At 47.1% G+C, this 60,948-nt stretch overlaps 1 protein-coding gene and 1 non-coding gene across 2 annotated transcripts; one reads left to right on the forward strand and one right to left on the reverse strand.

Moving 5' to 3' along the window:
• Positions 1 to 47,762: 47,762 nt before the first annotated feature.
• trnai-uau (transfer RNA isoleucine (anticodon UAU)) lies at positions 47,763 to 47,856 on the reverse strand. Its single transcript has 2 exons — positions 47,819 to 47,856; positions 47,763 to 47,798 (listed from the first exon to the last, which is right to left on the reverse strand). It is a non-coding gene; the product is annotated as a tRNA-Ile (tRNA).
• A 4,264-nt stretch (positions 47,857 to 52,120) lies between these two features.
• Positions 52,121 to 60,094, forward strand: haao (3-hydroxyanthranilate 3,4-dioxygenase). The gene is made up of 10 exons (XM_064318220.1): positions 52,121 to 52,349; positions 52,812 to 52,890; positions 54,212 to 54,295; positions 55,219 to 55,325; positions 57,328 to 57,417; positions 57,758 to 57,801; positions 58,620 to 58,765; positions 59,086 to 59,154; positions 59,287 to 59,369; positions 59,676 to 60,094. The coding sequence occupies exons 1-10, from the start codon at positions 52,264 to 52,266 to the stop codon at positions 59,752 to 59,754; spliced, it is 867 nt and encodes a 288-aa protein (XP_064174290.1). The 5' UTR covers positions 52,121 to 52,263; the 3' UTR covers positions 59,755 to 60,094.
• The last annotated feature ends 854 nt before the right edge of the window (positions 60,095 to 60,948 follow it).

The following is a 60,948-nucleotide window of genomic DNA, read 5'->3' on the forward strand; positions in this document are numbered from 1 at the left end:
GAATGAGGGAGCGAAGGAACCGTGGCAATGCCTCTCAATGTGGTCCCCAACACGCCCTTACCCAAACGCAAGGTACTTGCGACTCCATTTAATGGCGGCAGTGTAGTGTGATGGGTAAGGAGCTGGTTCGATTCCCGGGTAGGACACTGCTGTTGTACCCTTGTAAAAAGTTGTGTACGTTGTGTTAATGCTGTTTTTTCCGGCAGAGGAGTTATATTAGTGATGCATAAAAACATAGAATATCCCAAATTTGCTAAGTTATTTGCCAAAATGCTATATACGGGATGTAGGCCATCCTGTGCTGGACAGAACATGTTTGGCTGGTGGATGCAATGTCCTGGGTAATGATGACTACGAGCCACGCTAGCCGTCACAAGCAGCCACCAGATATTTAGGGAGCGGAGTCCCAGACTCATGGAGAGGGCAGCTCTCGTCTGCCTCTGACCAGCCACAGGACATGCGTGAATGCCTGTACCTCTCTGCTGGCATCACGGTGCCTTGTGTCCCAGGAGCCTGTAGATCCATCGGGGGCACGGGGCGCCCCGTGTGCAGCGTGTTTACTGTACCGCCACACCGACCCTCAAACCTGCCGCTGCCAGCACAGGCGCCGGGGGAACTGCTCCTTTCCTTAATGCGAAAATTACAACCATCTGAAATATCACCCAAACATGTACTGCAGGCTAACTCGCTGCATTGTGGCTGTTTTTGCATTTTTTTTATTTATAATAACCTCTGCCCCCCGCCCCCCCATTCCCCCCTCTCATTCCCTTCCCTCATTTCTTTTTCTGCCGCTCAGGCGCTTTAAGACGTGCCAAGCATAACATGATTACCGTCACGGCCTGGGATCGCGGGGCAAACGTTGTCGCTCGAGAGAACCCTGTTTATTAATCGATGGCTCTGTTTATTTCTCCGAGCGGAGAAGGTGAAGGGCCCTCGGCCCGGCCGGTTCTGCATGAACAGCTCGCATCAAAAGGGAGGAAAAAACACCAAGGAAATGTAGATGAACCCCACAGCATGGAAGAGAAGAAAATAAAAAAAGAGAGAAAAAACAGCTGCCATGTGGTCCTCATTTGAGCGAGGTTTGAACAGTAAATGGAGCACGGAGAGAGCTGGCTAGCCACCCCCACATGCTCCTGCACATGCACCCTCCTCCCCCCTCCTTCCCCAGCGGGGGTGGGGGGGTTCGTGGTCCCACGCCGTTAAGCACACGATAGAAGGCCCACAAAGAGCCGGGTGCTCACAATTCCAGCTCTGTTCTGCCCCTCTGCTGTTTCCCATTTTCTCACGGATTCTTCTCATGCCAGCACTCCTCGTTTCCGTCGAGGTTCCACAGCCAGCCAGGAAAACAGAGGCATTTTGGGGAGGGGGGGGGGGTCTTCAACCGTTAGCGTGCGGTTCTTTGGGCCAGGTACTGTACTGTGTGGGCTGTGTGTAAGTTCGGCACGTTTCTTCAACACAGGAGAAACGGCAAGCAGAAGGTGGTACATTACGTTCAAAAATAAATAAATAAATCTGACTCCCAGAAGCAGAAGCGGGGGAAACTGCAATTCATAACAACTGTTAGACGGGTGATTAATTTGAAATACAATATAGGTGTAACCCGTATTGTAAATGCACGAATGAGTTGTTTTTATAGTGGTGCTTTTAAAGTCGACTCCACTATTCTTTTTCAATGTTCTGTTCCATAAACAGGAAGGCATTTGCATGGTGGTGTAACGTGTATGGGAGTGATGGAGGTTTCAGAAAGGGCTGGATTCTCATGATGATTTAAAACCAGAGAGCGAAAGGTAGGGTGCAGTTTGTATTAGACTGCAGGTCGGTGATGGGGATCGGGGGGGGGGGTCATATCCTCCCTTTCTGTTTGCGGGGGGTCAAAATCCAAAAGTCTTCTGCAGGGAACCCTCATCTTTTCAGCCAAGCAGCCTCACACTCAGCAGATGTTCCTGAGCTTTGCCATTTAGGAGATCATGTGTGAATGAAAGCTAAAGTCAGCATTCCAGAATGGTTGCTCCAGCAATCTGCAAGAGCTCAAGACCTTGTAGCATTTACAGAAAATGTTCCATTTCACTGTTAGCGTGAACAAAGCTGTAGCATTACTCGATTGATCGTACAAAGCATGACTCGTTTTTCTTCGCCATCCGGCAACTTACAGTTTCTTAATACTCCAAAGAAAAAAAGAAAGTAAATGGACCTTTAGGTCTACATCACATGTTATGACCTGCTTTGGTATCCCTGTTTCTAAAGTTCCTGTAGGTGCCCGTGCATGTCAAGCTATGGCAGGACATTAGCTGTTACAGTTAACTTTCGTTAGCTACTAACCTCAAATGTTGGCAAATGTTGGCTAGCTTCTCTGGCAGTAGACCAGTTAACAGAATCATACCACACCCAGACTGGACATCTTGTTTATTATCTTGACCTGTTTCCATAGCCCTTTTTGGAAGCATTTGATTGCCACTTGTTCAGGCAGCTGTAGGATGATACTGCATGGTGATTGGCGGAAAAGTTCATATGGAAGTGTTCACGCAGCAGTATTCCGTGTTTCATGTGTGAAAGTGGCTCCTGAACGGTCCTTCTCCACTCTGGTGTTTGGCATGCATGGGGGGCGGGGGGCGGGGGGGTCGGCCGTAATGCGCTTCGTCTGTGACTCCTGCCCCTGAGCAGGATCGCTTTTGGGGTCCCAGTGCCGTGCGGCCAGATGTTGGGCTCTCTGGCCCCTCAGGTGGATCTTGGCCTTTGTCCAGGGCCACGGTCTCACAGGAAGTCGCTTTGCTCCGTGGGATCAGCAGGACCCCAGTAAATCAGCGTGCGTTGTTGCTCCCCTGGCCATGCGCGAATTGGGAGCGCTGAAGTCCCTTTTCATCATTAACCCCCCCACCCACCCCCCGCACCACCCACATATTTCCTTCTGTCCAAACTCGCTATCTCCAGAGGCAGGGGTAATTGACTTCACAAACCAGATGTTGTAACAGTTCCCTCACGTTTTCCCTAATGAAGAAACAAATGACGTGTTAACCATGAACCAGCTAATAAGGCGCCGTTTCCTTTCCACCTCGGGTGTTCATGGACAAGATGGTGGAAAGAACTCTGATGTCAGTGTTCCTGTCCTATGTGATTACCTCAGCACACTCTCTGCTTGTCCTGTTATTCATCACTTTAATAAAGGGAAAGGGTACCATGATTGCAAAGCACTCTATCGGGTATCTGCCACTATAGGCAGAGCTTATGCAAAGAGATACCTACACTCCGTAAGTTACAAGCAGTAGCCTGTGTTTTAACAAAACTGGTCTTCCTCTGGCAGCAAAGCTGCTTAGATTGAATTTAAGAAGCGGAGTGACTGAGGATATGTGTTTGAACCCTGAGCTCCTCAAAGCAACTCTGTGTCCCTCAGAGCAACTCTGTGTCCCTCAAAGCAACTCTGTGTCCCTCAGAGCAACTCTGTGTCCCTCAAAGCAACTCTGTGTCCCTCAGAGCAACTCTGTGTCCCTCAGAGCAACTCTGTGTCCCTCAGAGCAACTCTGTGTCCAGCCTCTGACCTAGAGCAACTCTGTGTCCCTCAGAGCAACTCTGTGTCCTTCAGAGCAACTCTATGTCCCTCAAAGCAACTCTGTGTCCCTCAGAGCAACTCTGTGTCCTTCAGAGCAACTCTGTGTCCCTCAAAGCAACTCTGTGGCCCTCAAAGCAACTCTGTGGCCCTTAGAGCAACCGAATGCCCCTTAGGGCTACTTTAAGTGCTCACTTGTTGCAATCATGAGAATGTTCTCTGCGTCTTGTTTGTGTGAAGAGCTTTCCTGCTCATAGTCATTTCTCGCCTACTCCCTTTACCCTGTGATTTAGGCTAGCTCTTGAAATTTGCTTTGACATCGGTTGTTTGGTCCGTTGTTTGTTAACATAACTACGGTTTCTCTGTGCAAGGAATTGTCATCGTAATTTTAAACAGTCATCGAGCTGGAATGTCCAATGAGCCTCCTCCTGGTGATTGTTTTTTCTGAAAGGCAAATGCATAAACAAGGAGCTTGGCTCGGGCCTTTTAACGTGAAGCATGTCGGCCAAAAGCACTGATAGCCGTCGAAAGGAAACATTTCTCGAAAACCAGCACAGCGGCCTCGCCAGACTGCACCACTTAAAAACGTATTTATCATTTTATTTTCCCAAAAAAGTACACGCACATTTGCAATATGTTGTAGCGTTTTATTTTCATAGGGTCATGTATTGCCTTGATGTACACCCACACCTCCCTCTTGTCTCTGATTTAATCTCTCGTTCTCCCACACGTTTCCTCATTCTCACACCCACTCTCTCTGCTCGCCACAAACGGTCGCACAGCCCTGTAAGCTGTTGAGGTCTGTTACAGATTACAGTTTGCGTTGTCACAATTCGAGTGTGCGGTCTTCGCCGGTCAGTGTAGCAGCTGCAGTGCAAACATGCACACCGACGTAAACCGTATGCTACACTGCAGGGCGCTACAGATGTTTGCTGTTTAGGACACTTTGCTTCACCCCTCCTGTCCTCCCCAAGCTGTTATTTTACGGGCGTATAAAATGAAAGGTTTGTTTTTCCTGTGTAAACAACAAGAAGAGGAATCATCTTGCAGAGGAAATGTACACACAGTGACAGGCATTATGTTTTTTTTTTTTTTTTATGGCTTGCGAACATTATTTAAGAAGATGTTAAACACTCATTAATCCTGCACACGTAGAGCACAGCCCCCCCTTCCCCATACAATCCAATAACTATGTCATAGTGGAAACTCCTCGTCACCAGTGACTGGCTCCCTGGACTGCTTCACTGAGATGACAAAAGCTGGACTTCATCAGCGTAGGCTGTGGATGGTGAGTTAATGGAGGCTGTTTCACATGGAAGAAGACAACAGTCAAGGGCCAAAATAAAATAAAAACCAAGGAAACGCAGTAAAAAAAAAAGAAAAACGACTGGCCAACCGAAGGAGCTCTGAATGCCACTGTAGCTCCAGTTAACGCAGGCTCTCAAACAGACCTCTGCAGACCTGGTCACTAACGGCGTCATACGTCACATGACCATGAAAGGCAGAAGCCTTCTGTGTTGGTATATGCCGTGCTAATGAAGGTTTGAGAGTTTAATCTAGAGCAGGGTTCTTCTGATACTTCTATTTGTAAATCAGTGCATGAATAAGCTGTGTTGTACAGTACATGTGTGTAACGTAGAGGTCTTCTTGAAATAAAAATAGCTATTGATTATTATTCTGTAACTGTTGCAAGGTGTGATGACCCTAGTTGCAGACCTGGACATAGTTTTCATGTTGGGTGTCTCTAAATCATGCATGTCTTTGGCCCCCTGGGCAACAAGGTGATCTAGAGCAGTGTTTCTCAACCCTGGTCCTGGGGACCCGCTGGCCTGCATGTTTTAGATGTTTCCCTGCTCCAACACACCTGATTCAAATGGATGGGTTGTCGTCAAGCTCTGCAGAAGCCTGATAACGACCCATTCATTTGAATCAGGTGTGCTGGAGCAGGGAGACATCTGAAACATGCAGGCCAGTGGGTCCCCAGGACCAGGGTTGAGAAACACTGCTCTGGAGTATTACGCAAAATGCTGCCCCTTTTTTACTCCAGAGTTTTCTCAGGAGGCAGCTCAATTAGACCAGACAATGCTGTGCCTCTGACAAGCAGTGAGACACAGGGTGTGTCTGGGGTCGGAGTTCAGCGTTCAGCGGCGGGCGAGAGAGAGAGAGGGAGGGAGAGAGAGAGCGAGCAAACAGAGCCGCACCCCCAACTACTGCAGCGTCAACTCTTTCTTTTCATTCGGAATCCCTCGCTTTTTTTTCTTTTTCTCTTTGGCTCAGATTGATTAATGAGGCGAGGAGAGGCTGCGAAAGGAGCCCGACGGAGAACACTTACCTGAGGACAAATGTGTCTCCGCGGCTGCCAAGCAGGTGCACGCCCTGCTCGTTATGTCCTCGGTCGTTGTGTAATCCGGTATTAATTAAAGTTCACAAAGTGGCCCTGCCTTGGGACTTGTCTGGCTTGGCTGGAGCAACGAGCTCCACGGAAAAATGGCTTTCTAGGCTTTGTGTTCTCATGAATGATTTTCTGTGCCCGAGAAAACCAAGGCAAATGTATGGCTTCCATTTTTTTCCATGCGCAACCATTGAAACAATATTTATCTTAAACGCACTTTTATTTTTTACTGTGGCACAAGGAGCTCTTTCAGCAGAGAAGAAAACATGGCTGAATGCTGGCTTGATTACAGACCTGGCCCTTTCCCTCTGACCCTAAGGATCATCTTGGGGTCACCCCCTGCCCAAAATCCCTTTCTGTACATTGTTTTATAATAACACGCAAGAATTTATTAATCTGACATGTACGCCAACAGATTAATTTGAGGAACGCTTTGATCAGGCACAGTATCCATGGCTGAAAATTTGAACCAATCAACAATAATGAATTAGCGGACCAATCAGAGGAGGGGGCGGGGGGGCAGGTGGGTTAAAAGGTGAAGGTGGAATGCATTAATCTCTGCTTTCAGCATAAAAGTACAGGCTTGTTACTGCCTGGCCTGCAATCAGGGAAAAGAAACAAATTAAATGACCGTTAACAAGTGATTAATGGAACAATTAAGCTTCAGAGAAGTAAACAAAGAGTCAGATTGCACTGCCTCGGCTGGTTTGGCTTTTCACTCCTCCCTCTGTGTTTCTCTTTCATTCGCATTGTCCATCTATCTTTCCACATCTCCACTGAGAAAAGGATAGCAGCGTTGACGATTGAGAAGGTGTTGACAACCTGAAAAAATGTTGTTGCAGAAGTCAGTGGATGTAATTGTTCTTGTGTAATGGTGTAAGGAAGCCTGTTGTGCGTTTCACACGCTTATCGTAACCTGCTAAAATAAGTTGCAGTCATGAGCAAGATAATTTCATCAGAGCATTTTTTAGTTTAGTCTGGCAATGTTTTGCTTTGGAAAACTGCTAAAAGTAGTATGTCTCTGTGTGCATATGTGTAAATGTGTGTGCTTGCACACCACACTACACCACGCTGCACCACAATACACCAAACCACACAACACTACACTAAACCAAACCATGCTACACTAAATCACACCACCCGAACCACGCCACACTACCAGTAAACCATGCTGCTGCACTGTATCAGTTGAATGTAGCAGATGTGTTATCAGCATGCCAAACCGTTTGTACTTCTTCACATTCCTGCTGCATTGAATGCAGACTGCACATTGCGAATGCCAGTGTGGCTGGCTGTGGGGGCCATCTCAGGCTGCTGGGGGGTGCAGACTGTTTCCTATTGGTCAGCATCTGTGAGGAGTCCTACAGTGCAGGATCTGCTCCACAACGCTGCACTGGCAACAGCTGGGCTTCGTCAGCATTGTTGCTATGACAATTAAAAAACAAATGTCTGAAAGGCAGTCTAAAGTATGGTGTGTGTATGCACATGTGTGTGTTTGTGTGTGTGTGTGTGTGTGTGTGCATGTGTGTGTGTCTGTGTGTGTGTGTGTGTGCGTGTATGTGTGCGTGTGCACGTGCACGCTTTCTGCTTGTTGTTTCTGCTCCACCTTATCTTACTCTTGCTTCATATTCTGAAGGCCAGTAGGCACCAGTGTTGGTTCACTCCTGTGTGAGACCACAGCGAAATGCCTTCGCCAAATGTTCTCGTGCAGCCTGCTGCTGTAGCCGAGGACTTTACAGGAGCGGCAGTTCCCATAAACAGCAGGGCTAATGAAGTCATTAAGAGCAGAAGCTGGCGTGGTGTCCTCAGACGGTTGTGCTCCTCCGTTTTAAAGCCTTCTCTCTGCGGTGCTGGTGCCGGAGCGTGTGCCGTCTTCAGTGAGGTGACAGCTGTTGTAGACCTTCTCTCTCAGTCCTTCTCATGCTCAGCAGTGCACCGGTGCTGACCTGGGAGCCAGGGATGGTATCTGAGTGGGGACATATGCTGCTGTACGCAATATGCTCCTCTACTGTCTGGTTCAGCTGCTCAGCAACTGTGATAGTCACAGGTAAAAACCTGCGTTCGGTTTCTGAAGCACAGAATGTGCTGTGCTTATAATACCATGTGTGACTCAGGTGTATTGACACGCTCCTTGTCATGAGGACAGTGAGTGTTTACACACGCCTCTCCGTGAAGACTTCACTTTGTGAAGAAACAAAACCGCAGCGTTTCGAAAGGAGGAGTGCTGTCAGCGCATTCGCACGTGTAGCTGCGGGTCGCGGCCGAGCCTGACGGCCGGGGTGTTGAAGAGCCGGCGGCAAGAGGTTTTAAGGTCGCGGCGGGGTCAGCTATAGGCGTACCGAGCCAGCTGGTCGCGAGCAGGCGCACACCAGAGCCGTCTCCCCGTGCTCAGCACGCCGAGGTTCGGTTGGCTGTTGGCGACCAGCCTTTGACCACTGGACCAGTCACAGAGCTGGATGGGAAGCGCGCTGAATGCCTTCAGTTTCCGAGTGACTTTAACTCCATGAGAAAGCGTAAAACCCAACAGCGCTGCGAGCATTCGCTTTTCAAATGACGCTGGGGAGAAAAAGCTAATTGTGAAGATCAGTCAAAGAAAATTGGCAGCGATCATAGGCACTGCAAGTGAACGCTTGCAGATGGCTGTGGCTTGTATTTTTAACTTGCACTGTCATTGTATAAATGAAGCCACATTTCAGCCGTACCGGTCCAGCTTAACTCTGCAGCGCCGTGTTCTCTGCACTGATACCTCCGTCCCATCTGTGGGCTTACATTACGGCGGAGGTCTGAAACTTGTTTTTTTTTAAACGCTGGATCGTAAAGATGAGCGCAGATGTGCTCCTCCGCGCTCCGGAGGGTTTGTTTTGCTGCCCTGGTGCAGATCGGATTCAGGGACGCGTCCCCCATCCCTGCGGTGTTCAGGCACACAGTATGCTTTTTTTCTGAATGGTGAGGAGTCAGTGAGAGGATACCGGGCCAGGCCCGCGGAGCAGCCTGCGGGTGGGTGTGCAGTGAGCGCGCTCTGTTCCTGTGTCACACACACTCCCCAGGCCTCACCCTGCACAAAATGGCGTCGGGTCCTCCAGAATGACCGGTCCAGGCTAACCTGCAGTCATTGGGCTGATGTGCGTAGAAGAGTCCAGCAGATTCTCCGGGTCTCAGAACTCTGGTTGAGCTGGTTGAGCTGAGGCAGTGGCCGTTTGCCTGGTAGGCCGAGATCTCCCTGGCCTGTTGAGCAGGAACAGGACAGGACCACCCTGCTGTATTTTTAATCCCTGTGGATATGCCAGCTGACTTCACTGTGTGATCCTGTGGTACAATCATGGTCCTGTCAGCCTGGGTCAGCTGGGTGTGCAGGCGTGTGTGTGTGTGTGTGTTTGTGCGTGTGTGTGTGTGTGTGTATATATGCATTCATGTGCATGTGCATGCATGCATGTGTGTAGCTGTGTGGGGGGTGTGTGTGTGGGTGCCTGTGCATACATGTGCATGTGCATGCATGCATGTGTGTAGCTGTGTGGGGGGTGTGTGTGTGGGTGCCTGTGCATACATGTGCATGTGCATGCATGCATGTGTGTAGCTGTGTGTGGGGTGTGTGTGTGGGTGCCTGTGCATGCATGTGTGTGTGTAGCTATGTGGGGGCGGGTGTGTGTGCACGTGTGTGTGTAGATATGGGGGGGACGTGTGTGCATGCACGTGTGTGTAGATGTGTGGGGGGTGTGTGCATGCATGTGCGTGTGTGGGGTGTGTGTAGATGTGTGGGGGGTGTCAGGACCCCCGTGCAGTCTGCAGGATGTTCCCATGCAGCAGAGAAACAGGCAGCTGGTTGGACGGCCGCCAAGCCAAACCTGGCAGGGCTGGAATGGGAGAAGCGCGGGGATGGAAACACAGATCATGTTTCTGTTTCCTGAGCGCCGCGAGATGCCAGGGGCCGGGGGTGGGGGGGGCAGGGGGCAGGGCGGGCCAGTCGAGAGCAGAGCAGAGATCTGGGGCGCAGCCTGACAAGTCGAGAAAGGAGAAGGATAGTAGAGTGCACCGGAATACAGGAGGGGAGAGGATGTGTTGCTATCTCCCCTTCAACCACTTTCCAACACAATCCCCCCCCATTCAAACACCCCTGCAACACCTCCCCCCCTTCCCCCGTTCCAACACTTTAACCCCCCCCCCCCACCCGGTTTTTTCCACTGAGATTTTGGTACATTTTCCCCCGTATGGAAGTGATTAATCTTGGCATCTGAGACTCATTGCCGTGAAAATGTTTGACGTTCATCAAGATGTGCGCTGTGATGTCATGGGGCCCGGGCTGGTGAAAGTGGGGGGTGGGGCTGGGGCTGGGGGGGGGAGTGCTGTGTCAGGATCGGGGGAGCAGCGCTGAGCCCCTCCCTCCCCACTGCTCTGTAAATTAGCACATCCTTGATGGAAAACATGCCTGAAACTCCAGTCCAGAGGCCTACCAAACCCTGGCAACACCCCCTCTGTGGTCAAATACTGTTTCAATTAAATACCCCACCCCCCTGCCCCCAGAACATAATAACTTCATTGAAGTTCTACCAGACAAATAAGCTGGTTTTATACCAGATACTCTGCATTTCACTGCGTGAGTGTCGAATGCATTGTGTCTGGTTCTAATGAACAGCGGCACGTTTTGTTTAATCGACTGCACTAACGCTGAGAAGAGGTACGAAGAAAAAAACAAAAAAACAAGGAGTATGCTAAGACATTCCTTGTAGGCAATCAAATGCATATAGAAAAAAAGGAAGTTCCGAGAGTCTGCTGTGTGACTGACTGTTACAGCAGTGAGTGCTTAATCTCCTCTCACTGCCAGTTAAAACACATGAACTGTGTGACTGGAATTTGTGTAACACACACACACTCGTATATAAGCACAAATAAAAAAATATCCACACACATAAACATACAGAAACATGCGCACACACACACATGCTCACACACCAGCACACTCACACACACACTCGTATATAAGCATGCACAAACACACTCATGCACATGCACACGCACACACATACAAACATACGCACATAAAAGTGCGCACGCACACATAAGTACACATGCACACGCACTCACACACGTACAAACATACGCACATATGTGCATATAAGTGCACACACACACAGACACACACACTGACACACCTAACAGATTGAGGAGGTGCAGAGGGCGGTGTGTTGCTGTGCGCTGTGAGCGCTGGGCTCCTGGGCTGTGCGCTGTGAGCGCTGGGCTCCTGGGCTGTGCGCTGTGAGCGCTGGGCTCCTGGGCTGTGCGCTGTGAGCGCTGGGCTCCTGGGCTGTGTGCTGGTGAGCAGCTGCCCGTGTGAGTGGGGAAGGCGGGACTGGAACAGGGCAGCATGCAGGGCCGGGGCGGGCGGAGGGCTGGGCTTTAACGAGGCCTAACGGCCTGCACACAGCCACCTTTGTTACGCACGCCTAAATTTAAACCATTCCCAGGGTGTCCTTGGAACAAGGAAAGGCCCGGCCGACCCCCCCCCCCCACCTCCCAGCTCACCGCTGGAACAACAGGAAACACATGCGGGGGAAGGACGGCAGATAGCGGCCGAGCCCTCGAGGGTCAGCACCGCCGCTGGGTCAGAGACCCGGCGACCCAGCGACCCACACAGCGCCACGCCGTGACCCCCCCCTCCCCACGGGGCACATCCCCATCCTGCCAGCGTGACCGCGGCCCGGGTCAGAACCGAGCCGCCCCTGCCCCGCTCCCAAAACCTGCTCCAGGAAATGTAAGGTGTGTGTGCTGGAGCGGAGGCTGTGAGGGGAGTATTTTTAGATTCATCACTGGAAGGACTGCAGGTTGGACAGAGTAGTCGCGTCCTTGGCGATGGTTACATCATAAATAAACAGGGAAGACTGCGGCTCTGGCCCCGCCCTCGTACCCCCTCTCCTACCGCCCTCCGAAAGGTTATCACCCTCATTAAGACACCTCTGACATCGTGCTTGGGTGAGCCTTCCCTGCTCACTATCAATATCCGCTCTAGTGGCATTGTCTCCTGTGATGCTGGGAGGCTAACCTGCGCTAGCTTGGGTGTGAAGCTCAGTGTCGAGTGGCTGAGCCCCAGTCCTGTTCATGAATGTCATGTTATTGCAGTAGTGTGGCAACTGTAATGTCTTTCTCCACCACCCTCTGCTTTCCCACAAAGTCCTAGAATTGGGTTTCGCCTCATCTCTCCGGCCTTTAAAAGCAGCCTGTTGAACGCTCCAAACGACGCTCGTCTTGCTGAAGTGAACGGTGAAAGGGAGCGGAAGGGGAGACTGTGAGGGAGGGGCTGAAAGGAGGTATCTAAAACTCCTGTCCTCTTTTAAAAAAAAAAAAAAAAAGACGTTCATGCGTGGAACTGTCAACAGCCGCGCGGCCCGCAGAAGAACCGCCGTCGGATACGCTCCCGCTGACCTGCGTCGCTTTTTATCCCGCCGGCCTTACCCGTCCTTCCAGCGCAGCCCGCGTGACGCCCCACCCCCCTCAGCACGCTTCATTTCCTGTGGCCCAAGGCCACATCGCAGCCGCGACAAAAAAAAAAAACAACAAAACAAAACAAGCCAGTTTCTCCAACGGCACAAAATGGTGGTGGTGGATGCCTGGGGGTTTGGCAGGGTGGCGGAGCAGGGCCTGGGGCTTCAACAGAAAACTGTCTGTCTGTTTTTTTCAAACTTTAATGACTGCGTTGATATCGTTATGAGTCTAGGAGCATATTTCACTGCGAGTCTCGCCCACGTGCGCGCACACACACACACACACACGCACACGCACAAACACACACAGATGAGACGAGTGAGAGAGAGAGGTCCTGCTTTAAAGGTCATTTCTGTCCTGTTGGAACACGACGGCAATCAGCGTGAACCCAAAACAACGGGGAGGAACCCGGGGAACTGGGCTTGTTATTCTCCAGCCCGCAGCTGCGATGGGAGATTTGGGGCTGGCGCTGGTCGCCAGAGGGGCACGCGGTTTGGGGAGGAGAGATAAATCCAGCCCCCCACCCATTACCCCCACCCCCCTTCCTCCTCCACCTTCACCCAGGTATGCGGTAATAACACCCCCGCGTCCATCCTACCTGGAGCCCAGACGTTTTTGGGTGTGCTGACATGCTAATCCTCCCTGGGGCCCCGCAGGGCCCCCTCTCTGATCGCCCTGCCACTCAGAGGCTCCACTGGCATCATGGGAAAAATCCACATCCATCAGAATCAGATCTGTCCTGTCAAACACTTGGACTGGTTTTTTTTTTTTTTGATTGAGAATTCACAGACTGCATGAAGCACAAATGTATAGAGGTCCAAACAATTCAGTGATCATATTCTGACAGGCTGAGGCCATATTATATTATTTTGTACACAAGCTAACTGTATAACTATATATTTTTGATTGTCAGTTGTGTGGCCATGAAACTACTTGCTATTTGCAACAGTGTTATTCAGGGGTAATTCAGTGTAAAATGAAGCCCTTTTCATTCATTCACATGGGACTCCGATAGTGTTTCTTAGAAAAAATATCTTTTGAGGATATTTAATCCCAATTATTGCAGTTAACGTAACAAGGCGTAAGGAATTGCATGATTAATTCTTTTGATGAGCTTCCCTGTTCAGAGATTTGCCAGCGGAATGACCTGAAACTACCCTGACCTACCACACTCCCCTTAGTCCTGCCAGCATCCACTGTGCCCACCGCGGAAATAGCTGCTATTAATAATAACAGATAATATTCGTTAAAAAAGCAACACTTTAATGCAACGCATTTATTATCGTTTTAAAAGGCTATTAATGAATCCCGCTTTTGAACAAAACCAGAGACTGTCGCCAGAAAACCGAACAAAATGTTCCGAGAATGAAGGTCACTTAATCACTGATAAGAAAAATACATATGAAAAATGACATGTGAAGAGAAAGGGGGAGCTGGAGGGAGATGGAGAACCGGCTTGCACCTGGAATTAAGCCACACTTATCTTTTTATCCCTCTCCTCCTCCCCCTTTTTCAGCCCCTTTCTCCTTTATTCAGTCTCCCAATCCCTCCTTTTTTTTGACCCCAAAGCTATTCCAGGCATAATAAAAAATAAACAGAGAATTTGTGGGAATTTGTGTCCATCCAAGCCTAATTCAGCTATGAAGCAACATTACTGTTATGTAAAAGATCTGTTGAACGGTTCACATCACATTTTATTTTATTCTTTTGAACGGGGTCTAATTTGGTTGCATAAGCTGCATAAGGTTGGGTGGAAGGAAAAGAATTAGGGGTGCAGGGGTGGGTAGAGTGGGGGGTATAGGGCATGAGCAACAGCCAACTCAGTTACCCAGAATTCCTCTTGAGAGCGAGATCATTTTGACCAGGAGGCCAGCAGTGGGAGGGGAATGATGTTTTATGGTCATGCACAGTTCAGCAAAGGGCTTTTCAGACTGGTTTGCATTAACTGCAAGAAACCGCTCTGTTTCTGTGACCTCTATAACAGTGTTTGACAAAGTCCAGTGACATTGCAGTGGATCGCCCTTGGGAACACAGTGTTCCCATTCACTTAGTATGGGAATGCTAGATAGACGTGGTGGGTGAGAAGTTGCCGTTGGCAACCGGTGTCTTTGTGAAATGTGTTAAATACAAGCGGAGATTATCTGACCTTGGAGTGTGTTACTCAGTCAGTGTGAAATGAACTCGAATTGCAGCTCTCGGGAAAATTAGACGGTGACCTTGTGGAGCTTATTTTGATTTGAGAAGTGCGACAGATCCAGGCCTGGAGACAGACTGCTGGGGAGGGAGTATTCAGCTTGTTTTTTTCACCCTGAAACCTCCTCCTCTCGTCACATGACCATGCCCAAGCACAGGGATGTTGAACCTGATTCTAAGTGTCTGTCTGTCTGGGTGATTTGTGTATATGTTTCCATTTGTGTAAAAACATTGCAAAGAATAAACAGTGCTGCTCCTGCATTTTGTTGGTTAACCCTCAGACGTGCACTAAAACGTATCATTCTGCTAAGTGTGAGTGTACTCAGTATGTATGTGTGTCCACTGCCATGACCTTTGACCCAGAAAGAGGTGACCACTGACGTTATCTGGACCTCTGTCGTTCCTGAATGATCCTGTGGAACGCTAACACCACACTTCCCACAAATCCCACCCGGAGGGAACCGGGCACCAGTGTCCCGGATCGCGATGGGAAATTCCAAAATCCCTGCAGCTGTCCATTCCATCGGAATTACCACAGGGGTATCTCGTGCTCAAATCTCATAAAGGCCTCACGGGATAAAGCATGATACATGGAAGAGGTAACGTATCTGGGAAGAGAGAACTTCATTATAGCTGGGTCCACTGTGTGCTACGCATTTTTCCCATTTTGTGAGTGTATCTCTCTCGCGTCTCTCTTTGTCTCACTCACGTTCAGTTGGTGGGAACCTGCTAGGGGCACGCACAAGCTCCTAATCTTCCAGATCAGCGGGCGTGAGTGCTGAGTGAGGCGTATGTGCGCATTAAGTCCCTCTTAAACCGGTTTCATTGGGGGGTGAGAGCGGCGTTGAGATAAGAACTCACGGCGAGGTTTAGGGGCGTGCGTGTGAGTTCCATCCAGCCGTGCCCGCGGCCACATCTGCAGCCGATCAGAGTTTCCACATCGGCGCTGGAGGTGTTGATGTGACACAGCGCATGCCGTGCCAGATCAGGCGGCGTAGCGTACCTGCTGCGTGTGCACGTGCGTGGGTCTGCAAGGGAATCGTCTTGGCTGAAGCATCACCAGCGATCTGAGAGCTCACCTTGCTGGACTCGCTTCACCCTTGATAGTAAGCAGTGAGTCCTGCCATCTGGTCATGAGATGAATTGTACACAAATGCTGACAAATGCAGTAAACTTACTGATTACGTACAGACAGGATACAGCAAACGGATGGCTGGATGGTTTTAGAGTTCAAGGCAAAGTGAGGGCTATGCCTACATCCAGAACCTCTGAAATCGCGTCTTTCCTTCCTGCACCTGGTCTATAGAACAGAGAAAGATCATGTGTGGAAGAAACATCATCTTGTCAGTCAGTGTTCAGAGAAACGACAGAGCGAGGGAGGATGGTGCCTCATTTGGACAGGTCCCGACCAGCAGTCCTTTTCAGGCCCGGTCCAGATGCTGGGACCTCCTCTGTCCCGAGACTCGCGTAGCCCCCCACTTCCCCTGGCCCTTATCCTCCCACGACTGGTACGTTACGTGCGACCGGTCTGGGTTCATTCCTGTCCCGTGACCTGTCGACAGCTGCGTCTCCAGAATGCGCGTTGGCATCTCGCTCCGCTGGACGTGGCGACCCCCCCCCCCCTCCCCCAAACCCACACGCGTACACTGACCCCCCCCACCCCCTCAAACTGCGGGTACTGTTCAGACATGTGGTCATTAATGGGGGATTAACGGGGGGGATCAGAGCGAGGTCCGGTCTCCCAGCCAGGCGGACGTGGTGGGCAGCTGTGTGGGGCTGCGGAGGCTGGGATCGCCACCAGGGCTGGGAAACTGCATCATTAAGCCATTCTCCCAGGACCGCCAGTCCTCGTGTTTTGTCTCAGGCGGACATCAGCCACTTGCCAGCGGTGCCCGAAAGCCGTGCGTACTGTCTCCCTCCAAACTCGGAATTCCCGAGCACGATAAAAAAACGGATTCTTTACAACGTTTACCGACGCAACATTGCAGTTTAGTCACATGGGTTTTTGAGCCAACTTCTAAAGCTGTTGACTCAGTCATTTAGAAAATAAATTAATATCGCTGGTGCAATATGACTCCACTGCAATTGATTCATAGAATTGTTGAAGTTTTGGCGAGTTAATGAGCTGCTTTCAACACGGGTTTGGGGAATTATTCAACATCAAACAGGATGAGAGCATGTGAATTAAAAAAAAACAAGATGGATGTAGAAAGTTTTTGTATGGCAGAGACAGTGCAGCTCTGCTGAACTTTAAGTTTCTTTTCAAAACTCTTGGGAGGCCATTTGTAGCCAGCGGCTCCTCCAGCTTCGTGCTGTGTAATGGCGAGTGTTGATGATTGGCTGGGACTGTGCCAGCGTGTGACAGTAATTCTGTCCGACAGTGCGAAGATGTTGCAAAAGGATGGCCTCCCCAGACAGAGTCTGCCTCAGCCATGGAGCTGCGGTCTCGGCCTGGCTCTCTCAAAGTCAGTTTGGCCTTGGTCTCGGTCTACGCTGTGTAAAAATATTCTTTGACATGTGTTATTGCTTTTTTCGCTCTGCAATCTGTATGATTCTCAGCGTCCTTGTGAGTCTTTATCTTGGATGAAGTGGTGTTTAGTCCATCAAAATGACTACCATTATACACACAGACGTATACGTACAAACAGACTCGCTTGTAAAACTCGCAGGCAGAAGCCTCAGTGACATTACAGAACCTCCTCCTGCATTTCAATGGCCTGATCGTCTTCCCTCATCCCAGTAAATCTCTGCAACCTCCCATGTTTCACATCCAGTGCTTGTAAAATTTGAAGCCTGTGATTTCACTTATTACCAACTCAACGTGACGTTTATAGAGCAAACACAAATATACGTTTATCCAGTGAAATAAAAGTACATCCTCATTCTCAAATGTTTTGAGTTCAGCTCACAGCCCTGTCCTCCATTTCCTCAATAAAATGGCAAATACTCTCACACACAAACACACACGTGCACAAATTTGCACAGAAAAGCACAATGTATGCATATACACACACGCATAAAAACACATGCCTGCTCATGCCAACACAACCCCCCCCACCCCACCCCCACAGAAAAAAGACACATGTACATGCAAACGCACACACGCACATGCACACACACACGCACACACACTCACGCGCAGTGCAGGGAGGTGCAGGGAAATGCACAGGTCTGTGAGTGAACGGAATCTCTTGGTCCTTCCTCTGAGTGGGATTCCTTTCTTCACAGTTACCTGAAGCATAAACCCCTTTATTAGCTCCTAATGGAGAATTTACTGGCATGGAGATTTACTGCAGCCCCTAAGGATTCTGGGTGCCGGAGTTTGCTAATAAAGAGGATGATTGTTGCCCGTGAGCCCCCTCCCAGCCCTTCTTAAGGCTTGGCCTTCTGTCTTTGGCAACCGACTCGCCATCTAATGGTCAAAAACACCTCAATAAACGTCCAAACCCACCACTTTCAGTAATCGCAGCACATTATTGCAAATTCAATAAAAATTACTTTTTTTTTTTGTTCCGTAATTATGGGACTCGCTGACTTGTGGGAAAGAGCCCTAAAAATAGGGGCCGCGGTTGAAGTATCAGAAGAGAAAACAAACAGGGTCTGGACTCTGCATGACCGCCGCTCGCTGCCACCGACCCCTCCGCCTCTCAAGTGTTTTTAAATTCTTCCTGCTTTGTGAGGCCGTTAATCACCCCCCCAGCCAGCTCCTCATCTCTTCCTCTTCCCTGCCAGACTCCCCCTTCTCCCTGCTGCTGCTCCCTGGTCCTCTGCCGGGAGGAGGAAATGGAGTGCCTCCTCTGCGCTTTTCAGTGTCCGGGAAAAGAGGCCAGATATCGAGGGCCCGGCGAGATGGCGGACGGGCTGCCGGTCGCCGTCCTGTCAGACTCCGCCAGGGGGTTGTGTCCTAAGGTCCATAGTTTTATTCCCGAATCTGTGCGATGTACTCCCTGTAATTGTCAGAAAAACGTGTGTGTTTATCTCTGAATTATATCTGAGTTGTCCTCTTTGTCGGCCCCATATTGTTGCGCCAAATTGTAACTGTTGCTGCGGTGGTTTCAGTTTTGTTTGGTATTTAAGAGGTGAGACTGCACAACAGCTTGGCTTTAAAGGAGATACATTAGGTTAGGGCTCCAGTGTGGCTTGGTTGCTAAAGGTACTCTCTCTGAATACAGCCCAAAGCTTCAGGATCAAGTCTGTCTATATCAGTAGCAGGACTGACCAAATGGACAGTGACCAGGAACCAACACCATTGACCTAATCCCAGGTGGGGTGAGCAGTTTTAAGCTAGCTTGGTCCTGCTTTGCTAATATGCCACAGCTTTCCAGCTGTCGTCAGAGAGAAATGCATCTCTTCACCAATGAATGCTAGGTTTCCTGTAGTACTGTGTGGCCTGTACAGTGTCAAATAGTCACTGGCTTTCAGGCAGGTCCACAAAATTCAGCTACGGGGGAAAGCGGGACAAATTTGTTTTGGGTTAGGTGGGTGGGGGTCACAGAGGCACCTATTGCATGGAGAGATTGATGTGAAGACACCCCCCTTGCACTGGCCCCACCCTCATACAGCCCTGTGGTGCTTTATTCATCATAGTGTTTGGCCCTGTGTGTGTGGGAACAACAGTGTGTGGACGTGCATCCATCTGTTATCTATACCGCTTATTCCTGGTCAGTGTCACAGGAGGTGCGGGAGCCTATCTCAGCATCCATTGGACAGGAAACTGGAATTTACTCTGGACACGTGAACACGGGGATAGCATGCAAACTCATGTGTATCTGTTCTAGCTTGTATGTATGTGTGTATGTGGGGGTGTGTGTTTGTGTAAGTGTGTGCGTGTGGGTGCATGTGCGTTTGTGTGTTTGTGTGTGTGGGTGCGCGTGTGTTTATGTGTGTTTGCGCATGTGTGTTTGTGTGTTTGTGTGTATATGTGTGTGTGTGAGTATGTTACTCTCTGAATATGCTGTACAGAGCACCATTCACACACTCATTAATTCATGAATGGAGGTGTCTGCGGGAGTGGCCTTGGGGAGCTGTTTGGCCCACAGGTCTGCAAACTGGGCTCTGTTCACCTCCTCCTCTCAAACACACTCCTGTGGACGGCAGGACCCGGGCCCTCAGTGACCCACTTAACTCCGGAGCGTGAAAAAAGCTACTTAAGAATGTTTTCTCAGGGATATTGAATAAATACACAAGTAAACAGCGGAGAGGCAGAGCTGAAGAACTGAGCCGCTCTGTGCTTCACTGCAGAGGCTTTGAGAGCTCTCGCTCAATCTCCCTCTCTCTCCTCCATCTCTCCCCCCCTCTCTCTCCATCTCTCTCTCCATCCCCCTCTCCCTTCTCTGATCCACAGGCTCTGACAGCATCAAAGAAAAGGCTGTTTCACCAGAATGATCATAAGTTTCAGAAAATCATTTCGCTAGCTAAATATTTTCATCTGACGCCTCTGTATCCTTCTTGTCACAGAGGAAAGGGGCAGCTTGTGTGAGGGCAGTAAGTCTGACATGTAATAAATCCTGGTGTGTGTGTGTGTGTGTGTGTGTGTGTGTGCAGTTCTGTGTGCGCGCATGTACATGTGAGTGCTGGTCTGTGTGTGCTTATGTGCGTGTGCATATAAGTGCTTGCTTGCACCTGTATGTATGTGTGATATATTAACTTCGATTTTATTCATTACTTTCCTTACTTAAAGCATAGTACCTCACTCTCTCTCTCTCTCTCACTCACTCTATCTGTCCCTCTTTTCCACGAATACTCGTGCAATACCGTGAACACAACACAAATGCAGCCGCGACCATGCACATGCGCACACGCAGCATGCACACACCGCCACATTTCAGGGAAATGTCACATTTTCTTTCTCTTCCTTTTCATTCTTTTGGAGCAGAGTCAAAGGACACAAAATGATTTTGTCTTGGATATCTGCATAGAAAAAGATAAGCAAACATTCCCTGAGAGATGAAAGAGAGATGGGGTGATTGTGCAGAGAGATAAGATCTGACTAATTATGTGGGAGAGATACAGTCATGTTTATAGCGGGGAGGGTGAGATGGTCACATCACTAACTTTCTGGCTTTATGAAAACTCAGGAACTGAGAGATAAATCAATTGTCTTCTGGTAAGCCTGACCTAGACCACTTCATGCGCAGTCAGTTCTGTGGTAAAACTCCTAAAAGTTCTTTCCTGATTCCAAGCCTACATCCTAAGCATAGGTACACACACACACACATGCAGACGACAAGCTAGAATGTCCGATACAATGCCGAAAAACGAATACAGGCTCAGAAACATACCAGTATAATATAGAGAATACATGTACAGTACACAAACGTGCACACACAAAACACTTTAATTAATGCATATACTGTATATTACACAAAAACTGTCTTTGGAGTGGGGGGGGGGTATCAGTGGGCTTGAAAGAGACGTGGTAGCAGCAGCTGCGTTGTGTTAGCATGTTAGCGCTGCAGCTTAATCCCAGAGAAAAACCTTCTGTTGAAACAAGCGCGGCTGTGTATTCACCCTAATCCCAGGGAACAGCGCTAACAGCCAATAAACCCGCGCTCCACGGCAGTGTGCGTTAGACACAGCACCGCTCACCCTCTCTCTTTCTCTCTTTTTCCCTCTCTCTCTTTCTCTCGCAGTATCAGGAGACTAAAGTGGGTTTACGTGAGGATTAGACGGTCCTACCTCAGCCAATCAAAGCCAAGCTTTGGCCAAACTATTGTGAGTGCGGTTTCTGTGAGTGTTGTATGTTCTGCGGTCCTTGGGGTTAAAATAAATACACAAGAAGGCATATACAAACACACACACCTCAGCAGATGCGCACATGCACACACGCACACACTCACACACACACACACACACACACACACAAACGCATGTCCACACACTCAGATTCTCATTTTCGTGTTGCACTCCTTTCAAAAGTCTCATTCCCTCTCTCGTTTTTAACATAACTCACTCTTCATTTTACAGATCTGATTTTGATTACAGTCCGCTTGCAGAACACCACAGATATTCGCCGTAGGCCCGTGGCTTCCATCTCCCATGCAAGTGTACTTGTGTGTATGCGTGAGTGTATGTGTGTGTGTGTGTGTGTGTGCACGTTTTTGTGCGTGTTTGTGTGTGTATGTGTATGTATGCCGGTGTGATTGTATACTCGCGCTTATGTGTGTATTTGCGTTCAAGCAGATGTGAGTTTATGTGTGTATCATGAGTGTGTGTGTGTGTATCTGGGTGTACTTGTGTGTGTGTGTGTGCTTAAGGAGGGGATCTTCTCTGTGTCTGAAGCTACATCAGATTGTGAGCTGCTTCATCTCTTGGCTCATCTAAAAGGCAGGATTCAGGGACTGCCTACGTGCTGATCTGAGCTTTGAGCTGCGTTACCTGAGTGAACACCCCCCCCCCCCCCGAACCCCCACCCTCCCGGGGAAATGACTCCATCACGCTCTTAACTAAACTGTGGATTTACCTGTTTGGGCGGGGCCTGTTCACTCCAACGGCACCACAGGACCCAACATGTCTCTGTTTATCACAAGATAATCCCCGAAAAAACCTGCAGAGCTTCAGGTTCTCTCCCCTGAGGGAACATTTCTCTCTCTTTTTCTCTCTGCCAGTTCATACGGAATTTAAGCAGAAATCAAGCCACCTCTCAAAAACAATGCGAGTGATTTGTTGTTGTAATAAGTTTAAAAGTCGTTAGAGTAATTTGCTGCAGCTGAAAATGGCATCGGGAGACCTGTGAAAATGACTGTGCGGCACTGTACCGATCACATGACTGGTGGAAATGTGACTGGAAAGGAGATGTAAAAATGATGTGGTTTATACAAAAAGTTACAGTTTGTGAAATTTGTAAGTTTCAATTTCATAAGTTCACAATGAGAGATCTTCTGAGAACGCACACTTTTCTCCAACCAATGTGCAGGAGAGTAGAGATGGCCAGAGATATCCAAAGATATCTCTCTCTTGCTCTCTCTCTTTCTTTCTCTTTCTCTCTCTCTCTTTCTCTCTCCCTCTCTCTCACTCTCCCTCTCCCTCTCTCTCTCTCTCATTCTCTCTCTCTCCCTCTCTCACTCCCCCTCTCCCTTTCCCTCTCTCTCTCTTGCCCTCTCCCTCTCTCAGATCTTGTTCTCAGGCATAGCTTCAGGCCAGCTTGCTGGATTAGGTGTTACTCAGTGCCTGGAACTCCACTCCCTCCCCGTTCAGTACTGGCATACCTCCAAAATCAACCATGAACCGATAAAATGGGAATGGGCTTGTTGCACCTCACACTCACACGCATACACTGCAGTGTAGTATAATGGGTAAGGAGCTGGTCTTGTAATCTAAAGCTTGCGGGTTCGATTCCTCGGTAGGACACTGCCATTGTACCCTTGAGAAAGGTACTTAACCTGCATTGCTTCAGTATATGTCCAGCTGTATAATTGGATACAATGTAAAAAATGCTATGTAAAATGTTGTGCAAGTCGCTCTGGATAAGAGCGTTTGCTAAATGCCTGTAATGTAATGCACGCACATGCTTGCATATGCACACCTTAAATGTGCACAAAAAGCACATGCACATAAATTGAATCATCACGCATAACCAAACACACTCAAACACATTCTGTTTCTAGGAATGGCTGGCTTCCCTACAGCCAGGATTCCATCTGAACACGCTCCTCCGCAGCTGGACACACGTGAGAATAATTCACTTCTTTAATTATTTTCTATTTTAATGCTCGCGCTCATAAAACGAATCGTGTTCAGGCAGCTGAGTGAAAATGTCGATCCAGATTTCAGGATTCCGGGATAGCTCGGGGAAACATTAAAATCGCTTGGAAGTGTAAGACATGCAGTTTCGGTCCCGAACGATTTGAGAGTTCCTGGAAACGGGCCGTCACGCGTTTGCGCCACACGTGTTTCTATCTGTTTTAAAGGCCCTCGGAGAAACCTTGATGCAAATTGCAACGTTGCTCTCCCGCTATGTAAAACCGAATAATCACAAACAGAAGGGGAGATCCATACGTTTAACGCAGAAGGGGAGTTTTCTCCGCCCCGCCCCTCCCTCCCTCCCTCCCTCCCTCTGTGTGCTGCAGCCAAGCTGCTGACCCAGTTAGCGGGACGTCCGATTCCAGCCTGTCTGCTTCCAATTAGAGGCTTTGGTTTGATGTGCACTCCAGAGAGAACAGCAGGATTTATCAGATATGATTTCATTAGATGCATAGCTCTGTTTATTTGTGGGGGTTTTTTTTCGGAGCTCGTTCTGCCAGTTGACCCTGCAGATGCGTGACCCACGCAACCGGGCACGTGTTCCCTACCCCCTCCGCCCAATCCTCTGACGACCCCGTCCAATCCCAGCACCCATAAGAACCTCCCCATCAGCCACCCCCAGGCCAGAACCTTTTGAGACCCCCGAACACAGGACTATTAAGAACCTCTAGTCTCTTCACACACAGCCCACCCCCAAACCCAGATCCCTTAAGAACCAGCCCAAAAAGGAAAACCAACACCCCCCCACCCCCATCCCCCATCCCCAGCAGAACACGCTGATGCTCCCAGAGCAGCTCAGGTTTCCAGGTAGCGGCGGAGGCGCGTGGTGCTGTAGCTCTGGTGCTAGCGGAGAGAGCGGCCGCACCGCAGCCCGCTGCAGGGGCTGTGCGGCGGGAGACCCGCGGAGAGGCAGCCGTCTCCCCCCTCCGAGCGGCGCTCGGGCCGCTAGCCAAAACTATAGCGCAAACCCAAGGGTCTGATTCAATTACCGGGGCTGCCAAACTTTTAATCGGGCATTCCAGTGCGCTTGTCCTGCCTCTTATCTGCGAGTCGTTTGCTCAGATGGATCCCAGATGCGCCTGTGCCATTCGCCGCTAATTGAATTAGCAGCGTCCACTGAAAGAGACACCATTACATAACGCCAGCCTTTATAAATAACCAGAGCACTTTTCTTTTCCCGTAAATCAGCAGACGGGTCATGGGAGTAAACGCAAGGACCCCCCCCCCAAATAAAAAACTTATTAAAAAAAAGAAAAACCACATCTGTGGCCCCCTGACAGGAAAGCTTCGCACTGAGTCACGGACCTGACTGGCACCCTTGCACACACAGATGTGAGTGCATTGTCACACTCACAGATGTACACACGCTCACACATTAATTTGCTGTGTCAGGAGGGGAGGAAAAGTGATGATGTCACAGTGGAAAATGAGGCAGTTGAGGGGAGACAGAGGCAGGCTGGGAATAAGAGGCCTGTGCTGCAGGAGGACACAGGCCAGTGACAGAGTCAGCGGGGCAGCTGTGTCTCTCTCTCTCGTGGTTAAATCCAGAGAGAGCAGAGGCAGAGGAGAGGCCGTCGTGATCCCCGGGAGGGCGATGCGCGCTGATAGGCCGCGGATAACCCGAGAGTTCACCGTGGCGTTGCCGTGACGATGACGGTTTTGCAGCTGGAGCTCCGGAGCGGCCGTTTCCATGGCGACCGGCATTGTTGTGAGAACAGTTTGTTCTCTGATGTCACCGGTGCCGCTGCGGCAGGGCCGTGAACGTCGCCAGCGGTTCCTCCCGCTCCCGTCCCGTCCAAACCACCCCCACCCCCCCAACCGCCTCTTCATTTCTCCCTCGTCTGCCCCACATATGCTCACTCAATCAAGCTCTACTCCTCGGCCCCGCCCCCTCGCCTGTTGTCATCAGCATCCTGGACCAATCATATTTCTCTCCTTCTATTCTCCTTTGTAAGCTCGGAGAAATGAGGCTTATCCTGGCTGTCCTATCCCCGTTTTTTAACTTCATGGGAGTCCTGGCGGTGAGGCTGTTTGTGGAAAATATTCTCTCACTGTCAATGGTTCTTCCTTTACACTGGAAATCGTCTTAAAATTATGCATATTTTAGGCCCATGCATTTTTACTGATGAGCCAAGGTTGTCATGAACACACAAGTCTGGTGAAAGGGATTTTCTGGTCTGCTGTATGGCTGTAGTTTTAGTTGCTGTACTGTTTTAAAGCTACCATAGCATCCACTGTTGTTTTGGAGGGTTTGAGCTTGATGTGGCTGAGAGGCTGAGTCATGGGGGGGAGGGGGGGGGAGATCCTCTCTGATAGGTTCGTTCTTTAATCTGGGCTTGGCCTGTGTTGACTGAACCTCTCATTCCCGGCTTGCGTGGTGTTGACTGATGTTGTCATCAAAAGCCTAGTCTGTCCCAGCATGCTCAGGCACCAGCGCCCAGAGCAGAACAGCTAGCCCCCCAGGTGCATAAAACATCTGCACCCAAACCCAACACCCTGTCCTTGCAAACGGAATAATTCCAGACTCTCTCCCTTCCTCATTTCAACAGAAAAGATTATTAACAGTTCTTTCTCTTTGTGATTTTTAAAATGTGTGTGTGTGTGTGTGTGTGTGCGTGTGTGTGTGTGTGTGTGCGTGTGTGTGTGTGTTTAAACACATTTTCCATCTGGTGAGGACAGTGGCGCTCCCATCTGAAACGCAGCCCTGGCGGTCCCAGCAGTCGTACTCCGTTTCCGAATGAGCATCATGTGCCTGTGCCGGGGTAACAGGCCGTCCCCGCCAAGCTTTCCGTGTGAGTTTGGGAGTCCAGGGGAGACGGCGTGTAATTCATGCCCCGGACCCTGGTTTCAGGACCGGGGCAGTAAATTAAGGGAGGCCCCGGAGCCCTCCAGCAGCCCTCCGGAGCTCTGCGCTCCTACCCCATCAATCACCCCGCACGGACGCGAGGAATTCTCACGTCGTAACTCAACTGAAATAACAGCCCTGCCGCCTCGGAACGGCTGCGCTTTCCCTATTCAAATCCCCCTATTTTACAAACCACTCATTTTTACATACATTCCCCCTGACACTTACACCAAGCGTACGCTACCTGAGCCTGGCTGGCCCTGTTTCAGCAGGTCCCCGCTGATATGTGTACAGGCAAATTCCTCACTGTCTACATGTTAGCTTTGCATGTTTTGCATTTTTGGAATTTTTTTTGTTGTAATGTTCATATGATGGGGAACAGATGAAGTCCAAAATGTTTATCTTCATATGTATCGGGTTTATTAATAGATCTGAATCGTTGCCTTATGTTCTCATGCATTCAGTTTGCCTGATGCCAAATATCGCACACATGCAGACGCAAACACATGCGCGTATACACACATTCATACACAGGGGCAAAGCAGAGTAGTGACGAGACTGCAGGTCAAGACTCCTCTTGTATATGTAGACACTGAATGGAAAGGGAAGAGTTTCACCTGACTGATTTGCAACAAAAGTACACTGTGGCTGGTTACAGTGGATCACTAGCAACGCTGAGAACAGTGTAGGAGAGGGCATATCATTGTGGGGGACAATGTGGTGAAAACTTTGCATGATTTGGTTTTTAAAATTTTATTAAAATAGATATGGAAGATTGAGAACATTTTTTTTAACAGAAATGGAAAAGGATGGAATTAAGTAAAACAAATGGAGGTTGCAGGGGGTGGCGCCCCTGCTGCTCGGCTTCCTCTCACCCCCCCCAAACACGCACCGCACACAGACCCGTTGTACTTTAACATATAAACTCAGCTCACGGCGCGGAAAAACACGATGGCCGGCGAGAACCGGACTGTTCCGCAGAAACAGAGAGGCGCGCGCCTGGCCGGGGAAAATAAACACAGCGCAGAGACCGCCGCCCCGCCCCGCCCCGCCCCGCCACGCCCCGCCACGCCCCGCCGTCCTCAGTCCCGCCGCAGCGCCAGGCCGGTAGGTGAGTGGCCATCTGGACTCCAGAGCCTCCTGGGACTGTAACCGAAGTTCAGTTACCCCCCCTCCCCTCCCCCCCGCCCGAATCCCCTTCCGCCACTCTTTTCCCTCTGGGTCTGGCCTGCGTCCCTCCGTTCGGTCCTCGTCCACCTCATGCATCTGCAGAAGCCCCAGCGGTGCGCCCCCCCCCCCTCGGCCCCGATGCAGCGGGTCGGGTTACGCGTCCGTCTGATGATGGAGAACACGGAGCCTGCGGACGTGCGCGCTCCAGACCCAAACGAGCCGCCTGCCGTCCGGGGGGGGGGGGAGAGCACGGTAACGTCCTGGCGACCCGCGCAACCCGCCAACCTTCAGAGCGTAAGCGGATTACGGCTCTCCCTCAAATTCGATTTGGCGTCACGCGTACGGCCCCAACTGTATGTGTCACAGCTTAATTATCAGTTACTGCCGCTGTGCGCTGCAAGGTATATCTCTGGTCTTGAAAACCACTTTTCTTTCTTTCTTTTCTTTTTTTTTGAACTTTATTTTCTTTCAAACTCGTGGGTTCTGAAAGCATCCAGATGTATTGAATTGCACCCCAGGTAAAGACTTTCATTAGTATGAACTTGGAATGACATTAAACCTATAACCTCCTGATTAAACCCATAACCAGCATTAACGCTGACCCCAGGGTCGGGGCTTGATTTAGAGCTTGTGTTGAACCTAAATAAAAATGTGACCCGGGCTTTATGCCGTTTCCCGTCCGCGGGGGGAAGAGGTGATCCGGCTCTCGCTGCCGGGCCGCAGGACTCGCTTTAGTTCCCTCTCCCGCGGGCGTGCCGGGCTCGCGACAATGGCGAGCATCTCACGTGCTGCGCCGCCCCGCCCCGCCCCGCCCCTCCCCGCCCCGCCCCGCCACCTCGAGCCCACGACGCTCTGCTGGAGAACGCGGAGGCCCGGGAGACGGATGGACTCCAGCGGGAACGCCTCGCCGAGCGGCAGTCTGATCCCCGCTGGCGTAACCCGCCACCCCATCAGAGCTGCAGAAGGGAGGCGTCCCTGACCTCCACCTTACTCCAGTCTTCATCCACCAGAGGGCAGAGCGTGAGGAGGGGAGGGGAAGGAGGGTTTCGGTACGGGTGGGAGTGTGTCCCAGACACGGTTCCATACCAGCGAATAACACGCATATGAGGAGAGGGTGTTCTGTGTAGTGCTACCTATGAGAGAGTAAATGTGATTTTAACCTACAGGTAGCTCACTTGCAGAAGGCTGCAGTGAAATAGACTGGTTTGACAGGTGGTTTCTACAGTCCCATTTGATTCGGTGCTAAAGCCATAAGGTTTTGAGATGGGGGGGGGAGGAAAGGAATGGAGGGGGGGAGAAGGGCAAGGAGGAGCAGAGGAGGAAGCCTTCTAATGAGGAACAGGCACTGGGAACGTCAGCGCGCGGGGGTGGGGGAGGAGGCCATATTTTTCATAAGAACTGAAACGGGGGCCCGGTTTCCAGCGAGGGCTCTGCTTCCCACACTGCCAGATCACTGCCCGGCGTCCTGGGCGGGACGCGATCAAAGCCCCTCCCGGCGCAGTGAATCTTTTGTGGCGATCTGTGATGTGAACTGAGAGGGGCCGCGAGGCAGCTTCCAGTGGAAATGCCTAACAAGCCCCGTTTAAGATAATGGGGGAGACCTTAATCCCAAAAGAGGTTTCTCCACTTTCAAACATCCCAGGATTAGCACGGCCTGTACTTAGGCATTAAAAGCCAGGAAGGAGTCATTTCCTCATTTTAATTTGCGGGCGGCTATTTTGGTCACTGCAGACACAAACATCGTCTCAAGAATAACAAAAAAAAAAAGAGAAAAACCTGCTGAGCTCATCTGACCAGATAATTTGAGGATAAAAGCCTTTCCTCCCAACCCTCGAACCAATTAAACGTGACTCCCATTTTGAAAGTTTCTGGGGGTACCCCCAGGCTCCGGTTGGGTGGGTGGGGGCGTGTGAGTGTAACTGCAGGTGTGTAGGTGTGTGCAGGTGGGTGCGGGGGGCAGAGGTCACTCAAGCGGATGAAGGAGGGCCCCAGTGTCACCCCCCCCACCCACCCCTCAATCGGTACCCGATAAACTGAACTGGGTTGGGGGGGGGAGAGAAGGGAGATAGGCAGAGAGGAAGTGAAAGATCCAGCTGCCAAATGAGAGGTGAGGAGAGAAGCAGAGAGCTTTTATTGAGGCCATGGGCATTTATTAAAAACTGCGTCCGCCATAATTGGAGCCTCCATGCAGCTGGGAGATCCCCAAAGAGCGCGATTCCTTTCATCCGTAATTCCCCACACCCCCCCACCCCACCCCACCCTTACCATGGTCACACCGTTCCACCAGAGGCATTGCAGGATAAAGCCCCTCCTCCCGACACTTCATTCATCAGAGACGCCCTCTCCTCCTTCCTGAAGATTTTCCATGCCATATAACAGACCATGGATGAAGAAAGAAAAGTACAGTTCATGTTATTTCCTCTGGGTAGTAAATCGAACGGCACGAGAGATTTATTTTGTGAGTGATATTTACCAGTAAGAGCAGGGAGAGAACAAAGAGCAGTTCACTTCACCTCCCAGTGGTAGTGCAGCCGAGAAGGCTCTTATGTCATTTCAGTTTGGAACGTGCATATTTGGGCGACTGTTAAGAGCGGGTAAACTAGACAGATAATCTCTCCTGACCATCAGTCAGGGCTTATCTGACCGTGAGCACAAGTGGGCGGAGGCGTTAGATGGATATTGGGAACATATGTTTGAAATCTGTGGGCGACATGGTAAGAGCTGGGAGCGTGGAAGTAGTTGTATTTATGCACGCATGTGTGTGGAGGGGCGTGGAGGAGTGTGTGTGTAGGACTGTGGGGGTTTGGTGGAGCGGGCAGTGTGTGTGTGTAGTGTGTGCGTGTGTGGAGTGTGTGTGTGAGGACGGGGGGTTTGGTGGAGCGGGGCAGTGTGTGTGTGAGGTGTGTGGGTGTGTGTAGGATGGGGGGGGTGGTTGGTGGAGTGGGGCAGTGTGTGAGTGAGTGTGTGTGTGTAGGATGCGGGGGTTTGGGGGAGCGGGGCAGTGTGTGTGTGAGTGTGTGAGTGTAGGACGGGGGGGGGCGTTTGGTGGAGCGGGGGCAGTGTGTGTGAGTGTGTGTGTGTAGGACGGGGGGTTTGGTGGAGCGGGGGCAGTGTGTGTGTGAGTGTGTGTGTGTAGGATGGGGGGGCAGTGTGTGTGGGAGGCCCGTTTGGGGCGAGTCGGGGTGTCGGGTTGAGGCTGGCTGGGGCGAGGGCCAGGGCAGATCGGAGGGCCGATAAAGGAACCGCTCGCTCAGCCGACGGGAACGGAATTTTCCATCTGGCTCTAGTCGAGGCACGGAGAGGCGTGGAGAGGCACGGCCGGCCGCTGGCACGCAGCTGTTTACTTTTAAAGGCATATTTTTACAATTGTTTGCAATTTCCTGATCACACACTGGCAGACATGAGCTTGACTTTGAACTCTGAGCAGTCTTGTACCCACTTAGCCACCACTGGCTTTCACCCCCCCTCCCCCCAGTACACCCAGCCCCCCAGCCCCCCCCACCCCCCCGCAGCACCACCTCTGCCATCTTTCACACCCCTAAAAGCTTTGACCTCCCCTGAGCCCAACACCCCACCCTCTCCTTCAGACTACACTGCAGGGCTTCCAAACCCCGCCCCTCCTTCATAAACAAAATCCCAAGTGTAGAATATAAACATAGATATGTTTTTTAAATTAATAATTAAAAAACAAATCTGCTGTGAGGGCTATGTGAAATAATTGCTTTTATATTCCTTTAAAATGAGTTGCAAATGTGAAGAGGAGTGGAGCTTTAGCCTACAGACATGAAATGGCAATAATTTCAATTATACAGCAATGCAGGGTAGGTATTTAAATGAAGGGGTGCACATGTCAATGCTACATGCTAAAGAGTGATTAAGGGCCTTACACAGTGCCTCTGCACTTCCTGAGTCACGCAGTAATTACACATTCAGCTCATAGCTGATATATTGGACAGGCAAATGTGTAAACAAAGGGTTCATATTTAGTTCCGCGGCATGTTTCCACTTCACGGTGTGCTTTTCCCACACAACCGCATGCAGGTTCAGATTCAAATCGTTGCTGTCAGTACGTTCAGACGAGCAGCCAGGTGAACAGGTTCTGTGCGTGTGCCGGGGGCCATGTGACGCAGAGAGCGGAGACGCAATAACAGCTACGCCCAGCGCCCCGCCATCGTTTCCTCCGTTTGTGTGTGAAGGCTTTATTTGGAGACCTCAACCGGACCGCTGCGGTCCCACTCATTTCAGATGAGGGTCTGTTTTGAGTGTGTGAATATGTGTGCAAGTGATCGTATTTGCCTGAACCGCCTTTGAGTCGAGTCCCATGCGTACGTGTGGACATGCACACGCACACGAGCACGCACACAACCTCTGGACCACTCACAGACACACTGATTCTCTGGACCACTCACAGACACACAACCTCTGGACTACTCACAGACACACTAATTCCACACCCTTGCACACACTTGCATGCAGACAAATACGTATTGCACACGCTGACACACACACACCCGCCTGACCGCTAACACACATGGACTCCCCCACCTGAGGAGTCACTGGGCCTGGGTGGGCTGCGTTTGCCGCGCGTGGTACAGCGGGGCTTGGCAGCTGAGCGAACGGAGGCCTGCGCTGACCCCCCCCACCCCCCAACACAAAACACACACACACACACACACACACACACACACACTGAGGCCCGCCCACCTCCTCCCAGCAGCGCCTCAGACCAGGGTCCTGTCTGTACATGCAGAACGGTCTCACTTTGTTTCCACACTGGAATGTGTTATTGAGCAAGAGCTCAAGAACAAGGCCCTCCCAGCCCTTTCTCAAAGTAATCAGATCCAGCCGAGTGCTCCTCTCTCTCTCTCTCTCTCTCTCTCTCTCTCTCTCTCTCTCTTCTCTCTGTCTCTCTCTCTCTCTCACATGCACACACGCACATAGATACATGCACTGGAGCCTTCACATGCCATTTAGCATAAGAATTTGTGATGGGAATGTTCCAGAAAATGATTGGCACTCTAAAATGTGTTTCTCTTTTTTTTTTTTTATCCTCCACAAAGAATTTTGCCAAAGAACAGTGCTTATGTGGGATTTCTCAGTGGTTAGGGCCACATCGTGAGTATGAATTCATTGAGAGTCGTTTTTATTTACTGTCGTGAAGAGCAACAGGGAAACATGACAAATGTGTGCCATCTCTCCCTCATTCTCTCTGCTGCTCCATCTGTCCATCTCCACCCATAGAGGAGAGAACGAAAAGTACAAATGAAAGTGTTCCACTGAGACTTCCGTTAGGAAACACTTTTAGAAAGCATTAATTAAAGTTATAGCATTAGTCCATGAAACCAGTCAAGAGTAATGAAAAAGAAAAGCTGTTTTTAATAATGACATTATACATTCAAGTATCTGGGACATCTGCATAATAATCATAACACTAATAATAATTGTAATTTTAAAAGTACATTCCTCTAGGAGTGACTCACACACACTGTCTGGCAAATCCAAGGCCACTTCTATTTGCGGGTGCTTTTTCAGTTGGCCGCTGTTGCGGAAATTAATATCAAATGTGTTCTGGAGCTCATAAATCATGGCTGTTCAAGGGAATTTTTCCCTCCTTTTCCTGGAGGAGTCATTCGGTGCCTTGCACAACAGGAACAGGCATTTGGTTGTTCACTCTCGCTGTTTCGTGAGGGAAAGTTTGGGAATGGCCGTCCGTTTGCTTTGTGACCCAGATACCTGTCTCTCTGCGGGATGGTCTCAGGCAGTTTCGGGAGGGGGTTGGACCAGTGTGGGGTAAAGTGAAGTGGGTTTGGAGACACTGGGGTTCATTCGGAGAAGCTTGTGATATTTTGGGGGTGTTGATGAGACAGTGTGGAGGAATGCAGAGGCCAGGTAGATGCCCTGTGAAGTCATGGGGCAGGGTGGAATAAAACAGGATAGTTTGGGGCATTATGGGAAAGAAACAACTCACTCGAAAAGGGAAGCCATCAAAGCGCTTGTGTGGGAAGGTGCATTTGTGAATCTGCTGTGTTATCACTGATGACCGCAAATATGACTGAAACTGTGAAGCGTTTTTTTGCCTTCCTCCAGTCCATGCTTTGATTGAAAGCCACCGGGTCCTCCACCCGCCACCTCCACCCGCAGGTGCGGAGAAGCAGAGCGCGGGAATCTCCCGCCAAGGGGACCAGTCGCTCAGCGGCGCCTCGCTCGCTGGGATTAAGTCGGATCACTGGCTGTCAGAATGGAGCAGGGACACCAAGCCAACACTGGGCCTGGTGCGGGGAAGAACAATGGACGGGGACACGTGTTGGTTTTACAGGTCTGGGCCGGGCCATCGGCGATTCCCCGGGATGCAGAAGGGTTTTTTTTGGGGGGGGGGGGGTTGGTGCGTTGCTATGGCAGAGGCAAAATCAGCCAATGAAGAGAGCTTTAAACATTTGAGGTAGTGGGCGAAGGAGGGTGGTATAGTCATTTGTGGTGTGACGAGGGCAGGAGAGCAGGTTCAGAACAGGGGGAAATGAGGACAGGAATGTGGAGGGGTGGGGGTAAGGGAGGGGGGGCTGAGGTGGCCAGGAGAGCAGAGCCACCCTGTTAAAGCCCCTGTAATCTCTGCCGCGAGTGGTAAGTACACACAGCGACATCGGTGGGGCGGGGGTGGAGTCGGGACAATCCCGTCTCTCCTGCATCACTGAGCGATCAGGCTGAGGAGCGGGGCGACCCAGCAGGCTGGGTCACCTGACCTGAGGCCCTTGGACCTGCAGCCGGCAGTGCAGAACACGTACATTCCTTTCACCCGTGGAAACCAAGTGGGATACTGTGGCTACACAGTAAAATGTCCAGTGTTAATTCAGCTCTAACAGAGTACATATGAGTACGGACCCTATGTACTCTGTAATAGTTGATTTAACACTACAGCATTTTACTGTGTAGGAAGAGTTTTTTAAATTTCATTTCACATCTATTATTTTATTGTTTATTTCAGATGGTTATCTGTGCAGCTGCACTCCACAAATAATTTCCCACAAGAGCAATAAAGACACAGAGGATGCCAAATTGACCAGCGAGGGTCACTGGTAAGCGATGAGACGCAGTCGGGCCTAGTGAAACATTGCAGCCAAGTATGCCGTCAGCAGCAGTGGAACAGTCTAGATTTGGTGGTGCCAGAGCAGAGCTTTAACAGGATGAGCCACCCAGCTGCGCAAGATAGAATGTTTTCTCTTTCCCGTTCTTTTTCCTTGGTCCATTTTTTCCTCCTCTCAGTCTCTCATTGTCCCTCTCTGCTTCTCTTTCCTTGCTGGCGCAGTTCTACTGTGTATGCTGGAAGGCCGTACCACCTCCCCGGTCCATCCAGCATTCCTCCTAAGGGACTGCAGCATGACTTCCTCTGGTCTTCTTGCAGGAAAGGTGTCTGCTCATTAAGAACTTTGCTCAGCCCCATCCCTCTCTCTCTCTCTCTTCCCCCTCCCCCTCTCTGCCTCTCTCTCTCCCCCTCTCTCTCTCTCTCTCTCGCCTCACTGGCTCTCTGTTGGTTCTCTCAGCAGCTCTCTCTCTCCGGCTCTCTGTCTTCAGTTTCTATGGCTGCAGGGCCCCGTCTCTCCCAGCAGGCCTCCCGCTGACAGATGCTGGCGTCCTCTTCCTGGAGGTCCGCGGCGCGGCGCGGCGCGATGACAGCGGTGCGGAGACCCCTCTAATGGAGCCGCTTTGTGTGCCGCGTCCAGTCATGTGACAGGGCTAACAGCAGTCTTCCCAGCGGTCTCTGCGCTCTCACTGTCCGTGCTCCAAAGAGGCAGGAAGACGTGCTTGGGGCTAAAGAGGTTGTGTTTTGTTGTGTGTGCGCTGCGTGTATGTTTGAGCATGTGCGAATAATCGTTGTTTTGGCTTTGGGGGAGTTGCACTTTGGGGCTGGGGGGGTTGCATAAAGCAAAGCTAACTCCGATGATCTGATTTTGACCTCATCTTGAGACATAATTGGCAGTTTACTTTGAGTGATAATGCAACAGTGCTGACCACAAGCCCCTAGACTGTTATTAAAATGGCTCATTCGGTGCTAGCGCAAGCTCCACTGGTGTAACCTAATGTAATCGTGGAGTAATGACAGAGAATTTGTGAAGTCAATGGAATGTTTGTACAGCTCCAGTGCGGCCTCCAAAGATGGCTGCAAAAACAGTCCTACAGCCTGGAAGGAATGATGTCACCCACTTGCTCTGATGTCTTAGAGACTGCTACAGCATTATAGCTGCATTTCCATTACATTTCTTTAATGAAATATTGCTGCAGTTTCTGCTTTTTTTGTAGAACATACTCATAAACACACTATTTATTTCAGACATTAATGATTTTCTGTCTGGTACTCAATATTTATTCTATTTTAAGAAGAAGAAAGAAAAGGCCATCATTTCATTTTAAAAAATAAAAGAAAAAATCCAATTAATGTCAATGAAAATAAAACCTTAAGTAAATGTGGCCTTGTGAGAATAAAAACAGTGACGAATCTTTGAAGAAAACTTCAAAGACTACGAAACAATACGCCAGCAAGTAACTCCAACCCGCAGTATAAGTATACTATTATTAGCTTGTATATATTTGGCAGAGGGCCTTAACTGGAGTGACTAATAGAACCCTCAAAGATAATCATATATACAGAGAGGAAACAGATGGGGAATGTAACACGCTGTGCTATGAGAGACGGATCAGTAAGCAGTGGCACTAGCAGAGAGAGGGCAGCGTCAATCCAACTCAATTTACTCTGATCTCAGATTATTCAAACATCCTCGACCGTACCACTCAGAAAGCCAACCTAGTGCCTTCACTCACATCTTTATAACATCTTCTAAATCGTTCTTAACAATAGCAATGATTTATGAAGGAAATCATGAGTTATCTAAATGTGACATTTTACACAGGTTATTACTTTTCGTCTAGATTCCTACCCTTGGACCAAATTTTTCCCGTAAAATGTTTATGACTCACTTATAAAGATGTTATAATGTGGTAATGGATGTGTTATGCACGTTTCGTGATGGCGGTAGGTGTCAATCCACAGTATCGATCACACTTCTCCACTTTGAAAAAAGTGTGACAGGTATAATATAACACCACTATTTATTTTAGCCTGGTATGCCGTGTTCAAATAAGGGACACAAATGTGCTAAGCAAAGGAATCTGCATTATTAAGTGTTTTACCAGTCACCAGGTACTTATGTAACTTGTCTTCATGCATGTATGCTGAGCAGTGTAGCAGGTTTAGGTGTGCAATTTTCTGCAACTGCATGAGTGTACTAGAACTGAATGGCCTGTTTTCATGCGTGTATGTGGAGCTGTGTTTAGTATGCTGCAACTGCATGTGTGTACTAGAACTGAATGGCTTGTCTTCATGTAGTGTTAGGCACACTATAACTGCATGTGTGTACTAGAACTGAATGGCTTGTCTTCATGCAGTGTTAGGCACACTATAACTGCATGTGTGTACTAGAACTGAATGGCTTGTCTTCATGCAGTGTTAGGCACACTATAACTGCATGTGTGTACTAGTGCTGGATGGCTTGTCTTCATGCAGTGTTAGGCACACTATAACTGCATGTGTGTACTAGAACTGAATGGCTTGTCTTCATGCATGAATGCTGAGCAGTGTACTAGACTGTGCTAGCACTGATGTAATGTCTATAGGTGCATTACTCTTTGGCTGATAAATGTTGAGAGCACAAGGTAGAGGTAAGGTAGAACCTGATTTATAAATGAATTGGGAACAGAAGCCATTCAAAGTCTGAAAAGTTTGCGACTTTCCAAGCATTGTGAGATTTTTAAATCAAGAGAAAGTGTGACTCCCTTTCAATTCAATTTTTAACCGTTCTGCATTTGTGAGGACACAGCTTGATATCCATAAGGCGTAATTGTGTGTGCTACTACCAGCTTCAGGCTGCAGTCAGGCCATAACTCCTCAGGTTCTACTGTACAAACCTTGCTGTACAGTGTCAGGTCTTTAATCACCTGGAATAGGGGGGGGGGGAGTGGAGGGTCGTGCGCTCAGCACCTGCAGCACAGTTTGCCTGCAGTCTGAAGATGTTTGATGAGGGGATTTGGGCTGGCCCTGTTTTTCCCAGACTGCGCTCTGAAAGGGGGCTTGTTCCCCGGCCCCCGGCGCCGGCCGTCCGCTGCCAGGATCCAGCGGCGGATCTCTTTGAAGCGGCCGCCGTGTCAGCGCGTCCCGGGACATCGGCATGCCCGGCCTTGATGTGGCAGCGCCGAGCGATAGCGGAGCGCAGAAAGATCTGGGCCGCCTGCCCGCGTCTCCCGTTTCCCTTCCCCAAAAACGTGCCGTCCCCCCTGCCCCCTCCCCTCCTCTGTCACTCACTCAGCGTGTCCGGCTGTCTGTGGGCCGCCTGCCTTCGTGCCAGGCTTCCTCCTCTGCTTGGACCTCTTCCCACTCACCTGTCTTCGCTCCCAGGCCGCTGTTCCCCAGGTGAGCCAGAGGCGTTTCCAGTGCGATTCGAGCCGGGACAATAGCATGCTGGCTAACCCCAAATGCAGTACAAGGTTTTGCCCCGAAACCAAGGTGAGTAAACCAGACGTAACATAACATAATGTCGAGAACAGCTCATTCAGCTCAACGATGCTCGCCATTTTCCTGACTAAATTAGTGCTCTGATTACCTACAGACTAGAAGGTATCTAATGCCGTATCAAGCCTAGTCTTGAAATGTACATGTGCTAAAGCAACACAAGCAGAATGCCGCTTTCTGTTCTTATTCTTAGTCAGTGTAGATATGGTCGTGTGGGTATGAAAGCCTTGTTGATCAGTATCGGTAATAGAAGCCCAGCACCAGTGCCATTAATGGGCTACAGTCGGGTCAGTGCAGTAACTGACCCTAACCCTACTGTAACCTACTTAATACCTAGCACCACTAGTTTCATAACTCCTCAACACCCTAACCTAGTTAACACCTAATCCTAACCACTAGCTGCCTAACCTAACCTACTGTAACCCCTAACCCTAACCTAGCTGTAACTACCCTAACCTATGTACCCTAACCCTAGCTCTAACCCTAACCCTAGCTGTAACCCTACCCCTAACCCTAGCTGTTACCCTAACCCTAACCCTAGCACTGCTGCGCCTGCCATCAAACATTCTTGTAACCGTCTTTGACGAGGCCTAGTTAAGTCATATGAGTACTGAAACGGTTCTGTATGGCCAATAATGCGCCCCCCCCCCCCCACCACAGCCATGCGCTCTGGAAAAAAGCGGGGGAGCTGAGTTCCTCTGTTAGGCGGGCTGCGCCGTCCTGCCAGACACATAGCGCATGCATTCATCAGGAGCAGCCCTTCCAATAAGCTGCTATTACTCATGAAATTGATCCGGATGGGCCAACGTGTCCAGGAGGATGTGGTCGAGAGTCCATTTTGAACAACAAAGCCAGGCTCTGCAGAGAATGGATGATGGCGGTGGGTGGGAGTGAGATTTGGAATGGTAGACTGGTGATTGGGTTGGGGTTCAGCTGATAAAGCCAAAAGGAATTTTTAAAAAGTTCATATGGGTTATATAATTTTTAACGTCCATGATTATAATTTTATTGCTGGTGAATGTCACTATAGAGTCAGCTAACTATTAAAAATAGGCAGAAAGAACATTGAAGGAATGAACAGTACTATTTTGAAGCATGTTCACATACACATGCAGAAGCTTGTCAAATGCAGGCTATCGCAGACATGCAGAATGCACACACAACCTCACATGCATACACATAACGCAGGTATACACCCTTGCATATGTATATACACATACTCTCCGTCTTTATCATTCATGAAACTCACAAAATAACTCATATTTAAAACAAGCTTGTTTCGGGACATTTCCAGGAATAGTGTTCACGGAGGTGAATTGGCCGAGGAGATGGCTGCAGTTCTGTTCTTTTTAATTACCCTAATGAGAGTAGCGGGAAAACTGTGAATAACCCCCCAACCCCACCCTACCCCCAGGCTCCTGACCTGGCCATTTGCTCCTAACACAATGTTCAGAGCGAGCGGCTTCAGCATTTCTGGAACCTTCCACTGCATTTCTGTTGCCTCAGTGTTCCAGAGCCATTTCTCTCTTCGCCTCATCGCTGGCGGTCTCTCTGCCAGAGAGGCTGACCGGGTTCCCGGCAGACGCCGGCTTTCCTGTTGTTTTTCTGAGCAGCGCACATGTGCTCCCGTAGCCACAGGGAACACCATAGAGGAAGAGCATTCACAATCAGCCAGAACCAATGGGACGCTAGCGGCATTGTGGGCCACAGAGAGACGGAGGTCCTTTTGTGTGCTGCCTTCCAACGCTCCTTCCGAATACTTACAGTGCACCGTTTCATAGAAGTTCTTCTTGAGCAGCTCACGAGAATCACAGTTTCATTAACAGAAGAGCAGAGCCATTTCCCTCCTGAGTAACGAGCATGGAGAACTTTAGTGCATTGTGTATAAGTGCTGTAAGCTGTCATACTGCTGTAGAGGGTAGAGGGCGCTCTTCCCTTTGGCTCCCACTTTGAGCTCTACTGTTGGACCTTTGAGCAAACATGAGAGAAAGAACTGCCCTGGCATGAGATCATTTTAGACGTGTGACCATGAAGACTGAGTTTCTCCTGGTAAATGCGTTTTTTACACAGTCCAGTGATATAACATGGTTATCAGGGCAGGAGTATGTACCCATTGCTGCTCTATGAGAGGGTGACCATCAATGGCCAAAATGAAAATAAATTGAGGTGAATTCAATAGGCTTCAACTGTTTTTCCTTTCCACTTTTCATACTTTCTTTAACATTCATTAATAACACACCCCCCTCGAATAAAAAAAGAACGAAAAGTTGAGAAACGTTTACAGAGCATTTACAATTCTTTGGTGACCTTTGACCTCCAGTCCACCACTCCCCGTGTGCTTCCCTTTGGCGGTGCTGACATTCTGCTCTTCAGGGCATCACGTGAGAAACAAAAATCACAATAATTACTTCGGCTGCGAGTAGCTCCTGGCAGTCTACATATAACAGCCACTCTATCAGCTGTCATTCCTCGCATAAATATTGCCTAACAATCACACTTCATCGCTGACACATGTGAATTACAGATTTTTCTGCCATTAGTCACGAGGGGGGAAGGGGGGGGGGGTGTTATTTAACGTTCCAGGGCCGCGGTCATGGAACAGGCCTTTCAAGCCGCCGTTCCGTTTCGCTAGAATCTTGCTCTCAAATCTGTGTCAGCTGTGACTCAGAAAAGGGGTTGGGTTAAAGGTGATTGACAGCAGAGCGGAAAAAAAGATTCTTTTTTTTCCCCAGTGATTTCCAGGCCTGTCAGCAGAGGGCTGATAAGATAAAAGTAAGGGGGCAGGCCAGACTGGGAAAAACAAAACCATTGTTTTGTTTAGTCTTGTACTGCACAATCGTGATTTGAGCTTTTTGGCCCTCAGCAACTGAAATCCCGTCATCCACAGAACAAGAGTGAGAGATCAAGAGTAAAAACAATAATTCAAAATTAAAAAAGGGTTGAATAACAAAAAAAGGATATATGAACAAACAGAGAAAATGTAAAATAAATAATTATTATAATAATAATGTCCAAGAATATCAAATCCAAGGACTGAAACAGAGACAAGACGAGAACGAAAAGAAAAGTTGTAAAAATTATTTCAATGCATCTAGTGTCTTTCCACCCACCTGGAAGATTAATAGCTGCCATTTTGTGTCAGAACACTCACCGTATATCAGCTGCCAATTCTGAGATTGCAATATAGAGTTGGGACAGTGGGCCAGGTCGGTGGGATCATAGATGGCGTGCGTGCTCTGATCCAGTGGGGTTGTGAGCAACACACTATTTCTAATCTCATGAGAAACTAGAGATTGGATTCAATCAAAACTTTAGCCCTCATATTAAGTTACCTGGGAGCAAATCGGGACTCTGTTTTCGGGGAAAAGCCATGAACAAATTTCATTGCAAACCATTGCGACAACATCTTGAACATGCATAACATCACAGACCGCTATTTGTTAAAATGAGAAGTTGGACAGATGCATGCAAAAACACTCTCTCTTTCTCTCTCTCTCTCTCTCTCTTTCGCACTCTCTCTCGCTTGCACAGCAGCACATTAATCCACTGTGGGAACAAGACTTGATTTGAGATGAGAAAAAAAAAAAACACGGAAGAAGGTTATCTTCATAAATCTTTCTTGGAACTTTTTAAACAGATGAATGCATTGTCATGATGATTGTGTTTTTGGCTCATGCCCAGTGAAGGCTGTCTGCATTTGAGACCAGCCAAGCATGCATGAACTCCCACAGTTCATCACAAGGCAGTAGGGACAGGGTGCCAGGCCATGTAAGGTGGGATAGCCTCACATCCATCCCACATCCCAAATCCAGCGTGTTTGAGCCTTGTGTCCCACACTCCCGCCAGTCATAATGTGCGTAGTCTGCTGGGAATAGAAGACCTCGTGGTGTGTGCATGTAGCACACCTCAGTTCTACTGAAATCCTGGGAGATTCCATGATTGCCCCCAGTCTTGTCCCAGCAGCGCATGGTGCCACCCACCTCCACCTCCATTTTAAAATCTCTCTGAAATGCACCCCTTTGACTCCCAGACGTCAGATTCCCCAGGTTGGGCAAACGCCTGCGTAGACAAAGTGCCGATATGTCCTAAAGCAGAGTGACTTTCCCAGAATTCAGTGTGAGGGCGAGTTGAAGCCTGCCACAGTGCTGTTCCTGCCCCCGTCACCGAGCGACTCAGTGCGCTGATTGACACGATCACACACGATCTCTAGAGCCGTCCTGCTACCGTCTGCAACGTGCAGGGATGCAGTGCGGCTGGTGTTGCAACACTGTGAGCTGAAAATATGCTGAACGCCTCAGTTTTTAAAGGCACTTTAAACTATGGTGACATTATGAGATGACAAAACTTAGAGAAAGTGCTCAGACTTACCAAACTTTGACAAATCCCCCTTGTAAGGTGCAGTGACTTGCGTGCTTGGGACATTAGTAGTCATGCACAAGTAAAAAAATATTTCATCATCCAGTTGAATGTAAATGCGCAACCAAATCCATACCTATACCCTAAATGGATAATGTTTCAGGCCAGATAATAATCATTGTTATACAATATGCTGTCCTGAACATTTGTGTTTACTCTGTCAGTCCTCTCTGACCCAGATTGCCCCTTACCCTCAGTGTCCATGGCAACATTGATCTAATGCTATACTGTACAAGCCAAAGAAGTGAAGTAGAGTGAATCATGGTATGTGGTATGTATCAGCGGTTTCAACAGTCATCACTTCGTCCCACCCTGTCCCTTTCATGAGCAAAAAGGAAAATATTCCATGTCAGTGTTGAGAATGGAGGAGACGACAGTGTTAACTGGTGAGCATTTCATTTGCAGCAAGAGGCCAGCCTGTTCCCTCCCATAACCTCGTTTCCACTGATCTCATGCAAATTGCATCTGGCCTTGACTGTTCCTGGGAGGACATTAAAAACAAAGGTTAAATCCCCAAGAAGCCATGTTTTTTAAATCAGCTGTGTTCTCTACTTGTAACAGTCAATTATATGAATTTTAGTCATTTAATTTGCACCAGTGTGGAAGCCGCAGAGACTGCTGGCCACCTGCCTGGACTGCCCCCGCCCCAAATCCTCGCTGTGCGCCTCTCTCATTCATTATCCATCCCGTCACACTCATCCGTCTCGGGCCTGCCGGTCGGTGCAATCGCTCGTCCGCGCGCCCGACCCCCACTGGTGTCAGACTACACCTGGATTTCCTCCTGCACCCACCATCGAGCCGCTGGAGTTGCACTGAAATGAGATGTGATAAAGCAGCAGGCGCCAGATGGCAGAAACGGGAAGCCACGCGGCTCGAGTCTGGGTGGCCGAGCCGCCAGTGATGGCGTACTGTACCTCTGCTGGTGCAGGCACGGCCTTCTCCAGAAGAGAACTCTGGGAGCGTGGGTAGGATGCACTGAAAATTCCCATTTTTCCAGCTTATGAGGGGGTTGCAATGGAACTGCCACTCAGCTATGGCATTAGTTGAACGTCCTGTGCATATGCACCCTTCTTTCCTGTGATTAAAAGACCTGTTACCCAATCAGATAGCCTGGGTTGGAACAGAGCAAATAGCAGCTGAACAGGTTGGCATTCCTGACATGGATTACACATCTGGCCTCTGTAGGAATACCCTGAAGTAGCGCCCTCCCTTTGTAATTTCTCTGATCTGAAGTGAACACTGGACTAGATGAGGTTTCTGCCATATTGCTTTCACCCCTATGTTCTATAGATCGAAGGAAGTAAGGAAGGAAAGATGCAACTTCATATTTTTTTAAAGCAACCCTCCAAGTATCCACATGAAATTAATTCCCACAATCCCCGACTCTTAAATCCTATGCAGCACCACAAGCAATTCTGTCAATACGGTGCTATAACTGGTGGGCCTTATCTCACAGTATTGCATAACCCGGAATGTCTCTGACCTTCATCAAACACAACTGCCATAAAAAAGGCTCTTTAATTTGTCCTTGGTTTGCCCAGAGGACAGCCTATTGATATTAGGACAAATGCAACGGCTGATGTAAGTACAGGAAAGGATGCGTCCAAATGTCATATTCTTAAACCACATTGCAAATGAAGTCTGACACAGCGATAAGACCAGTTACATTTGTCAAGGTACAACGTTAGGTCTTAGACTAGTGGTTGTCATGGCACATTCTAGTAATATTAATTACTTATAAAAAGTTCAGCTGACAAATATCAGCCTCACACCATGTGACAAAGCCTAAATCCAATGACCTGCTGACTGGGGACTCATTGGAGTCAATATATACCTTACCCCATGTAAAACCTGATTTCCTGATGTCCATACACAATTTGTGTTCTCTTTGTAACGCTAAGAAACAATCCATGGGAAAATGTTTGTTGTATTTGTGATCATGATTGTGACTAGTAGGATTAAATGGGATAAAATCAAACTTAAATCGTTTTTTAGTCAGACTGTACTACTGTGTACTTACTGTACTAAAAGATTTAAGCGGGAAATAGTTCAGCATTAACTTGAGTGGTAACAATTCTGTGTATGATAATGCTGACCCATATGTATTATATAAGATCAAGTGTAGGCTCTGTCTTTAAGTCCATAATCTCCTCAAAATGAGACTAATCTCAAGACTACAGGGGAAAGACTTGGACATTGTTGTAAAACATTATCTTTATTAAAAAAAACTTTATCCTGATGCTTGAGTGATAAACTTTTAGTCAAGACATGAACTGGAAGAAACGTTGTTACTTCCTATATAAAAGAACATGGCCAGAGCCTAACTGATGAGCTTAAGAGAGCTTTGTTGCCAGGTGGGCTGTAAGCGAAAGAATAACCCTGTGTCAACTTGCATAAATAAAACAGGAAAATCGACTCCCATAGGTGGCAATAATTATTAACTTATCTTGGCGAACGTCAAAGAGTCCCTAATTGATCTTAATCACTGTTAATTACTGCCAGGCTGGAAGTTTCCATGGTAACATTACTTCGCCGCAGGCATAGGAATAAGTGCCATGTGAAGTCGGAATCAGACCTCTGGCTTAGACAGGGGAGTTACTGGGCCCGACCTCAAGGATTCTGCTATGGACCTGACTGAAACCAGGTCCAGCACACACGGATCATGCTATAGCGATATGAACGCATACTGAACACAAACACACTCCTCTCTCTTATCAGCAGGCTCTACGAGTCAAGAACACAGACATCACAGCTGTGCAAACCAAGCGAACAGAGCAGATTGTTGCCAGAGTAACCGCAGGGCGCAGGGTCCCAGGGATCGCCCAGTGTTCCCGTTATGTTTACTCATGACTCAGACCTGCATATGCAGACAACAACAGCTTGTATTTACAGAATATTCCTCTAACTTCATCACACACAAAAGAAGACGCACTGCAAACTGTTTGAAAGAGTATAATTACCATTACTTATCCGAGATTACATTTTGTAAAAATAAAAATAAAGTTACATCAATCGAGGAAATGAGCCTGTATCTAAACTGTTTTCATTCAAAATCTGGCATAGCCACTCACAGCAAGTCATCTAGCCTCCAGCGCTCATTCAGAAAAAAAGAGAAAAACAGTTCTCAGAAACCATAGACAATAGTGCCATCAAATGGTCAGCCTGGTCTACTGCATTTCAGACAAACTTCGGGCATGAGCTGCTCAGTACTCCATTACACATTCACCCCACAGCAAAATACATAATTTCAGATCAATTTGCAAAGCACTCATTTGCAAGGTCACAGGTTTCTACCAAAACGTAAAATGTTAATTTAAATAAAGGCACAAACAGGGGTTGTACTGAAACTGCCGAATCTTCAAAAAAAAACAAAATAAAAAAACAAAAACAGTGTACACATGGTGTACATAGGAAGGTCAACACAACATACATTTTACGTTGTAACGTGATAGGGCAGAATGAGTCAGATACAGTATAGTGGATATTTTCATGGTATGACTGGGGTGGAAATAGGGGGCAGGTACCGGGAATTCTTCTGGCAGCTGAACAGTCAGTATCTCTGACTCAGACCAAGGCCGCCTCCTGCACGAGATCACCATGACGACCAAAACAAGGCCACTGCAAAGGCAATCTGGATCAAGTGAAAATAAACCCACTGCAGTGCGTGGCAATCAGAAATGGAAGCCTTGGCACGCCAGAGTTAAATTGTGCACTGACTTTTAAGTAACACTAGCCATTTATTTTTCCATTTGGGTTTTCCAGTTGAGATGAAGAACAACATTTCGATACGCACACACACACACACACACACACACACTGTTTCTGAGCAGCTAATTGGCCTTGGAACACAAGTTGCCCTGACACTGGCCCAGGCCCTGGTATCGGTTGTGACCTTTCTGTTCAGCTGGTGTATTAATAACAGACAGGATCACGCTGCTCTCAGATAACTCACCCAAAAATGCACAGATACCTGAGCCTATTTATTTCTCAGTCAAAAACTAAAGAAAGAAAAGAAAAAAAATGTTACAATACTCTAAATCATTCAATAAGGTCAATAATGTTGATAAATTCACAGGCCTACTAGTTCCTGACTAGTTTTTTACATGAAATATTCAAATTTCGAACAGGATTAAATGTGTCTGCTGCACACCTTGTTTTTCTGCCAGATTTAATTTTAGGTGAGGTTATATCGCCATCTGCAGACAAGAAGGAACAACACAGACATTCACAGCTAATTACAGCTGAAAACTCCCAAGACCCTCTGTGTCAAGTTCTTAAGATATTTAGCTTATTCAGCTTATGTAGTGAGGATGGCTAATTAGTAGAATAGAATAGAAAACTTTATTGTCCATTAAATATAAAATAAAATGGATGTTTTCCTTCAGCTCAATGCTCATTGCAAGTGACAGTACACATAGTATAGTATAATCATCACAACATAATTGCTCTCAGCATTTGGACTGTACCACATCTTCCAGAGCTAATGCTAGCCAAATTATATTCTCTTCATGTGTTTGACATCCCAGCATTTAATAATAAATGCCCATTCATCTGTATAATAAATACCCACCTGACAACGAACACAAATTGGAGCAGTTGACTTTTCTGCAACGTTCCAGTGTACAGCATGGTATAAATACCTCAAGAGGGGAGTCAATACAAGGCAAAACTGCTCAAGAGACATCAATGTAATTATTTCCTCTAGTCACTTACCTAAATGTTCTCAAGTTATTTCATTGTCAGGCCAAGTACCACAGGTAAACTTTTGGGTTTCACATGTGAATTTGAGATATTCTGATATATAGATTCTATTACTACCCTAGTTTCATAGAAATATGCAAAAAATAATCATAAAGTTATTTTTGATTATTATTTACCACCCCCCTGTCCTCCCCCATCTACACAAAGCACAAAAGTATATTTAACTGTCATTTTCTCAAAATGACATATTCCCCATATACATATGCTGTGACACTTTGTCTTTAAAAGTAGATACAGCCACAACATTTTACATACAGCTTCATAAATATATATATTTATACACAGACAATATGGCTCTGTAGATTACCAACCATTTTGTGATCACATTAAAACAAGAAAAATAATTCTGACTTCATCCACTGAGTCCAGAAAGTGATTGGTGTAACATGCAAATTACATGATTGTATTGCACCTTAATAATAATTTTAAAAATTCAAGTTTTAGTGCAAAAATATCTTGTATTTTATAGTATATTCTTGTAAGAAAAAAAAGTTTCCCTCCTATTCACCAGTGCTACCTCCCTATAAATCAATGTGTTCCTGTACCTTCTGGTTATTCTGACAAAGTAGGAAATTGTAGGAAGCGAATTTCATTGCCGTTTTTAATGTACAATATTTCGATAATGTTCGTGAGTATTTTACTTGGTATGCTTCACACCCATTTCTAAAATGTATGCTCCAGGTGAGGCTCGAACTCACAACCTCGGCATTGCTCTGCTTTGTACTGCTGTATAAGTACCGCGCGCTAACCGATTGCGCCACTGGAGCTCCAGTGCAGTTAGCCCACAATAGAGTTCATAGCTGCTCCACATGGTCGTCATAATTCCTTGAATTTATTGGTTATTACCTGATTGTCCCGAATATGTTTCATGTTTTTTAAATATTGGCTACATCATGGATACATTCACATTATACTGTGTGATCCCAAGACAGCGGACCGTAAAAAAAATTATTAGCTGTAAACGGCAGAGCACCTTCTTTTCAGCCGGTAGCATTAGCTAGCTAATATTAGATTAACCATCTGCGTTGACATCCAGTTCGCTAGCTGCATTCGGTAGCCATAACCAGGAAACGGACTGGCTGATTCTTATTTACCTAGCTTAGCTAACTAGCGTAGCTAGCGTTCGATAATATTTCGTAGTTCCCCGTATGTTACGGGTGTAATCACAGTCCGTTTTGCTAGCTAGCATTAGCTTGCGAGCCTTCACCACAGCCACTCACAGTAGTAGCCGGCAAGATAACGTTAGCTAATTTAGCGCGAATTTTGGCAGACTAAAGTTTTATCAACATTTAGCTAGAGATCTGGCTCGTGCTGGCTTAATCGTTTAAAAAGATCATATGGCTAAACAAATTTTAACAACCTTAAGTTAACTAGCTAGGTAGTAGGCCGACGCTGTCTTCAACCGTTGCTACAGTGTCGATCATTTTATACATCCTGCTGCCCAGTTCTAGTCTAATACTGTCGGACCTGAAAAGTCATGCTTGGATGTCCGCTAAGTAAAGACAGCTAGTTACCTAACGTTAGCTGACAAGTGTTTCGACTGTTTAGTTAAGTTGGCTAGCTGCACACATAGCAAATATTAAACTGAAATATTAACTAGGTACCCTAACGTATGGTTAACGTTAGCTGTAAAACAAAGGCCTCTCGCAGTGTCCGCTGTCCGCACACATCTGCGGTCTTGGTAGGCTACTCGTCAGCCCGTCGTATCAATAGAATGTCAGTAATACGCAAGTGGCCTACCCTGCGCACTGTTCGCCCGCGTTTCCCCTCAATACTGTATCTGACGGTGTTGGAAAGAGCTGGAAAATGTAGATGGAGAATCTTTCCTGTGTAAGTGATTCGCAATATTTGTCTATTAGACGTATTCATTTATCAGTATTACAGTATAATCATATTGGTCATAATAACAGCGAACCTACTCCCAAGAGGTCAGTGCTAATAAAAGGCTGTCCAGCGGAAGCCATGGAGTGGGAGTAACCAAAAATGGTAAATGACTATTGAATAAAACTACGTTGAGTTGAATTGTGGTTTGATTAATAAATTATTCATTAATTAGAATTATTTATTGGTAACCAAATTAAATAAAAATGTTTTTAATTAAAAATCAGGCATCAAGTTAAGTTAAAAAAAAAACAATTCCACGCAGTGCAAATCCATTGGCCGTCACTTTAATCAACTCGAGAAAACTTCCATCAATTGATCTGACTATGTGTCAATCAAAACACTATGAACCCCTTTGACGAAGCCTACATCCAAGTTTTCTGGTAAGTTAACATCTGGTTGGTTGTTTGGTTTGGTCAAATTCCTGAAATAGGAAATGTTATGCAAATGCATACCGTGGCAAGATCACAAGTGTGGACATTCACACAGGGCCAAACACTGAATCATGAATTGTTCTCAGGTTATTTTAATACAGGTGTTTGTCTATTCTTGATATTGTTTTCTTTGTATATGTATTCATTCTATTGGAACTCAGCCACACAGTAAAATGTCCAGTCTTAATTCAACTCTAACAGAGTACATATGAGTGCAGCAGGGACCAGAGTTGATTTAACACTGAACATTTTACTGTGCATTGTGTTGTGTGATTGTCACCTGCCCAGGGACTGCAGATGAAAATAAGCCTTGACTACTTAGTGCAATAACTTCAAATGGTAACATGCTAAACACTGTAAATAATATCAGAAAAATGAATTATAAATAAAGAGAAAGCACCCTCATCCATCATTTTGTTCAGGCTCCGGACATTCATAAATGCATTAGTTGCAATGTCATAAAATGCCACCAGGGGTCAGTATTTGACCACACTTATTGCCTTAGTCTTCATTAAAATACAGTAGGACAAAATCGTTTACTATCGACTGAAGACACTGTTGGTTTGATGCTCATAGTTTATTTCATTTCCACTTTATTTTTTTTTTTACTTTTTAATATTGACAAAACAAAACACATTATGTTTCTTGCAATTGATTACTGTTAGCAATTGAGCAGGGCGGCAGAGTGGTACAGTAGGTTGGGGGTTCGAATCCGGCCCGGGCCTTCCTGTGTGGAGTTTGCATGTACTCCCCGTGTCCTTGTGGGTTTCCTCCGGGTACTCTGGTTTCCTCCCAAGACATGCAGGTAGGCTAATTGGAGACTCTAAATTGCCCATAGATATGAGAGTGTGAGTGAATGGTGAACGAGTGGTGTGTGTGTGTGTGTGTGATAGATTGGTGTCCTTTCCTGGGTGTATTCCAGCCTCTCACCCAATGGATGCTGGGATAGGCTCCAGTATTCCCTGCGATTCTGTCCAGGATAAGCGGGTATAGATAATGGATGGATGATAACAATGAAGAGTTTTAGTTTTGGTTGAAATAGGTATTGACTATTTAGAAGGATTACTAATGGTTCGTTGGAAAATGGTAAACAAAAATGGATGGGCCTTTATTTTTCTGGCTTTGTGCAGTGGTAGCTGAACAACTGTGTGTTTACATGAAGTCAAGTCATACAGAAGTTAATGTTTCAAAGGACTGAGAGCCTGTGCACTTATTCTGTGAAAAACCTTGAAAGGTCAGTCAACTCATGCTATGGGCCTATTTGGAGAACCTGGAAAAAGTCTCAGGTATCATTCCTCAATGTTCCATAATTTAACAAATAATTTCAGATCCAGTGATTGCGAAGGCTATGACCTATGGATAACACAATTGTGATCATGCTTCTTAAACCTACTTGGTCTGCTTGCTTAGTGGATGGGGGTATTGTCATTTTGAACGATACCCCTTTTTATTTGTAATACGCTTTATGATAAAGTGAGGATGATTAATCAGCATCAATAAGTAGCCTAATGAATGACGTCAACCTCATTTTCTTAGGGTTTGTGTATACCCATGCCAGTACACAACCACCAGAACTCTGTACTTGTGTGCCTGTTAGCTAAAATTATACATCTATAAAAATTACTATTAAAAATATGGATAACAAAAATAAAACCTTAAAAAGTTTGTACCCATAGGCAGCACGATGTTGTCCTTGTGGCTAAATATATTGCACTCAGGCTGCATTTTTAATCATTGCTGCCAGGGTTTCCTTATTTATTTTTTGGCCATGCATACTTTTGGTGACTATCGATTTTTCAACAGTGAAATATTCATATTGGGGAGATTTCCACTTGGTATCCAATAGCAACAAATAATCATTTTAGACAGGAAGGTAAATTAAACAGAACTAAAACGGAAGCTATGAAAACAGATTTGTAAAATGCAAAAAAAACAAAAAAAAAAAAACAAAAAAAAACATAAGAAATGCACTTGCCCCAAAAACTTTATTTAATAAAAACAATAATAAACGACGCGGCATTTGTCCTGCGCTTGTTGGGTGTTCCGGGCCACTATATGCGATACACTGCCTTGTACATTATTGTCCCTGTAACAGGACAAAACTGCTGTTAAACGTTCCTAGCTACCATCTTGTTTAGTATAAGACTATCATATCCGTAATTAAAAGTACACCGTAAACCGGGATTTCAGTTTCTAATCAGTCAATTTGCGTTGATGTTTCCATCGTCTTTCTTTTACACGATTTATAACTTTCACTTTACCATCCCTGAATCCAAAACTGAGACTGAATCATAAAAAACTAAATAGGCACGGCTCTCCTAAAAATAATCTAAATAAAAACTAACACAGAGGGTTATAACTAAACTGAAATTTAAAAATGAATTTAGAAAATATAGTATAGAAGTAACAACTAATTTAAAAAAAACTAAACTATTATAGCAGCCTTGGCATGCATAATCCAGTAGGCTATAACTCTAGTTTACTGAAAATATGCTGATTTAAAGAATATCAGGATGACAGTTTTAAACAAATAAGGCATGACGTCAAGAATAAAATTCATATGAAGCTATAAGGTAGACTAATAAATAACAAGAATGCATTCTTTCGTGTCTTTAATACCGTGTACCGATAAACCACACGTAATCCTTAATCGAAACTAACTTTTCCAGGTTACATATAAAACAGCTTTTCGCCAATAATGGCACAGTAACTTCAAACTCCTCCCCAGTTTTGCAACTTTCTGTTCTTCTTTTGGACTTTTGCTACTTGTTACCAGGAGAACGGTAGTTCTTCGACCGGGAGACGCAAACGTCCTTAAATAAAAATAGAAATATTATTTCACAATAATTCACTGCTAAAATGGATGCGCCACTTCTGGTCAATGTCGACAAATGGATTGCTCAAAACGAAAATTCTTTCCTCCCACCTGTGTGCAACAAACTAATGTAAGTAGGATTACAAAAAAGGGTTTCTCCATAGACAGTTTAAGACAAAGTACAAGGCGTCCAATTTTTACCGTTGCCCTCGGATAACCTACGAATTAACTGACGATTTACGGTCGCGCTGCGTGACCACGTCTTATTAGAAACGCCATATCCCTATCTGACTGCGCAGTAATTTTAAAAAGCCTATATACTACATTGCTTAACTATGTGGTTATTATGTGTTCTTTCCTACAATCACGAGTATACTATCCATTCCAGTTTACTTGCATGATATTTGTTTCTTAAGAGTCGTTTCAATTTAGAGTTTGAACCCTGCTGTTATTGAGTCAGATTCAGAGTTACACCCAAGCAGTTAGTGTGAGAAATATGTGTTATAGCCTAGCCTACTGTCGCATTAATCACAGGAACAACAAACTGTGAATTATTATTATTATTATTATTATTATTATATTTTCCATTCAGGCATTTTCGCCAGTTGAACATCATGTTTGTCGGAGGCCCAAACACCAGGAAGGACTATCACATTGAGGAAGGGGAAGAGGTGAGAAATAAAATATGCTGGGCAGTGACTCCAGCTGTTCTGCTCTAAAGCAGGGGTATGTCAATTTTAGGTAACTTTGGAACGTCAAAGTCTGTGATTTCAAAGTCTGCCACAGCCCCCCTTCTCCAACTGGGCAGCCATTGTGTGTCCTAGCAGGGCAAAGTCAAAAACAGGCCCTCTGTCTACACAGTTGCCTGCTTATTTTTTTGAACAGGAGTGGGTGGAATTCTGCAAATGGTTGCAGACGATCAAAGCATTTATTCAACAAGCTTAGCATTAGGTTACATTTGCAAGTATATTCAAACTAATTCCTGTCCACTAACTTTAGCTAAGAGTCGGAAAAAGTCGTGCACAGTGAATAATAATGGGGAAAGGGGAAAATGGCAGGCGATCATTAACATGTATATCTAAAATCATTTGGCTGTATTCTTGATAGCACAATGTAATATCTTTCCTTACTCCGCAATAACGATCCACAGAATCTGTGCTGACAATCCCTCTCCATCTTCTTGTCGCATTTATCTTAATAAAATTCTCCCTTCTACAAAATAGAACGTTCAGTTTGAAATAGTTCAACAGTAAGTGCTACGAGGGAATAGAGTTCACTGCGAAGGTTCGGCTAAAAGTACCTGAGTCTCTGATGCTGGCGCGTGTCACATCACTGCCTCACAGGGGACACTGGGAGATACTCAGCAATGACTGACTAAGTCCAGATTGGATTCTCAGGCTCACAGATGTCATGGCAACTAAAATTACTGCTCACAATCTCAGCAGCAAAGAATAGGCAGTCAGAGGGAATACAGGACAGCACTCTCTGTGATCCTGATAGCAACTACATATCCCAGGGTGCCCTGTGATGACCTCCCTTCATCCGACACTGGTGTTGCATTAGCAGCTTTCACACACAGAACACGGGACATTGACATGTGCACGTCACTCCATACAGTTTGACCACTTCTAACCTCAGAGTATTACATCTTTTTATCTAAACAAGTGGCTTGTTCTCGCAACCAACACTTCTGTTATTTAGAAGGGTTGATAACATTCACACATCAAAGTGTCAGTAACTGTCGTTTGAACCAGCAGCAGTGAAGTATCACTGCAAAGTTGCTGGATTCAGTCAAAATCACCAAGTTGTCCCAAAGGAAATGATAGAATTTTATTCCTGAACAGGGTTTTCCCTCTGGATGACTTGGATTTGTATTAAATGCATTAGTCAGTGTGTTAGCCCCTGTATAAAAGGAGAATGCATGTGGCAGAGGTGGCGTGCTCATTGACATCTTTCTCTGTCCCGTCCCTTTGTTCCTCTGTTCTGGTCCAGCTCTTTTATCAGGTCCGAGGGGACATGTGTCTGAAGGTGATTGAGAACGGCAAACACAAGGATGTACCCATCCGTGAGGGGGAGGTGAGTACCGCAGCAGCTCTATTCAGACTGCTGTAACCTTGGATATAATTAACTGGGACTCTCACCTGTCTGCACAATGGCAGGCTCTGTATTCTGCACACAGCAATGCAGTGCCTATATGTGTGTGTGTGTGTATTGTGCCTATTATGATTTTTAAGTGTAAGGAAGTGTGTGTGTATATAAGAAGGTGAATGTGTCTATTTGTGTGTATGAATGTGTGGCTGCGTGCACATACATGATTAACTGTGCGTGTGAGAGTGTGTCTAAGCTGGTATATGTATGTGTATGTAGGTGTGTGTTCGTAGGTGTCTGTGCACATACGTGTACATGGCTTACATGAAAACAGATAAATTATAATACATAAACAGCCAATCCAGTATTAATTAAGTCCAAGCAAAGGTGACTCCGGTCACGTAGAGAGATGATCTTTTATTCCCACCTTTTTGACGCCATTCGCTCAGAAGTCAGAACCAAGTTTCTCAACTAGACACATGCACGCACACACGCACACGCACGCACACACACACACACACACATATGCACACGCACCCGCACCCACACGCACGCGCACTCGCACACGCACGCCCGCATGCACACACACATGCGCACGCACGCACACACGCACACACACCACACACACCCACACACACACACACAACAGCTATTTACCTGTGGTTAAACTGGATTATTATTGATGTTATTGTAAAACCATGACTTTAGTGCTTTGATATCTCAACAATGTCAGTGCAAGTGATTATAATGGTAAAAAATCTGTTTGTTGGTTGAACAAATACAGATACAAATACAAATAGTGGCATCTCCCTCTACTCCTACTGTATAAGTAGAGGTTTTTGGGCGAGAGTGCGCGTAAGCAGGTGCGAGTGTGTTTGCGTGTCATGTTTCTGTTCTTCCTGGGCGCTCAGATGTTCCTGCTCCCGGCCCGGATCCCCCACTCCCCCCAGCGGCAGGCGAACACAGTGGGGCTGGTGGTGGAGCGCCGGAGACTTCCCTCTGAGATAGACTGTCTGAGGTGCGTTTGTCTTCAGCTCGGCCTCCATTTTGTACTCTCTGCCCACTAAAGCCAGTTTAGGCTGGATCAAACTGAAATGGAACCAGCTGCAGCAGTACGTCTACGACCTGAGGAGAAGGTTAGGTGCATCTCAACCCCAGAGAGGGGGCGCTTCTGGGGCATGTAGTCTCAGAGGCCCAAACGGAATTAGTGTAGCATGAATGGTCATGCTAAATGTACACAGCAATTGTTCTGTTTTCAAGAACAGACAAAAACAAAACCACAGATTAGAAGTGATGATGAAATTCCAGGCGAAAGAGCAGCAATTGTTATATACAGCTATCATGCTAAACTTGGAAAAAGGGGAATTTTTGATCTTTAAGTTTTTTTCTCATTAAAATAAATGGAGGGCATGGAATGTTTATTTATTTTTATTTAAGGGTCATATCCATAATGTTTTATTTTTTTTTCCCAAAACATTTTTAATTCAAATGACTAATTCAGGTTGACTACACCCAGTTTCAGCCAATTTGAGGATTCCCACTCAGGCCAGATTTTCTTTGATTTGTATTAGGTTTTAAAGAGAGTGGATGGAGTCAGTGTGTCCATCTCATTTGCATAAAGTATTCACTATACAATTGAATTTGTAAGAACCCCTTCAGATACACCAAACCACTTAAGTATCTGAATAGTGAAGGAACGCGTGTAGTCCTACCTAGGGCTATTGGAATGGGATAATAATTTAATGTCATTTCAGTTATCTTATTCCAAAAATAATGTTTTAACCTTTCCTCAGTCCTAACAGTTATGCATAGAAGGAGACTGCAAGTAGTATTTCCCTAAATGGATCGCTATCTATCCTAGGTAGCAGGTGCGTACGTGCCTCTGGCTTGTGTAGCCTGCATAGATACAGTAGTGTATCTTGCTACTGCACTAGTGTATAGTCGTGTGACTTTGGGGTGCAGATATTTTGAGTTCTATGCTTGTGTTAGGACCCTGAAACTGCTAGGTGTGCAGCGGTAAGAGTCATAAAGGAATGCCAGGTTAAAGTGAATGCGGTTTGTTGACAGTCGATAAGAAGAAAGTGTGTGTAGTGAGATGACTGTACGCATACACGTAGGAGGTTGTATTGATGAGTCTACTGGAACCATTGTGCATTTCCCCTTACATATTCAAAGATCAAAGCAAAACAAGTCATCAAATGAAGACACAACGATAACAGAACAGTACATTAATGATCCTGCTTGTGCTATCTCTGCAAGCATAATCTTTGTATCTGGCTGGGCGCTGACCCATAGGTATCAGGATCTTTTGTCAGCACCCCACCACCAGACGCCAATGGCTTTCCATCAATGCAAAACATGATTACACTGTATTATGGAGAACCTGAGTTTTACATAACGCCGATCCAGTAGAATGCTTTTCAACTGAGCACTGTCTTTTCATCAGACCCTGGTGACTCCCTGTCAGCACAGTAAACAGAGTTTTCCTTTGGGCCCACTTCGCTGAACTGCCTTACAAATTCATACAGCACAGTTGCACCTGGCTCCTAAAACTTGAGTAAAACTGTCAAACTAGGCATTGCGGATAAAATATGAATCAGCAATTACATGGCCTATTTCTCCCATAAAATGTTTTTGGAAACATATTTTGATGGACTGTATAGGTGTAATATGAGAGAGTTTGTGAAGAGGCCACCATGTTGTTTTGGTTTGAAAATGCTGGACCGCAGTGCGTCTGAACCAGGCGCCGTCAGTGATCTGTCACATTAAAAGGCCAACGGGCGAATTTGTGGGCAACAACAACAAAAGTATTTAATTATGAAGTAGGCATACAAAGACATTTACAGCTAAAAAGTGTGCTCTAAAGTGTAATTACCATACTATTAAGTTAAATTAAGTTCAAAGTAAGTAGGGGACAGTAAAAGATGGGAAGGGGCAAATATGCAGCAATTACAGTAAAACAAAGCAGTACCGTATACAGCTGTGATAGCATTAAATCCGGTGTTGTGCTGTGATTGCAGGTATTATGTAGAAAACAGCACGGATGTCCTGTTCGAGCGCTGGTTCCCCTGCAAAGACCTGGGGACACAGCTGGTGCCAGTCATCAAGGAGTAAGTCATGCCCCCCTCAGAGAGGGCAGACCCCTGTTACCAGGGCTTTAGGGTCTACAGGGGAGGCGACAACCCTGGTTCTGGAGTGCCGCAGGTTTATATTCACCCAAACCCTTAATCACATAGCTGAGTTAATTATCAGGCTTAATGAAAAGCAGACGACCGCGTGCTGGCGTTCCTGAGCGTTTTACCGTGAGAGCCCTGAATGTTCCAGGCTGAAGCTACAGGTCATTTACCTAATTGCATAATCGACCGGGTCGTCTGCTGCCACTATGGAGAATGAGAGGATTGGTGATCATTAATGGAGGGGCTGATAACGGCACTCCTCTCTCTCATTCAGGTTCTTCAGCTCTGAGCAGTACCGAACAGGGAAGCCCAGCAAAGGTGAATTTCTCTTCTTCACCGCTTCCCGTGCTCCTGCCTTTTCATGTGAGAAGGTTAAGGCAGTGAATTCTGTGCAGTGTTGACCCGTTTGCTGGAGCGCTGCCAGGATGACCAGGCACTGCCAGGTGGTGTGGTGCAGCCGTGCTGCATTTCATGGTGCTATGCTACGGGGTGCTAAAATGTAACGCAGTGTTGCGGTGATATGTGATTAGTTATTGTGTTGCGTGGTAAGCACGTTTATCCAGTTTCTCAGATGTTCCTTTAATGTTATCAGTGCAGGAATTTGTTATGTGGTTCAAAAAATATCTTTGAAGGATTTTAAAAGAAGTGTGGATGTTTATTCATGTTTATTTTTTCAGAAATGTAATATTAAGTAAACCTGTTTTCAAAAACATTTTTGTCAGTAAATTCTTAAAATGCAGTAGACACGTTTCCTCCTTGATGTGTTTTCTTGACTAATGGCAACCGTCAAGAGACACGCCTGCAGACTGACAGGAATTACAAAAATAAAGTATGTTTGACGATGTTCTCCTAGTAGCGTGAACTCAAAACCAAATGACAGTTCCTCATTCTGTAGTGTTCTTGACACTTCTTGTGTTGGCCTGGATGTTATGTGATTCATTATGGGAGGCTAATGCACTGGGCAGTGGTGTATTAACCAAACACCATTTAAAAAATCAGGTTGAAATGATCTGTTCAGCAAAGCAGCCTTTCAGCCTGCCCTATGTGTAGTGCATGGCTCGGCCTCTGGCAGATGCCAGGGCCCTTCCTGTGTCAGCTTTACGGGCTGAAGCAGCGCTGCTTTGTGTCCTCCGTAGATGAGCCCCTCAGACAGCCTCCGTTTCAGCTCAACGGCATGCACGTGATGAAGCCCTTCGTCTTCAGGGAGTGGGTGGAGAAGCACCACCCGGAGCTGGCCGGAGGACGCCCCGTCAACGTGTTTGGGGCGCAGTTCGAGACAGAGGTGCCACTGGGACACGGGCAGGGGCCGTCGGGAGCCAATCAGAAACAAATTGGATTTTCCCCGTCGATAAAAAAGTCTGGGTCTGTCCCCGGCGGGTTGATCAGAGACCAGTCCGGGCGAGGCGGTATTGACGCGGGCGCTTGGCAGGGACTCAGCGCCGGTTAATGTTCTGAAACCGAGACGGGCCCAGTTCAGCGCCCGATGGATCAGATCAGAGGCAGGAAGTGAGCTGGGCTGGCCCTTCCCCTGCAGTCTGCCGTGATGTCTCTGTGCTTCACCGACACTGTTATTCAATCTCCCCTTTCCCAATTTTTTCCCAGACCGCACTCTATGGACCAGGGGAGACGGAGAAGTCCCGGCACGACACGGATATTTGGATATGGCAGCTGGTGGGTGTTGATCCCCCCCCTGACAAACACTGCGTGGATTGGTGCTTTTTTTCAGTGATACCTATTGTGTAGTGAGATATTCTGATTGATCTTTCTTGTTCGCTACATCCTTCCCGCCCCCTCCTCTCTTAGGAAGGAAGCTCTCAGGTGACAATGGACGGTCAGCCGTTCTCTCTCTCTGCAAGAGACAGCTTGCTTATCCCCGGACAAAGCGAGTGAGTGGGCGACAAAGAAGGGGTGGAGGGAGGGAAGCAGAGCCTGAGTGAATAAAGAAAGGGTTGTGTGAATGAAGGTATTAGTAAAGACGAGGAACGGAGGGCACACAGAGTACAAGAGAAGGGGGGATAGAGGGGGAGAAATTGGAAGAAGGGGAACCAGGAGGTGGCATGGCGCAAAAGGGCAAATCATGTTTATGAAACGCCACATGCAGGAGGTTCCATACGGGTCCATATACATTCTGCAGACTTGACAGGTAAAGGCCCAGTGTGAGCGGATCTGATGTGTGGGCGTGGTTTTCCCAGGTACCAGTGGCAGAGGAGCGAGGGATGCGTGGCTCTGTACGTCAGGCAGAACCCAGAGAGGAAGAGCGCCTATTTCTGACCCCGCCCCGCGTTCGGGCAGGAAGAGAGACGAGTCACTTTAATTCAAGCTTGAAAACCAAACAAAAATATACATATTATGTAATACATATTGCATAACTTTGATTATATTAATCAACTTAAATTAAAAAAATTCTGGAGCTGGGTTCTTCAGTTTTCTGTTGAAAGCAGAAATGAGAAATGTGACACATGCAATCATAACTACATCAGTGACCTAGCAAAAATTCTGGAATGTCATTAAAATGTATTTTCATAATGTAACACTATTTTAATTAACTGGAATGCTTGTGGTAGTTGTAGTTTTTAGCAAATGTCATCCATTAAAAAAAAAAGCAAAGTAATGAGCTTGCAGTCATTTATTTTGTAGAGAGTATTTCGTGAGTTTTTGGAGTATGTTCTCCCCGTGTCTGCGTGGGTTTCCTCCGGGTACTTTGGTTTCCTCCCACAGTCCAAAGACATGCAGGTAGGCCAATTGTAGACTCTAAATTGCCCATAGGTATGAGTGTGTGAGTGAGTGGTGTGTGTGACCTGTGATAGATTGGCGGCCTGTCCAGGGTCTATTCCTGCCTCTCGACCAAAGCATGCTGGGATAGGCTCCAGCACCCCCGCGTCCCTGCCCAGGATAAGCGGATATAGATAATGGATGGATGTGTATTTCAAAATGGGCATTGAATACACATGATTGTCCTATCCTTCACTGGGGCTTAGTAAATGGGGGTATCATAAACACCATCACATATGTTCCTGAGTAAAATAAAATACACAATTAGAATTCTTTTTATTTTTTCAGATTTCCAAAATGCAACTATAGTCTTATGCATGTTGCTGATTTTCCAGTGAAATATGCTTCCAGCTTTTCATCATAAATATCAACAACAAAAAAAACAAAACAAAAAAAAACGATTGCTTATTTCACTGTGGGTGATGAATAAAGATTTCCCATCTGTCCGAGTGAAAAAAAAATTAAAATTTAGAATTTTTAACATTTTGGACATAAGCCTATAGCCTTATGTATTTTTCTCATTTTCCTTTGAGATCAATTTTTGATCATAAATATCTTAAATGATATTATTATTCATTTTTTAACAATGGGGGTTTATAAACATGATTACCTGTCTTCCTTTATTAAAAAGTAAATAAATATTTAGAATTTTTGTATTTTTCACATTTTGGATGTATGCCTTAAGTATTTTTC

Source organism: Anguilla rostrata, chromosome 18, assembly GCF_018555375.3.
Source record: "Anguilla rostrata isolate EN2019 chromosome 18, ASM1855537v3, whole genome shotgun sequence".
Classification (NCBI taxonomy): domain Eukaryota; kingdom Metazoa; phylum Chordata; class Actinopteri; order Anguilliformes; family Anguillidae; genus Anguilla; species Anguilla rostrata.

Bases quoted from the DNA above. Each gene is read 5' to 3' on its own strand.
- haao (XM_064318220.1), top strand. From the start codon at position 52,264: ATGGATGCGCCACTTCTGGTCAATGTCGACAAATGGATTGCTCAAAAC. The intron at 54,296-55,218 runs GTGAGTACCGCA...CTGGGCGCTCAG, and splicing joins TACCCATCCGTGAGGGGGAG to ATGTTCCTGCTCCCGGCCCG. The intron at 59,370-59,675 runs GTGAGTGGGCGA...TGGTTTTCCCAG, and splicing joins CTTATCCCCGGACAAAGCGA to GTACCAGTGGCAGAGGAGCG.